General features: G+C 42.3%; 1 long non-coding RNA gene across 1 annotated transcript; it reads right to left on the minus strand.

Moving 5' to 3' along the window:
- Window positions 1-320: 320 nt before the first annotated feature.
- Window positions 321-45965, minus strand: LOC131908146 (uncharacterized). The gene is made up of 4 exons (XR_009378564.1): window positions 45784-45965; window positions 40679-40823; window positions 1873-2146; window positions 321-393 (listed from the first exon to the last, which is right to left on the minus strand). It is a non-coding gene; the product is annotated as an uncharacterized LOC131908146 (long non-coding RNA).
- Window positions 45966-72089: the final 26124 nt, after the last annotated feature.

Here is a 72089-nt window from a genome sequence, read left to right on the forward strand (position 1 = left end):
ACAAGCTGAAAGAAACCCTGTCCAAAAAGCAACATGTCCCTTTACCAATTGCCACCTCCCAAAAAAGCTCTGTTTTGAATGCAAAATTATCTTCTTTGAAAATGAAAAAGCTCTAAATACAAAGCCTGGAAGCATATGTTAGTTACATATTATGTTATATATGTCATGTAGTTAGCTAACATATAACGTTAAAATAACTGAGAGTTAGTTTAATAGTGTGACTTATGCAATTCTAAGGGAACCACAAACTCAATTAGGAAGATTTTTTTTTTTTTCTGGGATAGTAATGATTCCAAAATCCAAATGAAAGACTTCAGCTCCTGCGGGTGATGGGCTCAGCTTTCTGCGGCGGCTGCTTCTGACGGCATTGTTGTAGTTACTCAGCTTTTATCTCTGTTTCATTTTCCCAGAAAGAAAAACTGTTTCCATCGCATTCTTTCCACTTTCCAAATTAAATCACACACTAAGTGAATCATCCTCATTCTTTGCCCCACAATGAAAGCATCCAGCCCACATTTCCCTTCAGACTTTTACAGAATCTAATGCAGCATTCAGTCCTGGTTCCTTCTGTGGCTTCTGGTCCCTTTCTTCAGAAAGCACCACAAAAATTCAAGGGACTAGCGATTGCTATAAATTTTCATTACCTTTCCTCGATTCCCTGGTACTAGTGGGCAAAACTACTATCAAAATTCAGAAGAAATGAAATTCTTAGGCCATGAAAGAGTCACTCAGGGTTAAGGTTAGGGTTAGGGTTAGGGTTAGGATTAGGGTTAGGGTTAGGGTTAGGGTTAGGGTCCTGCTCTTGGAGTGTCTGGATGCAGGACAACTGTACATAACTGAATTGTGGAGACGATCACAATTAGTAGAGTGTGTAGGTGACTTATGGAGTTCCTCCCAAGTTAAGATCCTATTAATTATTCATTAAAATTACTTTGGGGCAATTTCTTGGTCTTTGATTTGATGGGCTGCCCCTCTGTTGGGAAAATTCTACAATGTGAGTCATGTGTTTTCTGTTTTCCATTTCCTAAACCTGGTCTACCTGTGACTACTGCCAACCCAACCCAGAAATTAAACAGAAAATTGACAAACACTGAGTTAGTAAGTTCCAATACAAGGTGCTAGACTATAGAAGAATTTTTAATAGTTGGCAATGTGATATGTAAAAAATAAAATCTGAAACTACCATGGAAGTTTGAAAAAAAAACCCACAAAGGATAAGAATCAAAAGATGTCAGCAGGAAGTATTGTTTAGTGTTATGGAGAGAATAGATACATTTTATGTTTGTTTGGTTTTTAGTTTAAAGATCTGAATTGTTTGTTTGGGTTTGATTAACTAGGAGCCCCATAAGCAGCATGGAAGCAAAAGGTGAGATGTATGTTCTCAATTTCCCCACCTGCCAAGGTGCCATGGGGCTATCATGGTCCCTTGAAAGATGGCCATAAGGCCTGTGAAGTTACCCAATTCAATCTCCGTCAGGTCTGGATGAAGGAACCCTGCCTTGTCTTGGGTCACTGTGATCCCCTGAATCTTTTTTTTTTTTTTTCTTTTCTTGAGACAGGGTTTCTCTGTGTAGCTTTGGAGCCTGTCCTGGAACTCACTCTTTAGCCCAGGCTGACATCGAACTCACAGAGATCCACCTGCCTCTGCCTGCCAAGTACTAGAATTAAAGGTGTGCACCACCACCACTCAGTGAACCCCTGGTTCTTCTACGCTCCTCAAACCATTGTAAACAGTCCCTGTGATAAAGTACCTTATCATTACTCCATTGTAGTATACCATTTGATAAAATAAAGCCCCAGCAGCTGCAGTTGTAGACGCTTGAGTCTGCGATTAAGCATCAGATCATACAAACGCAGGAAAATATGTAATACCTCAGATAGAGACCGTTCCTTACTTCTTAGTCCTTTGTGACTCATCTGAGGATTAGCTTTCTGTCTAAAAAAGAAAAACGAAGGAGCTGGAAAGATGACTCAGCAGTAGAGTACTTGCTGCTCTTGCAGAGGACTGAGGCTTGGTTCCAGCACTCACATGTTTGCTCAGGATTATCTGTAACTCCAGTTCCACCAGGATCTGATATCCTCTTCTGGCCTCTATAGACAGCAGGCATGTATGTAATACACACACATACATGTAGGCAAACACTCACTGTTAAAAGAAGAAAAAGGAAGTAAGTTTTTGGGGATGTGGAAAAGTTGGGGGCGTTTATTTGTTTATTGTTTCTTGGAATATGAAATAGTAGAGCCACTATGAGAAACAGTTTCATGGGTCCTCAAAAGGTTTAACATGGGGTTGGGCATTTAGTTTAGCAATGAGGAGCTTGCCTAGCCTGGGTACAAGGTCCTGGGTTCAATGCACAGAGTTGTGGGGTAGGAAGAGTTAAACATAGAATTACCGTGTAACCCAGCAATTCCACCCCTGTAATTAGGCCCCAAAGAATGCAAAACAGATCATCAAATACTTATAGTTAGTTGTCATAAACAACATAAATCACAATAGCCAAAAAATGGAAATAACTGTGGTATATCTTCAATTTAACCTTGATCAGTAATAAAAAACAGAATGGGATTCTGATAAACATACAATCATATAGACTAAACAATATCATGCTAAGTAAAATAAACCAATCACAAAAAGTCACATATGCTATGATTCCTTGTATAGGAAATGTCTATAATTGGTAAACATAATGAGACAGAAGACTTGTGTTCTGTGGGTTGGAATTTAGGCAGGAATGAGGGGTCGTTAGCCTACTGGGTGGAAATTTGTGTTAGAGATTGGGGTGGTTTGAATTTGGCCCCCATAGGCTCATAGGGAGTGGCACTATTAGGAGGTGTGGCCTTGTCAGAGTAGGTGTGGCCTTGTTGGAGAAAGTGTGAGGGGGTGAGAAGGGTGGAGAGTAGGGCGGGTGAGGGGTGGGCTTAGAGGTTTCAGAAGCTAAAGCCAGGCCCAGCTGGCTCACTCTCTCTTCCTGCTGCCTGCCAATCTAGATGTAGAATTCTCGGCTCCTTCTCCAGCACCATGTCTGTCTCTGCCATGTCATGCTTTCCTGCCATGACAATAATGGACTAAACCTCTGAACTGCAAGCCAGCCCCAATTAAATGTTTTCCTTTATAAGAGTTGCCATGGTCATGGTGACTCTTCACAGCAGTAGAAACCCTAACTAAGACAGGGATGGTGGGAAAGGATTTGAAAGTGGACAGCAGTGATAGAAACAATGAGAAGGGCCTTCTCACTATGACTAAAGTGGCAGCTTTTGTGTTATACATGTTAAAATATATTTATTTATGCTACATATATTATTTAAAAGACATGGCTATTGGGGTGTGTATATGTAATCCCAGCATTCAGGAGCTAAAGCAGAAGAATGACAAGTTCAAGGCCAGCTGCTATGGTTAATCTTGGTTGTGAACTGGTTACATTTGGAATCAACTAAAACCTGAGCTGCTGGGCCTGTTTTCTTAGATTTTTTTTAGATTATTTGAGGTCAGAAGACCCACCCTAAATCTGGGCCACACCTTCTGGTGGCAGCCCACAGAAAAGGACATGAAAGAAGGAAGCTGTGCTTTCTGCCGCCTCCTCCTTCACTCTCACTCTCTCTTGTTACAACAGGTGTTAATGTCAGCTTCTTCAGGATTCCAGTGTAGGGAGATGGTGGGCAGCTCTCCAGGAATCCCATTCTAGCACCAGATTGGGACATCCAGCTTCCTCCTAGGGTGAACAGACCTTTGTTCACATCTCTCTAGGAAGTCTGTCACACAACAGTGTGTGTGTGTGTGTGTGTGTGTGTGTGTGTGTGTGTGTGTGCAGGTCAACCGTGGGTGTCATTCCTTGAGGCACCTCTTACCTTGTTTTTGGGGATAGGCTCTATCATTGGCCTAGAGCTCACTGATTAAAATTAAGTGGCTGCCCAGTGAGCCCCAGGGATCTACCTGTCTCCATCTCCCTAGTGCTGGGATTACAAGTGCATGCTACCACACCTTTTTTTTTTTGGTTTGTTTTATTATTATTTTTTTAATGTGGGTTCTGAGAGATTTCACTCAAAAAGCAAGCACTTTACCAGCTGAACTATCTCCCAAGCCCCCTTACTCTTGTTTTTGAAACAAGGTCTCTCATGGGCCTGAGACTTGCCATGTGGGCTAGGGTGGCTGGCCTGTGAGCCCCAGGGACCCACCTGTCTCCACCGCCCCGGACTGGGATTACAAAGACATGCTACCATGCTTGGCTTTTACAGTGTGGGTTCTGGGGGATAGACTCAGCTCTTCATGCTTGTAAAACAACCACTTTGCAAACTAAGCTGTTACCCCACCCCAAAACAGTTTTTGAAACTAGGTCTCACTGGTTGCCCAAGGTGGGTTCGAACTCACCACAATCCCCCTGACTTGGCTTCCCAAGTGCTAGGATTACAGGAATGTTCCTCCATGCATAGCTCTAGCTCCCACTACCTGTTCACGTATTTCTTCAGCCTATTAATGTATTACTCCATGCCTTTTTCCCAAAGGCTAAGGGAGGGGTTTCATCATGACATTCCCATGCAGAATATAATGTATTTTGATCATATTCAGCCCCTGTATTATTCTTTGTTACCTTGTTTCCTCCCTGTCTTCCCCCTTATGCATTACAAATGAGAAAAGGGAGTCATATTTGTCTTTCTGAGGCTGGCTTGTTTCACTTAACACGCTGATTCCCAGTTTCATCCATTTTCCTACAAATAATTTCTTTTTTATAGCTGAATAAAACTCCACATTTTCTTCCCTCATCCATTAGTGAGCACCCAGGATGATTCTATATCTTGGCTGTTGTCTATACTGCATCAATAACATGAGTATGCAGGTATTCCTATAGTAAATTGACTGGGTTGTTTTTTTTTTTTTTTTTTTTTGAGGGGGCTATGTACTCACATTGGATTATATGGTAGTTCTATTTTTAATTTTTGGAAGAACCTCTCTACTGATCTCCACAGTACCAGACAAATTTACATTCTCATCATCACTGCAGAAACTGTTCCCCCCAAGCCTCCAGACACACGCATCCTTGTCAACATTTGCTGTTTTTAGTTTCTAGGTGATGCTCATTCTGAACCCATGAGATAGAATCTCAATGTAGGTTTGATTTGCTTTGAATGCTAAGAATCAAGGGATAACGGCATAGCAACAAGCTGATAAAGCAACTTATACTTCAAATCTGTAATATTATTCCTCTGTTTCCCTCACAAACACCTGTGGAAAAACATCATAAAAAATGTTTTTTACCAAAACCGATTGCTTTGTATCAACTTCCTCAAAGGTCCAGCCATGGGTGGACGCTCTTCCGCTGATCGGAGGCAAGGCTTCGCCTGTTTTCTTCCTCCTGGATCTCAAAGTGACTGATAAAGCTGTTCCCTAAAATAAACCTGGCTCCAGAAGAGAATAACCTGACAATAACCTCCAGAACTTCAGTCCAACAGTCTTCTTTGGCTCCTCGGACAGTTGTTACCTCTTCAGCCCGCCCACTGGGACCACCTCGAGTGGTATGTTCCTTCTTTCGATGAAAGAAAAGAGGGGAGAACTGTGGTATGGTGGTTTGAATGAGAATGGCCCCAATGGGCTCACATATTTGAATGCTAAGTCCCAAATCGGGGGACTGTTTGGGAAGATTATGGGTACCACCTTGTTGGAGTGGGTGTGGCCTTGTTGGAGGAGGTGTGGTGTTGTTTGGAGTGGGTGTGGCCTTATTGGAGTGGGTGTGGACTTGGAGGAGGTGTGGTGTTGTTGGAGTGGGTGTGGCCCTATTGGAGTGGGTGTGGCCTTGTTGGATTGGGTGTGGCCTTATTGGAGTGGGTGTGGCCTTGTTGGAGAGGTGTACAATTGGGGAGGGCTTTGAAGTTTCAAAAGCTCACACCAGGCCCAGTGTCTCTCTGTCTGCCTACCTGCCTGCCTGTGCATCAAGATGTAAGCTCTCAGCGCCAAGTCTGCCTGCTGCCATGCATTCTGCCCTGATGATAACAGAATAACCCTCTGAAACTGTGAACAAAGTCCCAGTTAAACACTTTCTAAGAGTTGCTTTGGTCATGGTGTCTCTTCATAGCAACAGAATTGTAAATAAGACACGTGGGGATGGTTTTTCTGAGAAATGCGATTTAAAGTCTGCCTTTACAAATCAAACTTTCACCCAACTTGACATCAAGTTGGTAAAGTGCTTTGAGATCATTTATAACTACGAATTCATTCTGTTTACATACCGTTCTGTTTACATACCATATATTTAACCTGTTCAGAATTGACTGATTTTTCAAGGAAAACATAGTGATCAGTCTTACTGTTCCTTGGACCCCTCCATGTACCGTGTTCCACATTTCACCTCTCTGAGTCTTTCATGGCCTGACTCAGAACAGTGTTTTGTGTGCATGAGGTATAGTGACCAGAACTGAGACCATTCACTGGAAGCAGCAAGGCATAGAAAACAGAGCCCCCTCCAAACCTGTTTGAAGTAACCAGTGGGTAGAGATTAATATTTGATGATATCTTTGTGTGCTGTTCTGAATCAATAGGACCAGAAAAGCAGTTTTCTTCTTTGTGAGCCTCCTATAAAAGATTAAGACAAAAGTCTCTCATTCCTTTCTGTTTCCGTATTTGCTGTGCTGTTCAATAAATAGAGAAGACCACCTTTGTTCAGGACTCTTAGGTTATATTTAGATTTGACATCTCTCAGATTCGAACAGAAGAGACAAGAACTCTTCTGAATAAATCAGGCTCACTCCTGGATAAATGACATTGAATTAGTCTTTCTTCTTTCATGCATCATCACCACAAATGATGTTGGCTCTTTTTTTTTTCATAGATTTGTCATCTGTGAAAAATATAATTAAAATATAATAAAAATATAATTAAATTTTATCATCTAGGAAAAATAAAAAATCATTTGTAATTTTTCCATTGAGAATTATCTTCTGATTAAATTATTTGTTTTGAGGTGTTTCTTTTTTATTTTTAAAAATATTCTGAATATTAATATCTGTCAGATGGATAGCTGGAGAAGATTTTCCCCCATTCTGTAAGCTGTGTGTGCCATCCACTGATTGTCTCCTGCTATCTGCTGTTCAGAAACCTTCCAATTTCATGAAATCTAATTTGTCAGTTCTTGCTATTATTTCCTGAACTATTAGACCCTATTCATAAAGTCATTACCTACACCTAGATCTTTTAGTATTTCCCCTGTGCTTTTCATCTAGTAGTTTGTTGTTGTTGTTGTAGTTGTTGTTGTTTGGTTGGTTGGTTGGTTGTTTTGGGGGGACAGGATCTCTCTATGTAGCCTTGGCCATCCTGAAACTCACTATATAGACAAGGTTGGACAAAACTCACCGAGATCTGCCTACTTCTTCCTCCCAAGTGTTGGGATTCAAGGTGTGCATCACCACACCAGGCCTCATCTAGTAGTTCCAAAGTTTCAGATCTTACATGTTTTCTCCAAAATGTGTTTTTGAACCTTTGTCAAAAATTAGATGACTATGAGTGTGTGGACAGATTTGAGCCTTCTAGCACTTCAATATGCACATCAAGTTTTGTTCTAATACCATGCTTATTTTGTCGCTACACACTATACAGTACAATTTGAAGTCAGGTGTTGTCATAGCTCTAGTCTTGTTCTTTTGCTTACTTTGGCTACTCTGGATTTCTGTTACGTCCACAGGCATTTTAGGGTTGCTTTTCTATGTCTGTGGAGAATGACACTGGGATCTGATGGGGATTGTATTGGATCTAAAGATCGTTTTGATGATATGGCTGTTTTCACAGTATTAATTTGGCTGAACCATAAACAATGGACAGTATTCTCATATTCTATTTCTTTAGTTTCTTCCTTAAGTGCTTTATAGTTTTCACTGTAGACGTCTTTACCATATTCAGTTAAGTTTCATGCTTAGGATTTTGTTTGCTTGTTGTGGGGTTTTTGGGGGTTGTTGCAAATGGGACTTTTGTTTTTATTTCTTTCTTTAGTGAATTCATTGCTGAGTATCATATATTCTGGTAGCTCAAAGTATCGATCTAAAAATATCTCCTCATGAGCTAAGGTTATTTCCATTTCTCTGTTGTATTACAGAATATATATATATATATATATATATATATATATATATATATATATGTATATAAAACTTTCAAACACTTCAGTGAGAATCTGTGGCAGATTATCTAAGAATAAATCATAAGATCTCAATAATTTTGCCACTCATATGAAACCCAGTAGTAGTTAGTTCTCTGATGCTAACTAGGACAAAACACCATAACCAGAAGCAACTTAAGGAAGTTCATTTTGGCCTGTAGTTCCAGAAAGTTAGAGTCCACAATGGTGGGGACAGCTCAGCAGCAGGGGAGGGAAGCTGGCTGATCACGTTTTGTCTGCACACAGACACCAGACGAAGCAGGAAGTGGGCTGGGCTGTGAACTCAGAGAAAGAGGATGAGAGGAGGCACAAGTGAGTAAAGAATGCCCAATAACGATCACGGAAAATGTAGCTGATTTCAGCAACCCGATGATGACAGTTTCAGGGGTTATTTAGAGTATCTGATAACCTTCATTTTATAGCAAAAGCTACTGAGGAAAGCATTTAGACCAATAAATAAAGACACGATCAGTGGAAGCCCTAAGAAATAATGTGAAAAACAATATTCCTATATTTGGGTTCTGATTATGACAATAAAGAATTAAAAGAAATAAAGTATAATATAGGCAAGATCAAGAAATTCTAATCCTGTGCTTCCAAAACACCTTATATCAAAAAGACGAAACCTTGATAAGAATACTACACATCTAAGTAGTTTATTATTTTGCTTACTGTTTCTTTGATTAATTTCTTAATCCTTAATTAATTAATTTTATGGAAAATTCTCCTGAGTCTATAGGCAAAACACAATTCTCTCCTATTTAACAAACTCTTTTTAAAAATCTCTACAAGACTATGGAACTACTTCATAAGGATTCAAGATTATAAATCCTACTTGATCAAGGTTTTTGTAAAGCTCAGGGCCAGCTTCATGCTTAATGATGCCACTCTCTTCAAGCAGGACATTAGTTTCTCTTCTTTGACCAGATTTCTGGCTTTCATTCTGCTTGTTTACTTGACCAGAATATAGCTGTATTGTTCTTTTAAATTCTCCTGAAATATATCTTGGGGATAAATCAATACAAATACACATCTGGACATGGCATCTAATAAATAGACAAGCCGTTCAGACATATTGTAAATCCCTGATCCTCAGAATCGGCTCTTGTAAGAACGGGATAAGAAGACCAGGCAAGCATCCTTGTCTCCTGAGGCTTTTAAAGATCAGCTGAATATGGTGGCATGTGTGTATAATCCCAACACTATGGAGACTGAGACAGGAGGAGCGATTAGGTTGAGGCTAGCTTGAGCTATATAGCATGAACCTAACTCTTTATTTTCTCCATCATTTGCACAAGCTAGCATTAAAATGCGCAGCTTAGAAGGTGCAGATGTGAGTTCCTCTGGCAAAGCATCTCATGTAGTCTGTGTGATACTGGTTTAACGCTCAGTCTCTGGCAATCCTTGCGTGCACAGCTGCTGCTCCTTCCGGTTCTTCAATCACTTGTTTCCATTTCCTCTGAGCCTCCTGCAACCCTTACTGGCATACCCAGAAGGAACTGCTCTCACCTGCAGAATCCAGCAAGCTGACTGATTCCTGAAAGGTCTGACTCTCCTCTGATACCCAGACCTGACAAAGTCAGCTTTGATCCTAGCCCCGTGAAAATCACAAGAGCACCATGGGAACTCAAAACACATGTTTCCTTTCAAAACAGTGCAGAGTACAGAATGACAAGCAGAAATCACTTTGCAATTATAAGAGATCATCAATTCTATATGCCAGTGCTATAAACTGGGAAGTAATTAAGAAAGATGAAAATGTTAATGGTACCTTCAAAAATCTATACAAAGAAAATATTTCCTAGCCTGTTATCTTGTCCAAGTTACAAGCTCAAATTTCTAATTTTCTTTCAAAAAGAATGAGCATGTAGTTCATTTATTTGAACATTTATTGAGTCCAGCACTAGGGAGGCTGAGGAAGGAGGATCACAAATTTGAGGCCATCCTGGGCTACACAGGAACACTCAGTCTCAAAATCCATTTATTGATCATGTAGGAGGCCTGTGTTTTACAACGAAGACGTAAGAGTAGAGTTAAGAAAGAAGTTACTGTTTATAGTGACAAAAATAACATTCTGTGTAAATAAAGGATGTTGCAGAAGCATGGACAAGTCCCCTAATTGTGCTACAGGAACGAACTGAATCCCCCCGCAGGAAAGTGAGTCCTGAAGAATGAGTAAGCTTGCACAGGACTGCAAGCTGTTAGGGAGTAAGGGAGGGGAATGATGGTCTCCAGCCTAGGGGTAAGATGGACGAAACAAGTGGATGGGTGACAGAGTTAAACAGGACATGAAGCTGATGAAATCAATAGCTAAGCAATAAGGCAAGGAAGGGAAGAGATAGAAGACACATGGACAGGATGGTAACATTCACCAAGACAGACAACAGAGGAGGAGAATCATGACTAGAGAGGAATAGGACATGTGGGATTAGTTATGCTTCTGAGGGATGAGGAGAAAGGAAAGGAGAGAAGGGGAGAGGAGGTGGGGACAGAGGTGGAGGGACTGACAGATGATCTGGGGTCATTGACATCTCCCTGGATTAGAGATGCTGGAAAGAACCATTTTTATGACTGAACTTATGTTGGCCCTTTCTCACTAGCTTGGTTTCGATTGCTATTACACCTTTCTACTTCGAGACCCAGACCACACGTCTCAGACACACTTCACTTGCTTAGGCTAGGAGCAAGTTGAATGACTAAGGGCCAGGCTAGCTTCTCAGCCTAATTCTTCTGGGATCACAACTCACTAAAAATAAGGATGATGTCTCAAAACAATAAAACAAAAACAGCCAAGGTACTGCAGAGATGGCCAGGGGTCATGAACGTGGACCACAGAGGACCTGAGGCTGATTCCCAGAACCCACATCAGGGGACTCACAACTGCCTGTCACTTCAGCTCCAGGGGACCCAATGCCCTATTCCGATTTTGGGGACACCTGTACATGCATGCATGCACCACCCCGACATATACACAGAATAAAAAAAATAGTAGAAATTAAAAAAAAAAAATTTAAAGCGCCGAGCAGTGGTGGCGCAAGCCTTGAATCCCAGCACTCGGGAGGCAGAGCCAGGTGGATCTCTGTGAGTTCGAGGCCAGCCTGATCTACAGAGCGAGATCCAGGACAGGCACCAAAACTACGCAGAGAAACCTTGTCTCGGAAAAAAAAAAAATTAAGGCAAAAAGGAATTGATTCTTCAGACCTTCAAGTTATGTCCCAAAGGCCTCCCTTCCTCTAGCCGCAATTCCTCTTTTGAAGGGTGGGTGTGGTGCGCACTGCTCACGTAAAAGACTCAGGCCGCAGAGCAAGTGGATAGGAGACTAATGACCAAGAGAGAAGCAAAGATGATTGGTGGGTAAGTAAGCCAAATCAATCAAACCATGCCAGCAAATCATGAAAGACGGTCGAGCTTAAGCAAGGAGGAACTGTACTGAAAGAGTGAGCACTGGTCGCGACTCAGAAGGAAAAGCCTTCATAACCCTTTAACAAAGTTTGTCCCAGGACACTTGATTCTCGGGGTAAAATTAACAGAAGCATCAGTAAAGCGCTCAGCTTCTTAAAAGTGCTGGACACACCCCAGAGGTGGTGAAGCTAACTTCTATTTCCACTTACGACCTGTTGAACAGCCAACCTTGGCACCTAGAAGGACGCCAAGGCCAATCCCTACCTCAGCGCCGCTAACTTGAGGCCCATAGAAAAGGGCTCAGGAGGGAAGACGGGGTGCTTATGAGTGGAAGAAGAAAGGCAAAGGTGTAGACTGCTACCGAGACAGGAAGACCAAGTGCAAGCTCAGAGTGCACGAAAACAGATAGGTATATCCTCTTTCCGGCTCTGCGCGCGCACACAACCACCTTCTGAACGGGAGACTCTTGTGCATGCACCGCGGCAAACTAGACCTTCTTTGGTAGAAGATTCAGATTACTGACGTCTTTGAAGTCAATGAGTAAACCTTCCCAGGAAATTTGCAGAACATCTCTCAGGAAATATCTGATCTGGCACAGGCTCAGTCATGCGTCTGTGGGCTAGGCAGGGTGGGACTTCCGTGCGCAACTTCTCAACCTCTAGGGCAAGTCATGAGGATGCTGTCACTCAGATTTGGCATCAGGGAAACATAATGATGACCTCCTAAGTGTGTTTGTTTTCATCTTAAGGTGCAGTTAACTGAACAGAGAAAGTCCTTTAAGCTAAGTCTACGCAAAGACCCTTCAGACATTTACTTTGCCAGAGAAAGTGACCTTTGCCTTCTTCCAACATCTTGGAAGAATGTGCAGCCATCATTTCCAAGATGTAAAAGACATCCCTCTTCCAAAAAACATTGGCTTCTAAACAGAGCAGGGCTAGGGAGCGGGTCCAGGGGTAACTTCGAGTAGACATGGACTCAGATTTAAAAGGAGACCTCATATTTACAGTGATGAATTTTCCCATCTAAACGGCTGCAACTCCCACCCTGGAACTCGCGGAGTTGCGCTGTATTTTGTGGTCCTGGTGGACATCGATGTGGTGGAGAGTAAAATCAAATTTAAGATTTCCAGAAGCCAATGTAAAGAGGAAAGTTTGGTAATTGTGTGTCACCAGCAGAGAGAAAAAGTCCCTGCCAATGCCTGGAAGAGCTGGGGGGAAAGGAGGTTCACCTCAGAAGTGAATTCTCAAGGGCAGTCCGTGTAGGTTGCCTTATGCAGGTCTGGCTTGACTACAGATAAAAACCTCAAATATAGGGGAAAGAACACAGACAGCGTGTTCTTTTCTATTTCCTCAGTTTGTTTCAAAGAAGATTTTTAATAGGACCTGTGAGGGCTCAGATTATTCCTGCCGGCAATGCATGGCAGGAGTTAGCAAACAGCAGCCCACTTCCTATTTCTGTGTCACTCACAAGGCAATATATATATATTTAATGGTTGAACAAGTCAAATGAAGGGCTGGTGATACACTTCCATGGGAGTGCAAGGCACCTAGGTTCCATTTTAAGCACGACAATAAGGGTAGAGGTAAATGGTGGGGGCATGTTTTGTGGTAGGTGAAAATTATGTGAAATTGAAATTTCAGTGTTTACAAATACAATTTTATTGGATCACAGCTGTACCCATTCATTTACTTGTCTATAAATAGTTTCATACTACCACGACAGAGTAACATAGTTACAACAGAAACTATTACTTTCAAAGTCTGAAATTTATACCCAGTGGCCCATTACAGAAAGGGTTGCCAGCACCCAGAATATACTGCTGATTGACAATAAACCTATGGCTCCTTTGAAATCTCATCCGTGAACAACAGAGTTCCCTCACAGAAGCCACTCTCAGAATTCTAGGTTCCAAGTGATCAAGAGATGGAGCTAGAGTGTGTACTTCAGGAGGGCTCATTAAATCTTGCTCCTGCTGATGAGAGGTTTTATACCTATTTTTAAATTTTATTTATTATTATTAATTAGTGTACGTGTGCGCGTGCGTGCGTGTGCGTGTGTGTGTGTGCGTGTGCGTGCGTGCGTGTGTGTGTGTGTGTGTGTGTGTGTGTGTGTGTGATGTGTCAAGGGCAGGGGAGATGAGCATGCCTCACCATGCATGCGGCACCATGCAGAGGACAACTTTGTGGGGTAAGTTCTCTCCATCACCTTTTTTTTACACGGGATCCAGGGTATTTCAGGTCTCAAGTCAAGCACCTTTACCTGCTGAGCGTCTCACTGGCTTTGCCCCATCTCTGCAGATGAAAACAGACTTCTGGTAAAGTTGGTTACAAAGTCACAGAACCGCTGCTCTTGGTATTATTAAAATAAGCAAAAGAGAGAGAGAGAGATTTAAAATGACTAAATACCCAGCCGAAACCTGGCAAAGATCAATCTTTCCTTAACTTCAAGAATTGATCGGCAATGGACACTGCAAGCAGCAGTGTTGAGGAAAGCTGAGTTAGCGGTGACTTAGTTACCGAAATTTACGCCTGAAAGATGGGTCAGCAGGGCTGGGGAGCTCAATACAGTCTGCAGAGATGGGAAGGACTCTCAGTTTTCACAACCTTGCGCTGAGGTGGAGAACTGGGAAGAGAAGGTAGATCTGACATACTCCATTGCCTGAGGGGAGTGAACTCAAATCTCACTCTTCTGAGGTGCCAGAAAAATCTCAGCAAACACAGCAGAGCCCAACTACAGCCTGCCCTCAGCCTAGCCCTCTCCTTCCGGCCATGCTGGTGGGCAGAAGAATGGGTAGAAAGCGGCATTTTGCCATTAACAGAGGTCAAATGAGAACAGATGAACTACTCCGAGGGAAGGTGGAAGCAATGGCCAGTCGGACGGCTAGTGTAACAGAAAATGGAAGAGATAACGCAGAGGACAGATATACGCATGCTAAGGCTGTAAGAGGGATAAGGATGAAGAGGCCAGTGGGGGGAAATGCTTCATAAAGATAACTGGCCTCGGGTCACACGTGGATTCAAGGGGCTTTTGCTGCAAGAAAGGAAGGCTTTATTTTTTAAAGATGGGAATCATTCCCATGGAAGAAAGCTAAAGACGATGGAAAAATGGAAATCTCAGGAATGTTCCTATTGAACACTTGAAGAAAAAAGTCAGGCTAGTTTCTAAGAAACTGTTCTCTAGGAGGCATTGGAAGTCTTACCAAGAAATGCCTTGAAAAACAGTCTCATGGGCTCAGTAGTGTCACTTGGCAGAGTTCCTGCCCAGAATGCATGAAGATCTGGATTCCATGCCAGAAGTACCTAAAATCAGTCATACATCGCAGTGTATATCTGAAATCCTGGGAGATAGAGACAGGAGGATAAAAAGTTCAAGTTCCCTCAGCTACCTAGTAAGTTCAATGCCAACCTGGACCAAGTGAGATCCTGTCTTAAAAAAACAAACAAACAAACAAACAAACAAACAAACAAAAAAACAAACCAAGACAGAGGTGGAGAGAAGGCTCCGTGGTTAAGAGTACTTGCTCCTTTTCCAGAGCTCTCAAGTTCAATTCCCTACACAGGGAGGCTCACACTGTCTGTAACTCTAGCTCTGAGGGATCTAAAGCCCTCTTTCTGGTCTCTGCAGGTGCGTGCGCGTGTGCACACACATATACACACACACACATATACACACACACACATTTACACACACACACACATATACACACACACATATATGTAGATGTAACCAACCTTCTTATTAAATAAGAAACACAGAACCAATGCAAAGAAGAAAGCCAAGAGGTAAGAGCTAAGAGCTAAAACCTTACCCTTCCTCCTGCAGTGGTCCTACCTCTCCTAACTCTGATTGGCCATTGGCTAGGCAGGAAGTGTAGGCAGGACAAGGAGGAGAATAAAGCTGGGAAGTGGAAGGCTGAGTCAGAGAGACACTGCCAGCCTCCACAATGAGAAACAGCATGTGAAGATGCCAGTAAGCCACGAGCTACGTGGCAAGGTATAGATTAATGGAAATGGATTAATTTAAGCTGTAAGAACAGTTAGCAAGAAGCCTGCCATGGCCATACAGTTTGTAACCAATATAAGTCTCTGTGTTTACTTGGTCGGGTCTGAGGCTGTGGGACTGGCAGGTGAAAGAGATTTGCCCTGACCGTGGGCCAGGCAGGAAAACTCAAGCAACACATACACACACACACACACACACACACACACACACACCACACACACACACACACACACACACACACACACACACACAGCATGTGTACATACACAGACACAAATAAATACTTAAAAATCTTTTTTTGTTGTTGTTTTTTTGTTTTGTTTTGTTTTTTCGAGACAAGGTCGCTCTGCAGACCAGGCTGGCCTCGAACTCACAGAGATCCGCCTGCCTCTGCCTCCCGAGTGCTGGGATTAAAGGCATGCCCCACTACCGCCTCTCACCTTAAAAATCTTTTAATAATAAAATTATAAAATATAAAGAGTTTGGAGAAATGCCTCAGTGAGTAAGAGCACTTGTTGCACAAATGTGAAGACCTGAGTTCAGATCCTGCACCATGTGTGAAACAAAAAGCCAAGTGTAGTCACATATGTTTGTAACCCCAGAGCCGGGAGTTGGGAGTGTGGAGATAGGTGGATTACCCGTTCTCCCTAGTAACCAGCCTCGCTCCAAGTTCAGTGGGAGACACTGTTTCAAATAAGATGCACTAGAGAGATGGCTCAGTTGTTAAGGACTAGACTCACAGCTAAAATGTCAAGTTAAGGCAGACAGTGATAGGGCAGGGCATTCAATGTCCTCTTCTGGCTTCTGCACACACACTCACAGGCATGTGTAACCCTCCCCCCAACAGACACCACATTCACATTTCATACACAAAGTTAATAAGACTCAAGTCTTCTAATTACCCACCCCGCAAAGTTTCACTGCCTCCCACTAGTGCTACCCTGGGACCAAGCCTAAACATGTGGCCTTCAGTATTTGATTCAAACGATAAGAGTTGTACTCCATCAGTTAGACATCTGAAGTTAGTTAGACCACCACCAGTTCAAAGACAGGTTGGGTTGTTTTCGTTTTGTGATTATGGATTAAGGCACCATAAATATTTGTGTGTGAGGCTTATGTAAAAAAAAAAAAAGCTTTCCTTTTCCTTGAAGAAATACCCAGGAGTGGGTTTGCTAGTCCAGCTGGTAAGTACATGTGTAGTTTTACAATGAACCATAAAGTGTTTTCTGATGTGGCTGTACTGCTTGAGAGTCACAGTAGCAACACGAGAGACTCGGGGCTGCCCTGCAACCTTCTAGTCACTCAGTATTGCCAAGGGTTTTCAGTTTGGAAACTGAACCCATAATTTTACAATGATATTCAAGTATTGAGATGACCTTTTTTAGTGTCTTTTTTTTTTTTTAGAAAACATTGAAAGTATTATTTAAAAGATACAACATCAAGCCAGTGAGTTTTCTCTGAGGGTAAGGACACTTAGCAAAGTCTCACGACCTGAGTTCAGTCCCTGGACCCCACATGAATAGAGAAAGACTCTACTTTCCCTTCATACATGTGTATACATACACACAAATAGATAGTTAGATAGATTGATAGATAGATAGATAGATAGATAGATAGATAGATAGATAGATAGATAGGAAGTTAAAAAATAAAAGGCGCATCAGCTGGAAATGAAGCTTAGTCGCAGAGCACTTTGCATAACATGAGTCCTGGATTCAATTCTTTGCCATAACAGTAAAACCAAAATATAAAATTTTGGAGTTTAAAAGACTCAAGAAGAGCCAGGCAGGGGTGGCACATGCCTTTAATCCCAGCACTGGGGAGGCAGAGGCAGGTGGATCTCTGTGAGTTTGAGGCCAGCCTGGTCTATAAAGCGAGTTCCAGGACAGCCAGGGATACACAGAGAAGCCCTGTCTTGAAAAACAAAAACAAAACCAAACACAACAACAAAAGACATAAGTTTTTGGGGTTTTGTTTGTTTGCATCCACAGTTTTCTCTTTTGAAGTATGTTGTACAATCACCGGAGAGACACGTATTGTCTTCTTTTCAAGAGAACCTGGCCCCTCAAACAAAAGCATGAAGATTTGAACCGGCTTAACTTTTTTCAAATTTAGTTGAAATTTAAAATCGCCTAGGAATATTTAAAACTCTTGACAGTTTATATCCTAAAACAAAACCCTAATCAGACTCTCCAAGGAGGCCAAGCAGTAGTATAAAATTCTGACATGTAATACTGAAATTAAAACAAACAAAAACCGCTCTTTACACATTTGAGTGTGAACATCACTGGACTGATGTCTAATAGCATCCAAGTCCCAACTTCTGCTTCCCTTTTGTGCTTCTTATTGCTTTTAAAGAGATGATATCTCCTTGTTGCCCAGACAGGCTTTAAACTCCTCGACTCAAATGATCCTCCTGCCATAGCCAGGACTGTGTTGACTCACACACTGTAGTGCCCGGCCACAACTTCAAATTTCTATTAATTTCCATTCTCTTAAGCATAAGTCGGGTTCACACTGTAAGAGCTGCAGAATCCCTGTTGTGGGGTGGCGATCCTGGTACTATTGTTAGGCAGTTTCTCTTGTCTCAAATCATTAGGGGCCAGCGGCCATCTCCCTCAGCCGTCTGGCTATCAGATAACCAAAGAATCTGTAGATATTGCCAAATGTCCTCTGGTAGGAGACACCCCCAGCTCACTAAGAATCCTGTTTTCCACAAGCCAGTGACCTAAACACAGTTCAGTAGACTGTCAAAGCCTCTTCAGAGTTAGCACGGTGCTTGTGTGTTTCATCCCCTGCCTTCACACCCCCACTCTACCCTTACACTAAATAAATTAAGGTTCAGTCTTCAACAGCCAGCAGAGGGCACCTCTAAACACCAACTGTTAGTTCTACATTCTTCTGAGCCCCTGGGGGTGATGAGAAGATAAAGGCCCAGGCTAGCTGCTTGGCCCCAAAGCCCTGTGTTAGAAGAGGGGAGTGTGGGCCGGAAGACAAGACTGCCTAAGGAAAGATCTGAGGAGGCAGAAGATAACAGATCTGGGGAATTGGCAGGCCGGGCCTGAAAGATGTGGGCCACTATCTAGAAATTAGTTCTAGAAACTGAAAAGGATCCTAGCTACTGGGAGAACTTAGGTCACTTCTAGTTTCCTGGAAAGGCCTACAGGGAGTGGAGGGATAACATTTAAAATTCTTCCTTTTCTGTGACCTAACTAACCAAATTAAGCATTAACAGGAACATCCTAACAGATAAGATGTAGCCATGCGTAGTTGTAATCCTAGGAGGCTGAGGCAGGAGGACTGCCCGTTCAAGGCGACCCTGGGCTGCATAGGGAGGCAGTGGTTCAGAGGACAAAAAACAAAACAAACAAACAACAACAAAGGCCTTGGGCTGTAGCAGAGACAAAGCACTTACCGTAATGCCTGAGGCTCTTGGTTTCATCCATGCCTGATACTGCCTGAGAACAAAAGAAAACCACACTTTCCGAAAAGGCCTTTAGACTCCTCTCCTCTGTTCCCAACCTTGTCCAGGAGCCCAAAATACCGCGTTGCAGCTGCCACCATATCTCAAATTATAACTGCCACAGTGAACTATGCATTAGCACATTTGTATCTACAACTTCGGAATGGCATCTTTTGAACACACACTGAGTTTTTAGAATTCCAAAATTCCTACTGAGTATTATGGTCTTTGAAGTATATCCATTTGCTACTTTCAAAACATATTCAATTCAATATAAACACCACTAACAAGACAATAAAGTCTGTATATAAAGTGAAGACCCAGAGAGAGTAAATGCCTGACCTCAGAAGCTAGTAGAGTTGACTCTGGGCTGGGATCAAGAAACTTCTACATATGCTCTAGAGAAAACACAGGCAGATTGGTCCTACCACCCTTTTTAAGGCACTCTTAACTCCATACGCTTTTATGCTAATTTATTAATGTCACTTGCATTTATAGGTGGCAAACTTTGGAGACTTGGAGGTAAAAGTGCCCTGTATTTGAATGTTGATTCTAACTCTAAGAGTGAAGTAGACGATCGTGACTTTTGACCTAACATTATTTTCCATAATCATGACAAAGACTGATTGATCACACAAGTATTAATGTTTTGAAAAGCATCAGGTTTTCTTTAATCACTATATTTTTTTAGTAAGAATGGTACAGAATACAATCATGCTTGATAGTAGATTAGTTATGTCTATAAGACTTAAAAAAAAAAGACACTGAAGACATAAAGCTCTTTAAACCAAGACCTGGGGACAGACTACCAGAAGACACAAATGGAATATTATAGAATCTGAGAGAGACAGAGAGTAATAATTTATTAAATGATTATGAAATATTTTGTGAATCTGCTCTGTGAGAACTAAGCTGAGAGAATTAAATAACAACCAGACTGGAATTCATTCCGAAAAGGAACTGAAGCACCATGGGCAGTTTTGATCAAGATGGCCAAGTGTTTTATAACAGGTGGAGTTACCAAATTTCATGAATTGCCCAGAATCCAGTCAAGATGAATAGAATTGCTAACTCTAAGATCATGAACAACCCTAAACTAACTCACATGGCATTTAGGGAAACTCACTCCAAATGCACCTGCATAGAAACTGAATCAAGTTTCTCCTTGAAATTCATTCTCAAGAACTTCATCTATTTTGTTGTTGATATTTGTATGATTGCTTCTGAGAAACTTTTTAAACCCAGAACTCAGATACATGCAGCAGTAAGTCAATACAAAGTTCCAGATGCTTATAAAGAAGCCGTTATCAGAAACCAGTAATAGTAATAGTAAATGAGATTTGTAACATAGTGACTGCCTTAGTTTGGATTTTTATCTCTGTGAAGAGACACCATGACTCTTACAAAGAAAACACTTAATTGGGGTGACTTGCTTACAGTTTCAGAGGTTCAGTCCATTATCATGATGGGGAGCATGGCAGCATGCAGGCAGATATGGTGCTGGAGCTGAGACTTCTACATCTCGACCAGAAAGCATCAGGAAGTCTACTGAGTGTCACACTGAGGGAAGCTTGAGCAAAAGAGACCTCAAAGCCTGCCCCCATAGTGACACACTCTAACAAGGCCACACCTCCTAATAGTGCCACTCCCTTTGGGGGACATTTTCTTTCAGACTACCACATTCTACTCCCTGACCCCCAAAGGCTTATAGCCATATCATAATGAAAAAAAATGCACTCAGTCCAACTTCAAAAGTTCCCATAGTTTATAATCATCTTAACTTGTTTCAAAGTCCAACGTCTCTTTTGAGATGTATGGTAATCTCTTAACTGTAATCATCTGTAAAAGTCAAAATCAAAAATCAGATCACATACTTGCAACATATAATGGCACAGGATATACATTACCATTCCAAAATGCAGGGAAGGGAGCATAGTGAGGAAATATTGGACCAAAGCAAGACTGAAAACCAGCTGGACAGACTCCAAACGCTGCGTCTCCATGCCTGATGTCAAAATGCACTCCACATCTCCAACTCCATTCAACTTTGTTGACTGCAACACACTTCTCTCCCTTGGGCTGGTTCCACTCCCTGTTAGAAGCTCTCCTCAGCAGGTATCCCGTGACTCTGACATCTCTAACATCTTGGGTTCTACAAGGTAATCCAGGCTTCACCTTCACAGCTTCACATAATGGCCTCTCTAATAGGTCTCCATTCAGGGACACCCCTAACACATACCTGGCCTCAGGAGCTTTATTCCCTAACTCCTTTAAGTCTAAAGCCAGAACCAAGTGGCTGACACTGCCAAGTTCTGCTGCTTGCTGGGGATGGAACATGGCCCCTCATTCAACTACATCTTCACTAGCTTTCTGTCTTTCACTGCCTAAGCTTGACTGTCCTGAAACTTACTCTGTAGACAAGGTTGGCCTCAAACTCAGAGATCCGCCGGCCTCTGCCTTCCCTATGCTGGGATTAAAGGTGGGCCCCACCACACCCAGCTCTAAGCTTTTCTTTAGTTTCTTTCCACAAACTGGAAATTTACCTGGGTGGGATTTTGGCCTGAGGTCGTCACTCCCTTTATTCCATTTCTTAATCTGTTTATCTCCTTGAACACAGAATTTAGCTCCATCCTACTTCCTGGTGCTCTTGTTCTCCTCAAAATTTTCATTTTGTAATTTACCCTGCACAGTTTGTAACCTTTTCATTATAAATCTTCATTAGGGTTCTCACTAAAAACCACACAACAGAGTCTATACTAAGCTGTTTTGAGATTTCCTCTGTCAATGGAATTAATGCAAAATTCTTCACATTAGCCTCTGGCAGACTCTCCTCACAAGGGCAAAAGGCAGATACTTTTTTCACAAGACCAGTCTCTAGGCCACAGACTAACATTTTTCTCCTCTGAAACCTCTCGATCCCCACAGTTCATCATCACACTCAGCACCACTGTCTTCCATGCTCCTACTAGTATGGCCCATTAAGCATGCCTAAAGCATCCCACTGCTTTCCTAACCCAAAGTACCAAAGTCCAAATTCCTCCAAATGAAAACATGGTCAGGCCTATGACAGCAGTACCCCAGGCCCTGGTACCAACTTCTGTCTTAGTTTGGGTATTATTGCTGTGAAGAAACGCCATGACTCTTATAAAGAAAACATTTAATTGGGTAGCTCACTTACAATTTCAGAGGTTCGGTCCATTATTATCATGATGGGGAGCATGGTGATGTGCAGGCAGACATGGTGCTGGAGCTGAGAGTCTATGTCCTGACCAGAAGGCAGCAGGAAGTAGACTGAGTGTCACACTGAGGGAAGCTTGAGTAAAAGAGATCTCAAAGCCTGCTCCCACAGTGACACACCTCCTCCAAGAAGGCCACACCTCCTAACAGTACCAATCCCTTTGGAGACCATTTTCTTTCAAACCACCACAGTGATGTAAAGGCTTTAGACATGCAAGGCTATGTACATATAGAACATGACCATCCCTCCCTTCATCTATACCCTGCTTCACTCCTAACATCCTGATCCAATGTCACTTTTCAGTGTTTTTTATGGGCCAGGTATCAATGCTAAGAGTCACAGCATATTTAAAGGGAAAATGGATACTACCAGCAGTCTGATACATAGTAAATCCTCATCCATTGATAAACACTATTTGTACCATTAACACCAACACTTACAGAACTTTAGGGTCATTTGAAGACACTCACAAAGTGATGAATAGTTTAAATAATCCAAGACATAGTCTCTGCTGAGGATAGAAAAGTAGTATTCTTCACTTTTGTTTCAGTTCTTACACTATAAACATGTATCCTTTTCAGTCCGATTAGTATTTTAACATCTTTCTCTACTGTGATGGTGGTTTGAATGAAAACGGCCCCCATAGGTTCACAGAGAATGGCACTATTAGGAGATGTGACCTTGTTGGAGTAGGTATGGCCTTGTTGGAAGAAGTATGTCACTGGGGGTGAACTTTGAGGTTTCAGAAGCTCGAACCAGGTCCAGTTGGCTCACCTCTCTTCCTCCTGCTTGCCAATCCAGATGTAGAACTCTCGGTTCCTTCTCCAGCACCATGTCTGCCTGCCTGCAGCCATGCTTCCTGCCATGACAATAATAGACTAAACCCCTAAACCTGTAAACCAGCCCCAATTACAAGTTTCATTATAAGAGTTGCTGTGAGCCAGGCGGTGGTGCCACACACCTTTAATCCCAGCACTCGAGAGGCAGAGGCAGGTGGATCTCTGTGAGTTCAAGGCCAGCCTGGTCTACAGAGCAAGATCCAGGACAGACACCAAAACTACACAGAGAAACCCTGTTTTGAAAAACAACAACAACAACAACAAAAAGAGTTGTGAGTTGTTGTGGTCAGGGTGTCTCTTCACAGCAATAAAAACTCTAAGACATCTACTTTCTGCTGTTTAAAAAAGCCTCCATGCCAGGCAGTGGTGGTACATGCCTTTAATTCCAGCACTCGGGAGGCAAAGATAGGCAGATCTCTGTGAGTTCAAGAGCAGCCTAATCTACAGAGTTCCAGGACAGGTTCCAAAGCTACAGAGAAACCCTGTTTTGAACCCACCCCACCAAAAAAGCAATAAAAAAGCTTCCACATTGAACTGAATGTCTATATAATGTTCACAAGAAGGCTGAGATGACCCGTGAGTTGTGGATGCTGTTGGCCAGTGGCTTGATGGTCATGAATCAACAGAATGTAGTAAATAGGATGTCTTTAAACTTAAGATTATATATTGATCATCTAACAAAAACTTGACCAGAGACTCACAGGGACTTAACACTGTTTCTCATCTAGGGGCAATGCATTTGTTAATTCAGTGTCCACACAATGTTATAAAACTACTACTCATTGTGAGAGCTAACTATGACTGAATTGGATTTGTCACCCACACAATAACTCAGGTTGGTTCCAAAACCCAAGAGCTGACATTTTCCTCTCTTCACATTCTCACACATGTTTTGAATCAATATTTTTGGTGCTCATTTCCTCTTAGTCAGCCATATCTCTCTTTTGCACTTTTCATTGAGATGGAATTCGACTTGAGAGATACACATGGTTAGGTTTTTTTAGGCTTATACATCTGAACATCATTTTATTTCTTACTAGAAAACTTATGTATTCTTTCTCCATATTTTCTTCCTGGATTTCTCCCTTGTCATTAGAGATGTGAGGTACTGTGTGTTGTGTTGAGTTAGTGAAGGTAATATCCAGGAAAACATCCCAAGTTCAATACCCTCTATGGGAAACAATATAAAATTGTAAAGCCTCACCTGGGGCAGGAATGAATGATTAAAAAGAGCCAGAAACTTGATGGACATTTTCAAGCAGCATAAGAAATATCATCATATTTTTTTCCAAAGCAAATAAGAAAAGTACCATAACCATAAAAACCACAGGCTCCATATAAAAGCCATTGTTAGAGTCCAGCCCTCAGGATTGTTAAAGCTTCTCATCTCAGTCCTTTGACTGACGATGAATGAAAGGAAAACAAACATAAGGTAAGGGTCTATTGTAGAAATGGAAAAACTGAGTGTCCAATGACAAGGCTGATGATTTAGTAGTTTGTCTATTTGTTATATATAACTCTTGATTGGGAAAATGATAATGTAACCACACACACACACACACACACACACACACACACACACACACACACAGATTGAGAGAGAGAGAGAGAGAGAGAGAGAGAGAGAGAGAGAGAGAGAGAAATCTGCCTCTTTGATTCTTAAACTCATCAGAAAGTTTACAGCCACATTGTTTTTGGGGGTCAAAGAAAAATTTTCAAAGACACTTATCACTTACATAAAATATTTAAAGTACAAGAGAAAGCATGTCATTACCTTTTCATAAAGACATGCTGAATTTACCAAACATTGCTTTACATCTAGGCCTTCTGGATTTAGAGTTAACTACTAAGGTTCAAATCCTAACTCTGCCTCTCACAGGCTGTATCACCCCAGGAAGATAATAAAAACAAATAAGCAAACAAACAAACAAACAAACAAAAGGCTACCTCTCGGCAAGCCAGGTGTCAACCAGCTAACATAGAGCTGAGTGTGGGACGTTTGCAATAAGTATTTCAGCATCTCCAAGAACTAGCTATGAGAACAAGGAGTTGTATTTGCCAGTCAGATAAATACAACAAAGGAGTATGCCCCAAGACAGAACAAAATCAGCTAAGGGAGCCAAGGCAAGGGACAGTGAAACCTGGATTAATCAGTTCCAGGTAACTCCAGAAGGGAGAAAGTGACAGAGAATAGGAGAAAGTGATGCAACGTAGGGGTGACATGAACATCAAATTGGAAGGTGAGACAGAAATAAAAGGTGACCATGAGATCGTTGTTTAGGAGTTCAAATAGCGGGGTCCAGTGAGTAGCAGGGGGTAGATTCACGGTGTCCTTGAAAGACAATAGTAGCTGTGACACAGCTCAGCATTCACTGCTGTGGTTTGAATGTGCTCCCCACAGGTCTGCACCAGGTCCTCTGCTCACATAATACAGTTATTAGCTTAGTATTTTTATGAGACTCCAGTGTGAGAACGAGTGGATCTCTGACTCGTTCGTGTGCCTGCTCTTGGGACTCTTTTCCTCCTGTTGGGTTGCTGTGTCCAACTTTGATATGATAGTTTTTGCCTCATCTTACTATATTTTATGTTGTCATGTTTGGCTGTTATCTCTTAGGATCCTGCTCTTTTCTAATGAGAGACAGAAAGGGAGTGGACCTGGAGGGGAGTGAGGCAAGAGCTTGATTGAAAAAAAGAAATAAAAAGAGAACAGGACTGCTCCTAGGTACGGAGGAGGAGAAGATTTATTGTAGAGATGAGGAAGAAAACATGAAGAGGCAGAGACATCTAGGAGAGTCTGGAGTGAACATGACGCTGAGCCGGGCCATGTGAGGAGAGAGGGAAAAGGGGGAACCAGGAGACCAAGAGACCAAGATGCCGAAGGGCAAAGGAGGAAAAGGGCTGGCATGGCCAAAATGGCTGGACTACATAGGGAAGAGCCACTGGGGGAAGGGCAGCCCAGCCCCGGCCCTAGGCTGGAGAACATTAGGGTAGAGGGAGGGGCACACCAGCCAGACCCTGTACCAGGTAGGACTGAAGGATGCTGGGAGAACCTGGCTGCCAGGTCCACTTGGATATGTTAAATAGGCACCTCATTTAGCCTTTTGTCTGGGTTTGAGACTTAAAAGAATTGAGAGGAGTAGAGGGAGGGAAACTATAATCATGATATATTGTTTGAGAAAGGAGTCTATTTTCAATAAAAGAAAAAGAAACAATTGGAAGACATAAGGAATACTGATGGTAACTTACTAAGCCTGAAAGGCTAAAGAATTTGCAAGGTAGCCGGGCGGTGGTGGTGCATGCCTTTAATCCCAGCACTCAGGAGGCAGAGCCAGGCAGATCTCTGTGAGTTCAATGCCAACCTGGTCTACAGAGCGAGATCCAGAACAGGCACCAAAACTACACAGAGAAGCCCTGTCTCGAAAAATAAAAACAAAACAAAAATACTAGAACTTAAACTTAAGTCAAGGTCTTAAAAAATTAAAAAAAAAAAAAAAAGAATTTGCAAGGCATGAGCACACACACACACACACACACACTCACACAAACACACACACGGGGTGGGGGGAGAGACTAGTTTTGTAGTTTCCCCCAAAGAACTCTAGAATGCCTCAAAATTAGAATAAGCAGATGTATGGCACCCCAATACCTTAGACAGAAAGTTGAGAAGCCCACAGAAAGCAGCCCTGGGGAATCTGTCAATCACCCCAGTCCTGAGGACCTTCTTCCCACAGTTTGCTCTTAACGAGCCATTACACTTCCCTGTGTGTAAGACAGTTTCATCCAAATGTCCTGATATCTGCAGCTAAAAGTCCTAACATACAAGAGGGAGTAGCTATCTAATTCCTTTCACTGCCGGGGATTGTGGATTTCATCTAAAGTGAGACTTGGGATAGAATTTCTGAAGATAGATCACAAAAGAATGAGACGTCGTCCCAACAACCAAGTGGCTAGCACCTCTGCAGGGAGAGCAGCCTTCCCATCAGATGTCCTTAAGACACAACCTCACCCCACTGGCCTGCTGGGAAAAGTGTATGCAGATCACATATCTGATAAGAAATTTGTCAATATCTGGAGTTTATAAAGGACATTTACAGCTCAGTGATGGCCACAAACACAGTTCAAAACTGGGCAAAGAAATTAAATTGATAGTCATTAGAGAAATGCAGATTAAAACTGCAATGAAATGCTGCTTTATATGCATAGGAGTTGCAACAATGGTATATAAACATGAATATATATTTACAGAAAATAAGTATTGTGAAGATGTGCAGAAACCAGCATTGCAGGGCATTGTTGTGGCTAGAAAATACAGAATCACTAAAAAATAGAAAGGCAGTTCCTAAAAGAGTTAAACACAGAATTACTCGTGAACTAAAAATAAAACACTGAGTCTTTGCTTGAAAGAAATGACAGCTGGGACTTAAACAGACATTTGCACATAAATGTTTATAGTAATATTTTTCATAAGAGCCAAAAAGTGGAATCAACCCAAAAGCCCACCTACAGATGAACGAATAAATGAAATGTGTGAAAGCACAATGGAATATTATTCGATTGTTGATTAATTGCTACAGGGTCTCACAGTATAGCCTAGGCAGGCCTTGAACTCCCAATTCTCCTGCCTCATCCTCACACATGCTGGGGTCACAGGTGTGCACCATCCAGACTGAGAGTCAGCTTTTAAAAGGAATGAAATTTTGATACATGCTACAACATGGATTAACAATGAGAATATTACAATTAAACCAGACACCATGGACGGATACTATACTGTTGAATTGATAGCGGGTACTCAATGAACAGACAGTTGTATAGACACAGAAGTATAAAAGAGGATACCAGCTGCTGAGGGATATTATAATTCAATGGGTACAGTAGTATCTGAGATGGATGTTGGTGATAATCATACAACATAGTGACTGTACATATTGTCAACTGATTACACACTTAAAATGGTAACTTTTTACCACATCAAAACAAACAAGCAAGCAAACAAATATTGGAGCAAAAGTCTTGCAGCCATTGTCAGGGCAAGAGGGCTTCCTGACGATAAGAGAAAACACTGTAGTTACCAATGTGGACACCACAGTGAAAATGTAAATTATATTTAACAGCTCCCAAGATTAGTTGATATCAAAGAACCAAATGGAATAAAATGCACATGAGTACACAGAAATCAAACTCATCATTGCCAAAATTAAAAGCTCACTATTGGTCTGAAGAGCTAAGTGAAGACAGCTGAATAATGAACCAGTGAACTGGCAGATCAAGCAGAAGGATTTTCCCAGGATTCAACGCAAAAAGACAAGATGTAGAGGTATAATGGGAAAGATTCAAGACGTGACAGAAATATCCACAAGCTATGCTGCTGGTATAATAGAGGTAGAATTGAGAACAAGGAGATGTTATCAAGGGAATTACAGGGGGCATTTTCCTGAGTGGAAATTCGAGTCTTCTAATTAAAAGAAGAACACATTGAGTATCACTTGTGAGGAAAAATATAGTTAGACCCATGTAGGAAAGAGGTCTGAATTCTAAGAAAAAGAGAATCTGAAAGTCTCCAGCAAGGGACTGGGAAAGAAATACTTTTAAAGGAATGCAAATGAAGTTAACACCAGAATTTTCATCTTAGATGGATGGTAGAGGACAATGGAACATTTTGACAATGCTGAGAAAAACAATTTTGAGCCTCTAATTCTATATTTAGCAAGCCATCATTCAAGCCTCTGAGCAAAATTAAACTATGTTTAGACCGTTAGGGCCTTGAAAAGTTTATAGTCTGAACTTTGACTAAAATAATTACCTGTAGGCAAAAAGAAAAAGATTGCAAAAATAATTCATGAATGTTCCAGTTACTTCCAAGCCATTGTTGATAACATACTGGAAAAACCTAATGTAGGTACCTTGTAAGAAGAAGAAGGACTTAGGGGTTAGCCCCTGGGCTCCCCTCAGAGTGGAGCCCTCAGCCTCAGGCCATCAGACATTGCCTCAGGGGGAGGTAACCTGGGGATATCACTTTCTTTGGATGGTTTTCGCACAATACCTAGCTACCTGAAAAGACCAATTGAAGCCCAATCTTGTCTTAGTCACTGTTCTATCACTATGAAGAGACACTATGACCAAGGCAACTCTTAGAAAGAAAGCATTTAATTGGGGGCTTGCTTACAGTTTCAGAGGGTGAGTCCATGATCATCACGGCAGGAAGTAGACAGGCATGGTGCTGAAGCAATGGCTGAGAGCTTTACATCCTGACCCAAAGGCAGCAGACACAGAGAGAGAGAGAGAAGGAGGGAGGGAGAGAGAAAGGAGAAAGATAGAGAGGGAGAGGGAGAGAGAAGGAGAGAGGGGGAGAGAGGGGGAGAGGGGGGAGGGAGAGAGAGGAGAAAGGAAGGAGACTGGACCTGGTATGAGTTTTTGAAACCTTAAAGTCCACTCTTAGTGACACACCTCCTCCAATAAGGCCACGCCTCTTCCAACAAGGCCACGCCTCCTAATCCTTTCCAATCAATTAATCAGTGAGGGACTAAGCATGGAAATACATGAGCCTATGCAGGCCATTCTCATTCAAACCACAACACTTCTCTTCCCGTTTACACAATTCTGAAGATGGAAATAATAGGGAATGACTAGAAAAATCAAGAGAATTTGAGGCAAAGGTCTTTAAATGTGGAAAAAGAGGCTACTTTCTTTTGCAAGCTTACTACTAATGTGCTAAGCATTTCTAAATGTTTCCTGCAGTTGGATATAAAATTTTTTATGGACTTAAATATGTAGATATTTAAATGATAAACATTTTAGTTTACATGTAAATTAAAAATATCTAAGCAAAATACAAGAAAAAAATCATAGTAACAATCAAAGGGGTATTTGTGTATGTTTTGTATACATGCTTGTATTTATATGCATGTGAAGTATGCATACACACACACACATACACACACACACACACACACACACACACACACACACACACACACACACCCTCAGCACTAGGGTTACAGAGATGGAGGCAAAGAATCAAAGTTTGAGACCAGCCTGGGCTTTTTAAAAAAAGTCTAAGTCTTTTACATTGCATTCGGTTATTCTGTTTCCTTTTTCGGTAACCTCTTGCCCTGGTTGTTATTCTTTGTGTTTAAATATGTAATTCAGTGGTTTTCACTATATTCATAGTTACGCAACACCACCATTTTAGAACATTTTCATCACCACCCCCAAAATAAATTCTGTACCACAAAACCATCACTTGGTGGCTTTGATGTTGATTGATGAGCATGCTGCTCGGTGACACAGAGCTGCAAATGTGTGACTTTCTGTATCTGTCACTTCCTCTGCATTTATTAACGGCACCATTTCATAAAGGAAAAACTTTAATCACCAATTGTTTGGCTACCCTAAATCCAGTTTGACTAGAAAAGGCAGGCTACAGTTTTTTTCTTCCTTCCTTCCTTCCTTCCTTCCTTCCTTCCTTCCTTCCTTTCTTTTTTTCTTTTCATTCTTTCTTTCTTTCTTTTCTTCCTCCCTCCCTCCTTCCTTTCCCATCCCTCCCTTCCCTCCTTTCTTGCTCTATTCTTCTCATTTGAGACAGTATCTCAGGTAGACCAAATTAGCCTCCACTTCCCTTTGTAGCTGAGGCCGGCCTTCAGCTCCCGATCCTCTGGTCTCTACCTCCAACACTGGTGTTACAGGTGAGCACCACCATGCCTGAAGCTTCTTCACTTATTGAAGATAAATTGGGACTGGTGATGGTGCAGCAGGTGACGATGCTTGCCACCAAACCTGATGACCTGAGATCAGTTCTGGGACCCACATGGTAGGAAAGAAGAGACTCCTGTAAGTTATCCTCCAACTTCCACATGTGAGCCTTAGCACATGCACACCTACGCGCCCCCCCCCCACAATAGGGATGTATGTATGTATATTTGCACCTTAGCTATCATCAGTGGTGACTAATGAGGTTGATTATGCTTTACACGTGTGTCATGAGTCAATCCATTACAATTAACGGTCCCTTTTCTGCTGTCTGCACTTTCTTCATTAGTGTTTGATGGGTTGCTTGTTTTCAGGTATGATACGATGTTCCAGGTTCATCCCTTGCACATCCTACCTGAAAACTGTGATCTGTTATTTCCCTAAGGAACCCAGGTTTCTTTTAGTTGGAAATAGAAACAATGATGTGGACACTAGGATGCTCACTGCTAGTGAATGAGCAAAGCAGGCATAATGAGAAAGTACACACTAATTGTTGAATGGGCGGCAGCATTATATTTCCATCTTAAAGGTTTTTATTTTAAATAATAAAATCACTTTATTCTAATTAAATCACAAATAAAAATATCACACAACCAGTCAAAGGCAGCCACTCAAACACTTGCCCAGTCCCAAACACTGTGTATCTCAGTGAACACACAATTACAATAGCCATTCTGAAGCCACGGAGCTCAGCTTAGGGTTTTATTCTTTCGTTACCAACTACATTTTTGTTCTTGTTTTTGTTGTTTTGGTTTTTCGAGAAAGGGTTTCTCTGTGTAATAGCTTTGGCTGTTCTGGAACTCACTTTGTAGACCAGGCTGGCCTTGAACTCACAGAGATCCACCTGCCTCTTCCTCCCGAGTGCTGGGATTAAAGGCGTGTGCCACCATTGCCTGGCTCATTATCAACTACATCGTTATACACTATCTAATACAAAATAAGGGAAAAACTATAGCAGAGTTAAAACTAGAAAAGCAATTAGCTTCATACATTTTCATGACTCTGCCATCCATCTTTCCTCATCACCTACTATTACCCTTTCTAAGTTTCCTTTCTAAATGTTATACAGCCAAACTTCCAGCTGTTTTTGTATAAACACATCTACCTTAAGGTTAGGATCTGCACATAAGGGAGAACATGTGGGGCTTTTTTTCTGAGTTTTTGTGACCTTGCTCAATATTACACTTTCCAAGTCCATCTATCTTCCTGCAACTTTCAGGGGTTAATTTTTCTTTATTGCCAAATAATATCCCATTTTCATATGTACCACATTTTCCTTATCGATTCATATGTTGGTAGACATATAAGTTGGTTCCTATCATATAGCAGCGGATGTGTAAATAGCTCGAAAGTAGAACATGGAGTTCTCTGGGCATTTGCCTAGAGTGAAGTAGCTGGGTCATATGTAGTTCTGTTTTCAGTTTTTTAGGGACCCTCCAAAGGGATTTTCTATAATAGCCATATTAATTTATACCCCCATCAGCAGTGAATAAGAGTTTCTCTTTCCCCATAACCTCTCCAATATTTATTGTCAGACTTGGGGATGGTAGCCGTTCAGAACAGGATGAGGTCCAATCTCAAAGATGTTTTAATTTGCATTTGCCTGATGACAGGGATGCTGAACACTTTTTAAAACAGTTACCGTCTGTCTGTGATTCATCTTTGGAAAGTGTCAGTTCATTTCATTATCCTGTTTATCGATTGCCAGTTTAACGTCTGTAATTCTTTATAAATTCTGGATGTTAGCTCCTGCCAGAAGTATGAGGGGTAAAGCTTGTCTTCTAGTCTGTGGGCAGCTGTGTGCTCCACTCACAGCTCCTTTGTTGTGTGGACATCTTTTTATTTCATGTAGTCCCATTTGCTGATTCCCGGGGCTTGTTCCTGTGCTATTGGTGTTCTAGTCAGAATGGTTCTGCCTACCGCAATGTCTTAAGGAGCATCCTTGTGTTTTCCTCTAGCAGTTTCAGTTTTACAATTTTAAAGATGTATCTATTTTATTTTATGTGAATGAGTGTTTTGCCTACATGTATATATGTGTGCCGTGTGATTTCCTGGCACCTGTGGAAGGGAAGAGAGAACATTGGCTCTCCTGGACCTTCAGTCACAGATGGCTGTGAGTCACCATGTGGTTTCTGGGAACTGAACCTGGGTCCTCTGCTCTTCACCACTGAGCCGTCCCTCCAGCCCATGTATCAAGTTTTTAAATCAAAGTCTTAGATTCACTTCAATTTCACATCAGTGTGATGTGAAAGATATGCATCTGATTTCATTCATCTGCAGGTGGACATCCAGTTTGGCCAGCATCATTTGTTGAACAGGTTACCTCTTTTCCACTGTAGGCTTTTGCAGATGGCATTCACCTTGAAGTGACAATTATGGGGTGTTTTTATTACAGAAATTGGTTTCTCTGAATGTATAAGACTTTCTTTACTCCAAAGCTGGAAATCTAGTTTCTAAAATTAGTGTAATTATTTCTCTTCTATGATATAATTTTGTTTCAAAAGAATAATGTCAACATTGTCTAAAATAATGACTACTTAATATAATTTAGTATTGCTTTGTGGGCTTTTGTTCTGAGGTTACATGTCACTAGAAATGTAAACACAAGATACAGCATCTTGAAGTCACTTCAAAGTGATTTTCTTTGTGTATTTTTGGCATCAACTTGGTATACAATTGTATACAATAATAGCTATTGTTTTAATTTTAAAAGATTTTTAAATATAACTTTAAAATTAATAAAATTCATCTTGTATGTGAAATGCTAAGCCCAAACTATACAACAAAATAATTTGACAAGAGTCTCCTATCATCCCTGCCTGTTCCCCTCAAACTTTGCTCTTTGATATAGGCACCCAATTTTGTTAGGGCTGATCTATATTTCCACCTCTTTGGAAGTAAAAGGAATACACACCTGTGCCACCATGCTGCCACATAAAGATGCAGTCGTGTAAGTCATATTTGTATTTTATGTTTTAGAGACTCATTTTATTTTTATGTATTTGTGTGGTGATATTTGTGTATGCTCTAACAAATAAAGCTTGCCTGAAGATCAGAGGGCAAAGCCAGCCACTACGTAGCCATAGAGGCAGGCAGTGGTGGCACACACCTTTAATCCCAGCACTCAGGATCTCATGCCTTTACTCCCAGTACTTGGGAGGCACACACACCTTTAATCCCAGTACTAGTGAGGTCGAGACAGGAAGTGATATGGCTGGGGGTGGGAGGAAGAAAAGCAATATAAGCTAGGAGGAGACAGGTGTAGCTGGAAGTTTTCCTGTGTCCCGCCCAGTCCGCAGCTGTTCAGACCCAAATTAACACATAGAGGCTTATATCAATTGCAAATTGCATGGTCAAGGTTTCTCAATAGCTAGCTCTTACATCTAAAATTAACCATTTCTATAAATGTATACTTTGCCATGTGGCTTGTGGCTTACCAGTACTTTACCTTTTGCTTCTTATGGCAGTGGCTAGCAGTGTCTCCTCAGCTCTGCCTTTGTCCTCCCTCTCTCTCTAGTTGGAATGTCCTGCCTAACCTTATTCTCCCTCACCATTGGCCAAACAGCTTTATTTATCAACCAATCAGAAAAATACACATTCACAGCATACAGAACGACATTCCACAGTACTTCCAATTTCTATCTAATCAAAAGGGAAGGTTTTAACTTTAACATAGTAAAATTACATATAATAGAACAGTTATCAAGCAAGAATTACAGTTACAATATCTAGTCTGTTTGTATTTGACAAAAATAAAGAAAATATTTTATCTATCCTATATTTGTGAGTCTAAAGTTTTATATCTAATTTATCTTTTATCATAACCAAGGAAAAGTATAATTATAACTATCTAGTCTTCAACTACATCAAAGACCTCAGAAGGATATAATATTACCTAAGTAAACAGAAAATGCATTGTAAACAACTTCCAAAATTCTGGAAATGACAGAGACAGCTGGCAGCCTGGACAGTCATCCAAAGTTCCTCTGTAACTTTGGGGCATCCATCTTCAGTCTATAGGTCTAGAGTCTCTCAGTCACTTCGCTTTGTGTCCTGTAGAATGTCTGGCAGTTTCTTTTGTGAAGCAGGAACCCGAAGGACCATCTCACCTTGCAAAGTTTAGTGGTCATGTTCCTATGGGTCCTGCATGTCCAGTCGATACAACATTTTGTCAGGCAGTCCAGGCAAGAACAGTTTCTTGCCCAAATGGCTATTTTTGCCAAGAAGATAAACTTCATAGAGAGTGTCTTCAATGCCCATTTTTCTCTTTGAAGTAAATCAGTGTTGCCAGGAGCAGACGTGTCTCACTGTCCAGAAAGTCTAAATTTTTAAAACATTTTAAATGCCATATTCTATAGGTCTTTGAAGTGTTAGAAGATTACCTACCTAACTGAATTATATCTATGTATACCTAGAAAACTTAACATGACTATAAGTTTGACTATCATAGAAGACTAATTATTAATCTGTATTTCTTAATTACCAATTACAATTTAAATGAGTTACATAAACATAATACCTTAAACAAGAGTAGAAATATATATATAGTATAACAAAATCAACTCTAAATTTGTATCTAAATAAACTAAAATCCATAGCAATGTAAACATTTTTAAATAAGTTGTTGCTCTTTAAAAGTGGGTTTATTAATCTACCCTTTCATCCTATATCTATACTATTCCCTTTTCTTTAGAAAGATATTACACTAAAATCAACTTTAAATAAAAATAAACATTAATAAACAATATTTTAGGAATTTGGCATTGCTTTTCATACTACTTCCTGCTGGTTGAGGGCACTGGCAATCTTACAGGGATCTTGAGAAAATTAAGAATTATGGTCAAGTCCTGACTGGAATAGTCTGTGAGGCTGCATTGTCTGAGCCAGTTGCCTTGAAGCTGTTCTGGATGTTGGATCATCTGGGCCATGGTGTCATCAGAGACCTTTCAGGGGATCTTGGTTGATCAAACCATATCAGCCTAGAAGCAATCTACAAGTTCTCATCTTCTGTGAGAACAAAAGCAGAACATCTTTTCCAAAGCAACATATCCTTAGACATAAATTTTGAAATTAAGATATCTTTAAAATATACATATTGATTTAACTCAGCAGCTTTTACAATCAAATGTCTTTCCACAGTTAAAAATCCCAAAGACAACACAATCCAGCTTCTCTGTATAATGTCCATCTTTACATGGCTTATTTTTTATATTACCTTTACTATCTCTTTAAAGACTTTATTAAAAAATCTTTAAAGCTTTATTAAAGTCTTTAAAACTATTTCTTTATATAACTATCTATATTCATTTTTGTCTCCCAAGCCTACGTACATTCTTACACACATTGTAAACCATTTAAAGTCTTATTCCATCTGAATCTGCCTTATTGTGAATCTATTGCTTTAAACTTCAGTGGCTAGTACTGAAGCAGAAGCCTTGGCTGCTAACTCCACCCACTTCAGCTTCTCAATATGGCAGTGGTACATTTACTGCCAGCTCTGGGAGCCAGGCGCATCACCAACTCTTGGAAGGAGTGGGTCTATGCCTACATGAAAGCAGCATGTAGCCCAGAAACCTTTTTTTTTTTTCTTTTTTTTCTTTTTTTGGTCTGTACTAGCAAAAGCTAAATCCGCCATGCAGTGCATTGCACAGCTTGGAGACACCTCTGTGTAACTCAGTGGGAATCCACCACACTGTAGCTCTAGTCTGCATGCTGCGAACCCACAACAGCCAGGGGACATGTCATTGTACTTCAGCCCGCCATGAGGACATGAACTAAGAAGGTGCTCTTAGCTACATTTATAATCTCTCCTTAAACTCTCTCAGGTTTTAGGTGGCAACTCTTGCCACCATGTCTGGGCACCATTTGTAGTTGGAAGTTTTCCTGTGTTCTGGCTGGCCGGCAGTCAGGACAAATCTCTCCCACTTGTGTCCCCCAAGTAAACACACAGAGGCTTATAATAATTATAACTGCTTGGCCATTAGCTCAGGCTTATTACCGACTAGCTCGGTAATAATTCTTATATATGTTTAACCATGTGGCTTGGTACCTTTTCTCAGTTCTGTCTTGTCATCTTGCTTCCTCTGTGTCTGGCTGGCAACTCCTGACTCAGTCCTTCCTCTTCCCAGAATTCTCCTTGTCTGCTACCCTGCCTATACTTCCTGCTTGGCTACTGGCCAATCAGCTTTTTATTTATCAACCAATCAGAGCAACACATACTCACAGCATACAGAACAACATCTCAGAGCAGATAGGAGCTCAGTCTTTTCGGTTGAGGAGTTTGGTGAGGTGAGATGTGGCTATAGCTTATCCCTTTGTCTCTCTGATCTTTTAGCATTTACCCCAATATCTGGCTCTGAGTTTTTATTAAGACCAATTAGGATTTGTGTTAACTATTTGTGTGTGTATGCACATGTGCATACAGGTGCCTTCAGAGGCCAGAAGAAGAGGAGGTCAGATCTGCTACAGCTGGAGTTATGGGTATGTCTTTGTTAAGGCTTCTATTGCTGTGAAGAGTCACCATGACCATGGCGACTCTTATAAAATAAGCATTTAATTGAGGGTGGCTCAAAAAAACTTGCAGTTTCAGAGGTTCAGTCCATTATCATCATGAAGGGGAGCATGGTGGAGTACAGGTAGACATGGTGCTGGAGCTGAGGGTACTACAACTTGCAGGCAGGTAACAGGCAGTTGACTGACTGTCACACTGAGGGAAGCTTGAGCAAGAGACCTCAAAGCCCGCCTCCACAGTGACACACTTCCTCCAACAAGGCCACACCTCCTAATAGTGCCACTCCCTTTGGGGGACATTTTCTTTCAAACCATGCCAGGAGGTTGTGAGCCATCTCACAAGGACACTAAGCACCAAATGGGTCCTTTGCAAGAGCAGCAAGTGCTCTTAACTGCTGAACTCTCTCTCGAGCCTCTGGATCTTACATTTTCACTGACAATATATCAACAATAACTCCATATAATTTACAGAAATCTTTCTCGGTACCTGGTACAAGTGCACGGTTAAGAGAGATTTTATTAAAGTAAAAATTCAGAGTGTAGAACCTATCAGCTGGAGTCTTTTAAAGGTTCACACTTAACAATAAAAGCTGAACTTCTGGACTTTGTTCTCAAAGCCTTGTCTAATTTTCACTGTGTGTCATTGGACGTGGTCCTGAGCTCCATAGGCCATTTTCATACAAGTACATGCTGTACATTAAGCACATTCCCAGACTCTACCAACTTCCCCTTCTTTGCCCTAGACAGTTCCATTAGTCCTCTAGACAGTTCCCTTTATGCTTTCATGTCTACAGGCACATGGGACTTTACACATCTATATAAATAAAGGATCAGCAATGAGAGGAAAATGTGATATTCGTCTTTCTGAGATTGGCTTAGCTCAACCTATGGGTCACAACTCTCAACCTGGGGGTCAAACACCCTTTCATGGGGGTTACCTAAGACCATCGGAAATGTCAGATATTTACATTACAGTTCATAACAGGTCACCTAAGAGCATTGAAAATGTCAGATATTTACATTCTGATGTTACAGTTCATAACAGTAGCAAAATTACAGTTATGAAGTGGCAATGAAAGTAATTTTATGGTGGGGGGGTCACCACGACACAAATTGTATTAAAGGAAGATTGAGAGCCAATGCTCTATAGGATAACCAATGCCCTCTTTGCATTGCACCCCACATTGTCTTGTGCACATTAGGTACACAGTGATTATCTACTCCAACACAGCAATGAGACTGTGGAACAGGGAAGGGAGTCATAAACTAAAGAGGGGAAGAAGGGCTGGTGGAGGTGAGAATAAGAGTCTTACCTTCTCCTTTTGTGGAAAAGCCTCTGTATCCAAACACCTTGTACTTCAAAGTAGTTGAGAAAGCAACACCATTGGAACAGAGCATTACACATTAATATACACATTAGTCAACTTCCAGTGAAGACCATAAAACATCCCCCCGCCTTATAAATTGGCTGAACCAGGGGGGCTATTCCTGATATTTTATGGGATTTTGGTTTGTATTTTTCTTTCCCCATTGTGCTGGTTAGTTTTGGCTGTCGACTTGAGTTGACAATCTCGAACAGGTTGGCCGGTGGTTTATCTTGATTGTTACTTAATGTGGGAAGACCCAGCTCATTGTGACACCTTTCCCTAGGTGTGGCAGCAGCCCTGAAGAGTATGAGCGAGGAGAGAGCTCGCTTAGAGCAAGGGAAAGTGCATTTGTGCTCTGCTTGCGCTTGACTGCAGATGTGATGTGACTGGCTTCTCGAGTTCCTGGCTTCTCGAGTTCCTGGCTTCTCGAGTTCCTGTCTTGACTTCCACAAAACAGTGGACTGTGTCTTGTCATTGTAAGCCAGACAAACCCTTTCCTCTCCAAAGTGGTTCTGAGTCAGGGTATTTTATCACAGCAACAGAAACGAAACTAGAACACACATCTTCCATAAATTTTCCAAATACTTCTTGCTCTTTCTTTGGTCAGATCCCAATGTTGGCCTTTCTTGTCTTCTGTCCCCTGCCACCTAAAGCCCCAGCCAGAAGCCAGTAGGCTGAGAAGGTCTTAGACTGCGTGTCTAATTCAGTATGTCCTGTGTGGTGCAGAAATAAAACAGAACTGGGGTTAAATTGCCTTCTAAAGGTATGAGCTCCATGTAGTCATGAGGAGGACAGGGACAGTAGTACCAGCTCCCACAGAGGGTTATTGAATGGATTAAATAGGATTCTGCTGGCAACCTGCCTGGTTCACAGTAGACACTTGGCAAATGACACTCATTGGGGAACTATGAGAAGCATGGAAGAGATTAGTAAGGCCTAGTCCAGCTTCCCCTTCCAGCCCCTCCCCACCCCCAGCTTACAATGGGAGGTAGAGAAGAGACATGTGATGTGAGCAAAACAACACTATGATTTCAACCATTTTTAACTTCGTTCTGTGATCCTTGGGATTTAGCCTAGGCCCTCACACATACTGGGAAAGCACTGTGCCAGTGAGCAACATATCCCTGCTCTTCAATTTAAGTCTTAAATCTAGCTTAACTGCTGTCTTAATTAGGGTTTCTATTGCTGGGAAGAGACACCATGACCACAGCAACTCTTACAAAGGAAAACATTTAATTGAGGCTGGCTTAGATTTTCCTTATCATCATGGCAGGGAGCATGGCGGCATGCAAGCAGACGTGCTGTTGGCTACGTCTTGACATGCAGGCAACAGGAAATGGTCCAAGACACTGGGTAGTATGTTGAGAATATATGATATTTCAAAGCCCACCTCCACCATGATATACTTCTTCCAACAAGGCCACACTTACTCCACAAGAACATACCTCCGAATAGTACGACACCCTTTGGGGGCCATTTTCTTTCAAACCACCACAACTACCAAGTTAAAATCAAGGGCAATGTGGAGCTTGCTTACTCGGCCATGTAATTCCAGCACTAAAAGGGTGGAGACAGCTCAAGGCTAGCCTGGGCTCTATAGCTAGACCCTGTTTAAAAAAAAAAAATCCACCGGGCGGTGGTGGCGCACGCCTTTAATCCCAGCACTCGGGAGGCAGAGCCAGGTGGATCTCTGTGAGTTCGAGGCCATCCTGGTCTACAGAGTGAGTTCCAGGAAAGGCGCAAAGCTACACAGAGAAACCCTGTCTCAAAAAACCAAAAAAAAAAAAAAAAAAAAAAAAATCCAAGGACTCAGGGACATAATAGTTTTTATTGAAGATGCCCAATTTTATAATTTATTATAGAAAAGTTATCTAAGCAATAACACTGAATTTGGGGGGAAAAAAAAACCTCCAAGAGAAAGTGTTCAGAGAAAATAACTCAGCTGAAGCTGACCCGTTCAGATTACTCACCCACTTTCCAAAAGAAGCAGAAAGCTGGTAATGTCATCTCTCCCCTAGCCCCAGTGACAATGGAGTTCCAGGGTCCCAGAAGATAACAAAAGTTCTTGTTTCTCTCAAACAATAAGTAAACAAACTCCCCAAACTTGAGGGACTTCTGTGGAAGAAGGGATAAGAAGAATTTTACCTAATTAATCAAATTTCCAGATATCTTCTATCTATTCGACATAAAATATAGAAACAAAAATGCCTGGATATCCCTCCTAGTGATAAGGAGATGTAACTCGCTGGAAAGTGTCTTCACAGCAAGCAAAGTCCTTTTCAGAGGATCAGCTACATGCATGGGTGCTGCATGTGGAATCATTCTCTGATTTGGGGTGGGTGGGGGGCTCAAACGGGTGAACTATTATTTTACCACAAACTTGCTTCACTTTTTTGCTGCTCTTCAGCCCTGATCATATCTAATTCCGATGTTAGTAAATTTCACTTTAAGTCATAAAGAGAACACATTCCAGTTACCGCTAGAGATATTTCATCAGCCTTCCTGTTAGTGTGAGTCATGGCAGAGAATCCAGTGCTTGCAAGAAGAAACCACAATCCACTAATGAGCACCCTAAATCTCTGTGCCCAGCACAATCGGCAGTACATTTCATTACAAATTCTTCTTTTAGTGCCTTCTATGTCCCTGCACTGCCCTGGTTTTATGGGTAGTTTAAAAAAAAAAAAAGTAAGTACAGGATGTAATGACTGACCCTGAAGTGTTTAACACCGTTTTCTTTATAAAGAAATCAGCATTCTTTTGATAAGACTTCTGATGGTGAGACTTTAGGGGGTGAGGGAAAACAATCCAAAATAGCTCAGCTTTCATTTGCCTTTAGAACAAAGATAAATGACATTAGCATTAATAGTCAAGTTTCATCAGCTATCAGCCTGCCTCTTAATTTGCTTGACCACAGGCAATCTAGTCTCTCAGAACCCTCTCCTTCAAAGCTGTTTCCTGGAGCCTTCAAAAGTGCCTATGAATACCCATTAAAGGAGCCACAGATGTGAGATTCTGGACCCACTTGGTCCAGCCTCAAAGTGTGAAGTACTTAGAACAGATAGTCTTTCCATTTGCAGCTTTATTAAGCACTAACAGTACATCCAGGGGTCACACCATTCTGTTGGTAATGAATATTCATTCTTCCCACAATGACTTTGAAACACAAGAGATGTGCTGTTTGGTCCAGATCCAAGCCTCTTGTTCTAGGGGCTCCCTGGCCTCCTTGCAAATCAGTGCCTGACTGTAAATAGTCACACAGAGGCTTAATACTACTTATAAATGCTTGGCCTATTGCTCAGGCTTATTACTAGCTAGCTCTTGCATTTAAATTAACCCATTTCTATTAATCTAAGTATTTCCACATGGCTGTGGCATTACCAGTCTGCTGGCATGTTGTTCCTTGGGTGGCTGGATGGAGTCTCCCAGACTCTAACTCTGCCCTTCTTCTCCTGTCTCTCTGTTTGGATTTCCCACCTGGCTCTATCCTGCCTTGCCATAGTCCAAAGCAGTTTTATTTATCAACCGAAGAGAGCAACACATATTCACAATGCACAGGACATCACACATCACCTGACTGTCTCATCAGACTTGTTAAAAGACGGATAAATATTATGGTGTCGGGGGTGGGGCATTCTTAGAACAAACTAGTAATTTATCTTGTCAGTTTCCCAATCAAGGGTGATATATATGATAAGTAATCTCCTTAATGTGACTTCACAAAAAAATTCATATTGTCTAAAAAAATAAATAAATGTATTGCATGCAACTTTTGTTTTTTTGTTTTTAGAGACAGGGTTTCTCTGTGTAGCAGAGCCCTGGCTATCCTGGAACTTGCTTTGTAGACCAGGCTTGCTGTGATCTCACAGAGATCTGCTTGCCTCTGCCTTGGGAGTGAGGATTAAAGGTATGCCCCACTACTTTTCATAGGTCAAAAAGCTTATAATATTTGATGTCAGATTATTGTGTGCCTAGGGCTAGAAGCAAGCAGCAGTAGAGTGGAAATGATCTCCTTGAGGGATCTTAGCATCTCTGTGTAGCAATTTGGTCACAATTCAGTTTCCAAAGTGATGATACCTGAGAAGTTGGAATGTGAGACCTTAATGTTTCTTGAGCAGTTTCATTGTGCCAAGCATTTTGCTGTGGAGTTCACATGCCTGTCTCCCATGATCCCATTGGGCTTTACTGTAGGTAGTATCATGACATTCACCCCGGAGACAGGAAATCTGAGATTAAGGAAGTGTGCCAAGACCTTTAGCCATAAGGTGCTACTATACAAGCATCAGGCTCCAGGCTTCCTGCCTCCTTGTGGGCATCAGTCTGGAGCTTGGATTTTGCCACGTTTGATAACTTCTGTTCCTGGAAGATCATTTATGCATTCCCCCTTCTAAAACAGGGGTGTGCAACCTACTTCTCAGGAAATGGAGAGGAGTTTCTGACATAACCATTGCAAGGCCCCGGAAGCAATCCTATCATTCTGCAGAATCCAGTTGTGGGATGTGGGTAGTGTGAAGAGGGCCAGCATTGTCACCAGGTGTGGTGACCATGTGGTTTAGGACATAAAAAGAATGGAACACTGCAATGGTATCACTGACTCCTGAAAAAGGAAGTTTCTACCTAGTGGATTTAGTTAAATTCCTACACAAGCCATTTTTTTAAACCTTTGTTTAAAATTACCCAAGTTGAGAAACAAGAATGGTTCATTTTCTATTATTCATTCATTCATTCTTTGTTGTTGTTGCTGTTTGTTTTTGTTTTTATGAGACAGGTTTTCTCTGTGTAGCTTTGGAGCCTGTCCTGGAACTCGCTTTGTAAACCAGGCTGGCCTTGAACTCACAGAGATCCACCTACTTCTGCGTCTCAAGTGCTGGATTAAAGGTGTGTGCCATCACTGCCTAGCCTGTTTTTCACTCTTTTGCATTAAATTTGTCTCAGCAACCAAAACTGTTTTTTTGTTTTTTTACATCGTAGCTCTTATCTTATCATACCACAATCTCTCAGAATATGTTTTACTCTGATTCTTGGAGATAGTCATCTGTCTTTTAATATTTCGCAAAAGCAGTTTTGCTCAACATGATTCCATGAACAAGAACTCAATCTGAAAAGAAATCTGTCTAAGCTCTAATCTCATGACCATCTCTGCCTGTCCTAATTCCTCAGTATTTGGGCAAAATCCTCAGAAAACACTTGATTTACATAATCCACAGGTGCTACCACTCAGCAGTTACACCCTTGTTGGCTCCAATATGAAGTTTTCTTTGAAGAACATAATGGAATCTAGTTTCTAAAGTAAACTGCCACATCCACCTCTTTGCTTATCCATCTCTTCATGTTGATTTGAGGGAAACCTTTTTTTTTTTTTTGAGATGGTACCTGAGATGCCAAAAGTACAGGGGCTGTGAGAGTCAGTGGGTAGGGTACCAATAGCTTTCATTAATAACACTACAGTGAAATGATAAAACATCAGTGCACTCTACAAGGTTCCGTCCCTGATAGAAAGAAAAGAGAGGAGGTCTTGGGTAGAAAGATAAAATCAAATCTGATTGATTTTCTAAAAGCAGCAGTTGGAAATCAAAAACTCATGTCTAAATTCACCAGAAACCTTGGGAAGTCTGCCATACAGACAGATCCCATAAGTAAATACTTGGTAGACATTTCAGCTCAGTGGGTCTGGGGTAAGGCTTTCACATCCGCACGTCCTTGAACGTTAATTTTAATGATGGGTAGCAAACATAAGGAAAAAGTGTAAACGCATAACGAAACAGCATCAAGACTCTCCACAGGTGACACACACACAGGAAACTGATCAGACCAAGATAGGGCAAAGCATCCAGAAAGCCTTTTCGTTTTTAAATCCAAATGCTGCCCTCTTCCCCGGGTGCCAACATCGTGGGTGCCAATGGCCTAACCTGGGGTTTGTGTTTGTGAAATTACATATTAATAGAATTATACAATTTCTACTTCTCTGTTTCTGCTTTCTTTGCTCACTATGTGTGTGTGAAGTCTATTTTGCCATTACATCAGTGGCTTATTCATTCCTGTCGCTAAGCCGGTGATAAACACTTGGGTTATATACAGCTAGGGTGGTTTTTTTTCTTGATATTGAATCTGATGCCACTGAACTAAAGTGATTTGAAAGTAGTTGCCATGTTACCTTTCTTCCTACTGCTCCCACACATCAAACAGTGTCTTACACAGGTAGGAGATCGACAGATATCTGCTGGATTGGGTCCAGATTAAACTTTCTACCTATATTAGCAGATGAAGGACAGCGAAACTGTCACTGTATTTCCCATTACCTTGCAATAATACAGAATGGTACCTCAAACAAGATGATGAAAAGGAAAACATTGGCTCATCCCAAACAGTCATCTCTTCTCCCTTCACAGAGACCACTCCCCAGACAGCCTCAGGTCTATCCAGGGAAAAAAAATCCCTTAGGTCACAGGCTGGCATAACTACAGACACACTTGGTCAATTTAACAAGCGTTTACTGAGGAGCCTATTGAGTTTGAATACTGTTTTAATGGTTACAATAATTACAACCAGTTCCCAAAGAAAACTAGGCGATAACCTTCAGAGCCGGACTCTTCAGAGTCCACTCTTTCAGCACATCTGCTCAGTGACCCCAGACAGAACCCCCTCAGTGGAGGAGACAGATTCCTCAGGGATAAATTCATGTTGGTCCAAATTCACAAGTTCCAATACTCAGAGTTGATGATAGCAATGTTTCTGATCCTCCTGCCTCTCCCTCCTGAGCGATTACAGGCACGGGCCACCATGCCCAGTTTCACTCTGTGCTGGGGATCTGGGAATGGAACCCAGGGATTCCTTTAAGCTGTGAGCCTCTTCATTAGCCCAGAAGTGGAAGATTTTTTTTTCTCAAATGAACCTTACATTATGCAGTTTTAATCCCAAGTCCAGTGACAATCAGGTTCCGTATAATAATGAACTATTTTTTTCCAAAGGAGGTATATTACAGTCATAAACTAAACTGCCCATAGTGTTTTTTTTAAAATCATCATGTACAAATGTCTAAAGAGCAAGACAGTAGATAGCTTGTAATGCCACTACTTACAGTCTGCCACAGAGCTGAAACCCAGGAGAAAATACCAGAGCAGCCCCTGGCTCTTCCTCAGGCTCCACCTGAGCAAACTCATGGAGGTGGGGTGTTGTCTGCCCAGCTTCCAGGAGAGTTCCAGCCCATGTGGTGAAGCACAGGATGCTTCACACACCCTAATAAGGAAATGACAGCATGTTCCTTGTGCTGCAACTGGAAAGATGAAGAGATATTATCCTCCAAGGTTGACCTTTTTTTTTTTTTCCCTCCATTTTTCCTTGAAAACTGCCCTTGGTGCTGATAAGACTGAATTTCTCTGAGATGGAACACAATTTGAGGTAACAAATAGTGGACATGTTCAAAGCTTCATTCTTGTGGTCAGTAATCCCAACCTTTTCTTCCCATTGGGGAGCAACTCATGATTTCCGGCTGCTCATGAATCTACTGGGAAGTAGCAGATTTGGGGATTCCAGCTCTACCATTCCAATTTTCTCTGTAGCAAAAAAAAAAAAAAAAAAAAAAAAAAAATTCATTTATAACTAGTTTCAGAAATGGGCAGGTCTCTCTTTCCTTCACATCTTTGGTAGTGATAACATGCCAAAATAAACACTGAGAATTACTGCAGAGCCAAGATTTGTGGAGTGTCCAGTATTACACAAATAAATATGATGTTACACAAACTATTTCCCCAAGATTTTAACTATACGTTGGATTCATGTATATATGCGCATATATGTTTCTGCATGCATGTGCAACTCCATGCAAGCCTTGAAGGTTAACCACATTTATTACCTGCTGTGAAACATTGGGAGCGAAGGGCACAGCCATCTGCCAGGTGATTGAAAGCTCCTGTCTAGTGTAAATCTTTTCTTTTAATTTTTACTGGGGTGGGTTGCATGTGCTGTGGTGTGTATGTGGAAGTCGGAGGACAACTTGAGGGATTTAGTTCTCTCCTCATGACTCCTGGAGATGGAACTCAGGTCACTGGACTCAGCAGCAATCACTTTTAACTGCTGAGCCCTCTTCCATATCTGCTTCTGTCTATTTAGATTAAATTCTCTTGGTTTTCAAGTATGGAATATATACACTTTGAAGTCCAGAGAATAAAACCATATATATATATATATATATAATGTGTAGCATATATACTATATATAGCATATATAGTATATATAACATATATGTGTTATAACCATACATATATAAAACCATATATATATAGCAAGACTGGAAAGGCACCTAGATAAGCTGAAGGGGTCCTAGGGGGCAAATGAACAGCAACATTATAAAGAGACAAAGAAAAGACAGAGGAGTTGGCTTCTCTCCTCTCCCTCCCCAGTAAGTGGAGAGAAACCCCTGTTGACAGCACTGTGTAGTCCTTCAGAGTTTATCACACCCTCCGTACATTTAGTAACTTATTGGGCTATCTCAGCACCCCTGGAGAAGAAACACCAGGTATGAATTAATTAAGTTTTCTAATTAAGTTTTCAGGCCTTGGGGTCATACTACAAGGATTCAAACCTTGACTACCTCAATCACTTCCTGCTTGTATGATCCCCTTTGAGGATAGGGTCTTTTTGAGACAGGGTCTCAGTCTGTAGCTCTGGTTGGCATGGAACTCACAGAAGTCCTCCTGCTTCAGCCTCTCAGCTGCTGGGATTACACGAACCACCACACCTTGCTACGGTGTGACCATAAGTCATTAACTTCTCTGTGCTTCATCTTTATTATTCATAAAACAGGCATGATAATAAGACTCCCTACCTCACAGAATTGCTGCCAAGAGAAAAATGAGGTGACCCAAGGCCTTGATAACCAGCCTACCACATAATAATTCTTAAGATGTTAGATGCTAGTTGTGCTCGGCATTTGCTGATATGGTTTCTCTATGTGGTACCATACCATATGTTATGGTTTAAGCCTGGAATGTTCTCCACAGGCTCAGGCTCATGTCTTCAGCACATAAGCTTCTGATGCTATTTTGAAGATCGTGGGGCCTTTAGGGGAGGGGTCTGGCTGGTAGTAGATCACTAGCAAAGTCCTTTGAAGTTTACATCCAAAATCTCCACTTCCTGGTTCATCATGGTCCAGACAGCTTCACAGTGTCACCCTCTTGATGTTCCAGATGAAGCTGCAGTGCCTGTCTTCCCTAGAAGAGTGACTGAAATCTGTCTGAAACCATGAGCTCAAAGAAACCTTTCCTCTGAAAAGTTCTTCCTGTTGGGTATTTGCTCACAGCAAAAGTAACTGATGACTTATCATGAGAAGTTCTATGCCCCTAAGGGTATGTGTTCACCCATATCTCCTTTAAGGTCTTGAGTTCTATACATTTCAATCTTTTGGGTACCACCTGAATTCTGTTTGAGAATGTGGATAAGGAGGGGATCTAACCTTTTTTTTTTTTTTACAAATGACGTAATACACAATCTGGAACCTCAGTGTGTTTATTATGTACAATAGAGCAGGAAGAGATAGCTAGTCTCTGTAGGCAAGCGGTCTGGGCTATAAACACCTGGGAGGAGGAAACAGGAGTGGCTAGTTTTTGCATACATTGGTCAACTGTTTGCAAACATCCATACTTAGAACAGAGAAAGGTATTGCCATTCTGAGCCTGACTGGAGGAGGTCTTTGACACTTCCATTGGCCTGAGGCATTGGTGTTTGACATGGCCATGTCCATGTGTCAACAATGGACATTCATTCATGGCTTCTTCATCTAACACACACACACACACACACACACACACACACACACACACACACACACACACACACACCAAGGCTTCCACAGGGTCAGGCTCATCTGTCACCACTGGTTTCCACTCCATATTTCATCCCACTGGACTGTCCTCAGGAGCAATAGCCTTCGTGCATCTATCATCTATGTCATTTATGACAGCAAGGCCTTCTTCTAGAATTTCTCATCAGGCCTTGTCCAAGGCTGTTTCTGAGATGGGTCCTTCTTTCCTCTATTCTTCTGAACTATGTCTGTGGCTGTTTATTTAGCTCTTTTCTTCATCATAAGATCTGCTTGTAAATTGTCTGTCTTATTCACTGTTCTATTGCTGTGCAGAGATACCATGACTATGGCAAATCTTATAATGGAAAGCATTTAACTGGGGCTTGCTTACAGTTTCAGAAGTTTAGTCCATTTTTGTCATGGAAGGGAACATTGTTGCATGGAGGCAGACATGGTGCTGTGTAGCTGAGAGCTCTATGCCCAGATCCACAGGCAGTGAGAAGAGAGAGTCATTGAGTCTGGCTTTGGCTTCTGAAACCTCAAGACCCACCCCTAGTGACGCACTTCCTCCAACAAGGCCACACCTCCTAATCCTTCTAATTAGTACTACTCCCTGATGACTAAGCATTCAAACCTATGAGCCTATGGGGGCCATTCTTATTCAAACCACAAACCACCACATAGACCACGAACATGTCTCTCAATGTATGAAAATGTTTTACTGCTGTTTTTTGTTTTTTTTGTTTTTTTTATTTCTAAGGAGCCTGTTGTGGGCTGCAAAAGTTCAACCCATCACTGTGAATCTTCACAAGATTTCTTTTTCTTCTTTAGGACCTTTCCTTCTTGTGCTAACTCTTCAGCTCCCTGTTCACCAAGCAATAGGATAATTTCCACTCTATTTGCAGTCTGATGGGACTGCCATCGTATGTGTGGTCCATCACTGATGAAGATGTCACTATATGGTGTCTGGTTGTACCTACACCTGTGCACCCAAGCCCCTATTGCAAAAGAACATCACCACCACTCTAGAACATTCCCTTAGTCCAGGTTCTTCACATCAATAACTTCACTCCATAACTCCCCAGTCATCCACTGTTGTGGTTTTTTTCACTACAGACTGGTTTTGCTTATTCTAAATTTCATTTGAAATGGATGGCAATGCTTGCTCTCCTGGGGGGCTGTTCATGCTTGAGTTGTTTATGTTGGCACATGCCCAGTAGCCCATTCTTTTACATTGCTGAGTAAATGTGCATTCTGGGTGGGACTATTACTATTCCAGTTTTCTGTTTGTGATACCTCCTGTGGTGGTTTGAATGACAATAGCCCCCATAGGCTTGTAGGGGTGTGGCCCAGGTGGAGTAGGTACTTGTTGGAGGAAGTGTATCATTGGGGGTGAGCTTTGAGGTTTTAGAAGCTCAAGCCAGGTGCAGTTAACTCTCTCTTCCTGCTGCCTGCCTATCCAGATGTAGAACTCTCAGCTCCTTCTCCAGCACCATGTCTGCCTGTGCCATGCTGCCATGCTTCCAGGCCATGGTGATAATGAAATTATCTGGAACTGAAAGTCAGCCCCAATTAAATGTTTTCCTTTATAAGAGTTTCCACAGTCATGGTGTCTCTTCACAGCGATAGAACATTGACTAAGACATCCCCTCCCCAGCACTTCCCATTTTTTTTTTGTTAGTAAGATTTCTAGTAAGTTTGTATTTAGGCCACTGTTTTTTTCTGAAATTTCCATTTTGTTCTAATATAGTACTTCTGTTTTCTGCTAACTGTCTTCTATTCTTTTAGGATGAGTATTTGCTCCTTTATCTTCATAACTGTGAGAAGATAAAATCTTTATCTTTAAAATCTTTACTAACCCAACATCTGAGTCATTTCTGATGTTGGTTTCCATTTCCCTCAGACTCTTCTCTTGAATATAAAGTCACATTTTTCAATGTGAACATTTTGCCTGAACATTTTGGATTCCATGCTAGTCAGATGTGCTGAGACAAAATACCTAACATCCACACATTAAAGAGAAATGGTTTTCTTGGGCTCGGTCCCAGAGATTCCAACCCATCATGGCCTGGAAGACATGGCAGCTGAGATGCCGAGAGAAGAAGAGGGTGTCCTCTCTCCCTGTCATAACATCTGAGCCCCCAGACTACAGGCATGGCACTGACCACATTCAGGGAGGTCTTCCCTTCTGGAGATGCCCTCACTGATGCCCAGAGGTGTGCTTTACTGCTCTCCCAGGCACTTCTCAATCCAATCGACAATCAAGATGGTTAGTTATCACATATTCTACGTGGGCACTGTGAACAATACACTGTAGTGGCTGCTGTTATGTTCCTCTCCAGAGTGCTAGTTTTCTGTTTATTTATTTCATTGTGTAACAATACTTCAGCTGAGCTCGGAATCTAAACTGTCTCTCTTGCCTTGGTGACTGATGAAGATTTTGTTAAGTGCTTCGCGACTTATCTGGGCAGCTTGCAGTCTGCCTCAGATAAAGGCGTTAACCAGTTAGTGTGCTGAATACACGGGTTCAAAGCTCAGGAGAGATATTTGAACTAGATATGCAAGATTACGAAGAAGCAACATAAAGGTGGTAGATATGTCTGTCCATTAGCATGGGTAAAACCACTCAAGGACAAAGTGAGAAGAAAGGAGAAAGTGTTTGTTTTCTGTGGCTATCCTAACAAAGTACCATAGACTGGGTGATTCAAAGGACAGAAACTAACTTCCTCAGGATTCTGGAGGCTAGAAATCTAAGACCAAGATGTCAGGAGGGTTGGTCTCTTCTGAGGACTCTCTGTTTGGCTTGTAGAAGGTGGCCTTCTGCATCCTTCCATGGTCTTCCCTCTGCATGCAGCTGTGAATGGAGTTTCTCATCTCAAAGGACACAGTCATTTTAGACCAAGACACCCCCCCACACACACACACATCAGTCATCTCATTTCAACCTAATTCACATTTTAAAGATCCTACCCTCAAATACAGTCACATCTGAGATTCTAGGGTTTAAGATGTCAGTGTGTTATGGGAGCAGAGGCTGGGTGGGAGTTGGGGAGGGGTAACATGGTACAGTGCAGCCACAACAAGCAAGTGAGAGTGTTCAGTGAGTAAAAGCACACGGCATACGCCTGACAACCTGAGTTCTGTCACCAGAACCCGTGTTAGAGGGAGAGAAAGAAACAACTTCCAGCCAGGCAGTGGTGGCACACACCTTTAATCCCAGCACTCGGGAGGCAGAGGCAGGCGGAACTCTGTGAGTTCAAGGCCAGCCTGGTCTATGGAGTGAGTTCCCTGGACAGCCAGGGCTACACAGAGAAACCTGGCGGGGTGGGGGCGGACAACTTCCAAAAGTTGTCCTCTGACTTCTACATGCAAGCTGTGGTCTCTGCATAAATGCGCGCGTGTGCGCGCGCGCACACACACACACACACACACACACACACACACACACACACACACAAATAGATTCAATAAATACAATAAATAAATCAATAGATACCCAAACAACTCTAGCAGCTGGGTGTCAGGAAGTGAAAGAAAAGCCACTGAAAAAGACTTGAAAATGTGCCATAGAAATCTGAAGACAATCAGGAAACTGTTCCAGGACTAGTTTTCAAGGCATCATAGTCAACAGTGCCAAGCGCTACTGTGAGAGTAAACACACAGTGAGGCTGAAAGCTATCCAGGAGACCTAGTGCAAGGAAGAACATCATGATCTTGATGAGAATGGTTCTGGTGCCATGATGGAAATAAAAATCTGGCTGAGACAGACCGAGCAGCAAGAGAGAAAGAACTCCAGACTCTGAACACTGGGGTTGGAAACTGAGAAAACAGAATAGGAACTATGTCAAGCACTGTGGTGGCATTCGTCCTAGTTCATCATCTCATTAAACCTTCACTTAAAAAATGCCTTGTAGCTTCCCTTACTGAGTGGTGCTCATGAGCTGTGTTTAATATTTGTTGGGAGCCTAATGTCAGATACTGTCTTGAGAGCTAGCGACACATCTGTGAACAAAACAAGTAACTGTGCTCTGGGGGAACTTAGACCACCGTGGGAACAAAAGACCACAAGCGTCAAGCCTAACAGTAAAATATATTGTGATTACAAAAATAAGCTGTGAAATTATTCGGTGTGTTTGGAGGTGTAAGTACTGTGGAAAAAGAAAAGAAAGAGAGCAGGAATCTAAGAAATGGGCAAAGAAGGGAATTGAAGTACTCGGTAGCAAATATTTGCGCTTAAAGGATAAAAAATACAGTATTCTACATTAGAATAACAATAATAAGATAAAACTTTAAAAGTTCAAATGCATGGGAAAACGCACCATGTTCATGGAAGATTCAATATTTTTAATATGTCAGTCCTCTTCAAAGTTAACAATAGATTCATTCTAATCAAATGAAAACTGTGGCAATCTAGTTTTCGCAAAAGCTGATAATCCAATTTTAAAATGTATATGCAAGTGCAAAAACTCCGGAAAAGCCAATGCAATTACGAAGAGAAAATATACAACACACAAATAGGTCCACTTGTCAGTTCCCTAGTGGGAAAGCAAGATCTACATCCCTGCTTCCCTTTTACCAAAATAGCTTTCCAACCGTGAAAGAATCAAGAGAATAGCCAGGTTATGTCAAATACTTTACAGAAGATGCAAACTGACTAAACATATGTTAATGTTTGGTCATGTTCTCCATAGCAGAGGACAAAGCCAAACATTAAGGAAATTCTTGATCTCAGAAGAAAACAGTTAGCCTGCTGGAAATTTATGTTCATTTCTGCTTGCCTCAGTATTTTCCAAAATATATTACTCGGGAGAAGGGTCTCATGAAAAGGAAAGACGTGGGAAGAAAGTGGAGACTGTTAAGTAAAAGCAGAGATTGTAAGTACCCAAAAAATGGTAGTTCTATGTATGGGACTCTTTGTAAAAACAACTAATATGAATAATGAAACATGAAACTAATATAATAATGAATAATGAAACAACAGAATTTCCAAACTATCTCAGGACAATGGGGAAATGTAAGTGTGTGTGTGTGTGTGTTTGTGTGTGTGTGTGTGTGTGTGTGTGTGTGTGTGTGTGTGTGTCCGTGTCTTTATATTCTGATTCAAGAGGGGAAAAAGTTAGTCCTTATGCCTAGGGGGGAAAACCTTGTTTTTTCAGTGACACAAAGCATCTTTTTAATCAAAAGAACTCAGGGCAAGAAGCCAGGGATAGTCTCCCTCACAACTGTCTGTTGTGGTCATGGGTAAGGACCACTTTAATCTTTTAAATTTGATTTCTTTCTTCCAGCTGCAATAGCAGAAACCCCCTGGTCAGAGTTCCCTGTGGTGGGAGCCAAATATAAACGTGTCTTAATAACACAGAGTTCAACGGAATTTCAAATACCAAATGGAAATTCCCACACTGTCCGCTTAGAAATTCCCTCCAATTTTCCAGCTTCTTGCTCTTTAAGTATCGACCACGGTTTGGTTTAGGTGTCCCTAAGGGCAGAGTGTGAAAGGCACACACTTTTCAGGGCAGGAGTCCAGGAGAGGAAGTGAGGTAAAGCCATCAGGGATGGAGCCAGTTACAAAGTCACGGGGAAGGGTCTGTTCTGCAGGCCGGCCTGTGGCTGCACTCACTCAAAAGCTCCCTATTAATCAGGCCTACAGGAACAGCTGTAAGGAAAGAGCAGTAAAAATCTGAAATAATCTAGGTGATTCATTCTGGGGGAAAGAACAAACAACAGAGGGAGGGTTGCTAAAAACTTGATGGGGTATTCCTGCCTCAAATACCTTTCATCACATTTTGGCGTTTCTCCTTCCACCCTGTCATAGGGAATTCTAACTAGAAATTGTCTTAACCCAGTGGTCCTCAACCTTCCTAATGCTGAGCCCTTTAGTACAACTCCTCATGCTGCAGTGACCCCCAACCATAAGGTCATTTGTTGCCACTTCATAACTGTAATTTTGCTACTGTTATGAATCATAATGTAAATATCTGTGTTTTCCGGTGGTTTTAGGTGACCCCTGTGAAAGGGTCATTCAACCCCCAAAGAAGTCGCGACCCACAGATTGAAAACTGCTGTCTTCGACTAATCTGACTTGAAAAAAAGTGGAGATGACTCTAGGTAGGTTAATGGAGCTATTAAATATCCATCGGCAGCCAGAGCTCACTCAACTGGGTCATTTTGTTCTGGGATTGAAACTATTTGTAGCTAGTATTGAAACTGTGATTGGCAGAATAAGGAAGACAAGGAGTATGGAGTCAGGGTTGTACCTGTGGAAACTGGTGCCACAGATTGCGACACTCAATCCACGAAACAAGACTTGGAGTCTACAACATCAATTTTCAGCCGTGGAGGCTAGGGGCCCAATGAGCATCTGATAAGCTCTAAGGTCCCTAGAGCAGTGGTTTTCAACCTGTGAGGGGTCACATATCAGATATCCTGCATATCAAATATTTACAGTGTAATTCATAACAGTAGCAAAATTATAGTTACAAAGTAGCAATGAAATAATTTTATGGCTGGAGTCACCACAACACAAGGAACCGTATTGAAGAGTCACAGCATTAGGAAGGCTGAGAAGTGATGGTCTAGAGTGTCTTCGCTGCTGAATTTTTATGAGAGGCAATTGCATGTAAAGGTGCTATACAGTCATTAAACCATGTTGACAAGGAAATAGAACGTTTTGTTTACTAGGTCACCAGGGAGAACAAAGACCAGGAAGCATGAATAGACAAATATATGGGGACCGAACAAGGCTACACATCTTAAGAAATAATACATTACTGAACCCTTGAGGTACAAATGTCTGTTGTATAGATCATTTCTTTCTGCCCTTAATGTGCCAACAGTCAGAATGCTCTTAGATATAGCATGTGTTTCTTTTTCAGACAGGCTGTTAGCAACATTTCCCCGTTTCTGTCTCTGTAACAAAGTTAACATGACTAATTTGGGAACCAGTCCTTCCTGTGTATCTAGCCATCTCCATCCCTCTTGACAGACTGCACAAAAGGAAACTGTACAGACAACAGTCTTTAAATGAAGCAAGTTCAATGCATGAATTTTAAAAGATTTAGGGGGATTGATGAATGCCACTCCTTCAGCTAATCTTTCCTACAGTTGTTCATTTTCCAACATAAGGGCTTAGCTGCTGCTGCCATAGCCAAGCCCTGGGAGTGTAACTTCAGTACATCCAATGATGCATCATGAAAGCGATCTAATCCTAACAGATGATTTTTAATCCCAGCTATTCGTGTTCTGACTCATTACATAGAACTTGGGGAACACAATATGGGTTATATTAAAATAGCCTCTCAGGTGTTGTGACTGACCCAAGGCCTGTATTTGTTCTCCCAACCAAATAACAGAATCCCTCAGTAGTTGGGTCTCACTGAGAATCTCTTGAGTCATGTGAAGTTTCTAAGGTATCAGTAAAGTTCTTTTAAAATTCTTAGATAAAGGAAGCTGTTTTTCACCTCCTGGTACAAGGTCATAGTGGCTGATGTAGCAATAAATACCAGCTAAGATCACAATTCCAGCCATTAACCACCATGTAAACCAATGGTTGTGACCCCTGTGGGGAGTTGAACAACCTTTTCACGGGGGTTGCATCTCAGCTGTCCTGCATAGCAGCTATTTACATTACGATTCATAACAGTAGCAAAATTACAGTTATGAACTAGCAATGAAATAATTGTGTGGTTGGGGGGCTCACCACAGCATGAGGAGCTGTGTTACATGGTCACACCATTAGGAAGGTTGAGAACCACTGATTTAAACCTTTTGGTGTATCTCTGTAGATGACTTATCATTTCATGCATGAAGGCCACAGTTGGAGTCTCTTGCTAAGGCTCCTTAAGATGACAAGAACCAAAGTAACTACTGGTCTTTTAAGAATCATAAACACACTGGGTGGTGGTAGCGCACACCTTTAATCCCAGTACTCGGGAAGCAGAGCCAGACAGATCTCTGTGAGTTCAAGGTCAGCCTGGTCTACAGAGTGAGATCCAGGACAGGTACCAAAACTACATAGAGAAAAAAAAAATCATAACCACACTCTCTGGGAACCCATAGGTCACTCCAGGCAGGGAAGCAGGTAGGCTAACTCCAGATCTTCGCTTCTCCCTGCATTCTCCCAAATCCAATACCCCAGTCTCACCCCCAGCTCTGTAGGAACACCTATTGGAGTCTCCCCTCCAGCTCTGACCCCTGTCTCTAACAGATCACATAGATGTCCTCCAACCTTCCTTCCGCCCCTCACTCCATAATTGCGACCTCCAACACCAGCAGGCATGTCCTGGGAACACACAGGCCTTGCAGGCCAGGGAAACACTGAAGCTAACCACAGATTGTCACCTCTCCCTACTCTCTTCCAAATCCAATCCCCCTTTCGCACCCCCCAGCTCTGTAGCAGACCACCTGCTGTGCCCCCTCGCCCCCATCTCCAGTGTATCATTCAGATATTCTCCTTCAAACTTCCTCCCCACTCATCCTATTATCCCAGCCCCCACCTCCAACAGGCTTTCGGTGGGAACCCGACATGCCAGCAAACAGGGAGCACATCTTACCCAGAACCCCACCCCCACCCCACCCCATGGCTACACCTGTCAGGATCCCAGAAGAATCTCCTACCAGGCCACATACAACCACCACAGTCTCCTAAGAATCAGACAGAACAACAGAAAACAAGGGACAAAGTACCCACCCCCAAAAGATACGGCCAAACATTAGCACCTAGAATTACAATCTTCCCAAACGCAAATGCCAGCCTAAGAAACACAATCAATCACTGTGATGTGTCTCCACTGGAGACCAGCAACCCTACCACAGCAGGCCCTCGGTACTGCAGCAAAGCTGAAGTTCAAGACAAAGACCTTAACACAGCCTTTATGGCAATGATAGAGGTCCTTGAAGAGGACGTTTTTGTTAGGGTTACTGTTGCTGTGATGAAAGACCATGGCCAAAAGCAAGTTGATGAGGACAGGTATTTCACTATGCTTCCATATAACAGTTCATCAAAAGTCGTGAGGGCAGGAACTCATGCAGAGGCCATGGCGTGTGCGGCTTACTGGCTTGTTCGCCATGGCTTGCTTGGTCAGTGTTCTTATAGAACCCAGGACCAGCATAACAACGGGTCGAGCCCACCCACATTGGTCATGAATTAAGAAAATGCCTTACAGCTGGATCTTATGGAGGCATTTTCTCAATGGAGGCTCCCTTCTCTCTGATGACTCTAACTTGTGTCAAGCTGACATAAAATTAGCCAGTAGCCAGCACAAAGGAAATGAGTAAGTCCCTTAAAGAAATCTATGAAAGCACAAATAGGAAATAAATAAAAGAATTCAAGGTCTGAATGGAGAAAGCTGAAGGAAACCCAAACTGCAGGAAGTCTGGAAATGAAAAATTTAGGAGCTAGAACAGGAACCACAGAGGCAAGCTTTACCAGCAGAGTTCAAGAGATGGAAGAGAGAATCTCAGATGTTTAGGTTGTGATAGAAGAAATGGGTATCTCAGCCAAAGAAAAACGTTAAAAATTTTAAAACCCTGACTCAAAATATCCAGGAAATTTGGGACACCGGGAAAACGGCAATTCTAAGAATAATAGGAATAGAGGAAGGAAAAGAAACCCTGGTCAAAGGCACAGAAAGTATTTTCTACTAAATCATTGAAGAAATTTTTCCTAACCTAAGGAAGGAGGTGCCCATTAAGGTACAAGAAGTATACAGAACAACATATAGACTGTACCAGAAAAGAAAGTCCCCTCGGCACATAATAATCAAAACACTAAACATACAGAAAAAAGAAAGACTATTAAAAGCTGTAAGAGGAAAAAATAAAATAACATGTAAAGGCAGACTTTTTAGAATAACACCTGACCCCCTAATGGAGGGCCAGAAGGGCCTGGACAGACGTTCCACAGACTCTAAGAGACCACAGATGCCACTCCAGACTACTATACCCACCAAAACCTTCAAACACAATAGAAGGAGAAAAATAAGATAGTCCATGATAAAACCAAATTTAAGCAATATCTGTCTACAAATCCAGCCCTACAGAAGGTGCTGGAAGGAAAGCTCCAAACCAAAGAGGTTAGTCACACCAAAGATGATACAAGGAACAATCAATTCCAGATTTTGAATCCCAAATCGAAAGAAGGAAAACACACACACACACACACACACACACACACACACACACACACACACTGCAACAACAAAATGATAGGAATAAACAAACACTGCTCATTGATATCTTCCAACATTAATGGTCTCAATTCCCCAAGAAAAAGACACAGACTAACAGAACGCATGAGAATACAGGATCCATCCTTCGGCTGTATCAAAGAAACACACCTAAACATCAAGGATAGACATCACCTCATTGTAAAAAGATGGAAAAAGACATTCCAAGAAAATGGACTCCAGAAGCAAGCTGGTGTAGCCATTTTAATACCTGACAAAATAGACTTCAAACCAAAACTAATCAGCCAGCTGTCTCTATCATTTCTTGCAATTTTGGGGGAGTTGCTTGCTTATACATCCTGTTTACTCCGGCAATATTATTTCCTTTTTCAGGTCTTTGATGGAACTGAAGACTAGATAGTTGTAATTATAGTTTTCCTTGATCATGATAAAAGGTAAATTAGATATGAAACTTCGGACTCACAAAAATAGGATAGATGATAGAGTATTTTCTTTAATTTTGCTAAATACAAATAGACTAGATATTGTAACTATAATTCTTGCTTGATAACAGTTTTGTTACATGTAATTTTACTATATTAAAACGAAAACCTTCCTTTTTGATTAGACAGAAAAGGGGAAGAGCTGTGGGATGATCTTTCTGTATGCTGTGAATATGTGTTGCTGTTATTGAAGCTGTGTTGGCCTATGGTAAGCCAGGATAAGAGCCACGCAGGAAATCTAAGAGAGATACAAGGAGGATGAGCAGAGTCAGGGAAGATGCCAGCCCGCTGCCCAAGGGAGCAACAAGATGCCAGGAGACCAGTAACGCCACAGGCACACGGCAACACATAGATTAATATAAATGGGTTAATTTAAGATGAAAGAGCTAGCTAGCAAGAAGCCTGAGCCATAGACCAAGCAGTTTGTAATTAATATTAAGCCTCTGAGTGATTATTTTATAAGCTGCTGTGGGCCAGGTGGGACACAGGAATACTTCTGGCTATACTAAACCATCTTTATTTCTTCCTATCTTAGGGGCATTGGTACCTTAATACTATTACAAGAGATAATAACTTCCACTTGAAACAAGAAATCTCATCCCCATGTATTTACAGACTTCAGCTACATGTGGCCATGCTGATCCTGTATACTCTTCATGATCTCTTTATCTTAATATCGCATAATTTTTTTTAACCTCAGCTGGGGCTCCAAGACAAATCAAAGCAGAGGAGGGTGACCACATAGGCTATTTTCATGGCTAAAGCTAAAAGCAATGATAGCAACATCAGTGCCAGTATCAAGAAAACTAGAAAACTCTTTTATCATTTAAGTAAAGAGTTAAACAGGGTTGTTCCCTTGAAATGTGCTTTGACCACATGATATGATACTTTCCTGTACTTCCAACCCCATGGGTTCCTGTTTCTAAACTTCTTTGGTTCATGGGGACATAAGGCAGTAACAGCAATTGAGTGAGAGAACATCCCTTGTCAACACATTTCTCTTGAAGACATCGGTGCTTTAATTTTTCTAGAATAATCTTTATCAACTACACCAAGAACAATGGTAATGCCCTTTAAATTTAGACAACTTTTTCCCAAAATTAATCCAACTGTGCCTGGGGTAGTGGGCCCCCAGATTCCCATAGGTGTGGCTTATATGCTCCCATATTCCCATAGGTATGGCTTGTATACCCTCAGATTCTGTAGGCATGGCTTGTATGCTCCCAGATTCCTGTAGTCTTGGCTTGTATGCTCCCAGATTCTGTAGGCATGGCTTGTATGCTCCCAGATTCCTGTAGGCTTGGCTTATATGCTCCCATATTTCCCATAGGCATGGCTTGTATGTCCTCAGATTCTGTAGGCATGGCTTGTATGTCCTCAGATTCTGTAGGCATGGCTTGTATGTCCTCAGATTCTGTAGGCATGGCTTGTATGCTCCCAGATTCCTGTAGGCTTGGCTTATATGCTCCCATATTCCCATAGGCATGGCTTGTATGTCCTCAGATTCTGTAGGCATGGCTTGTATGCTCCCATATTCCCATAGGCATGGCTTGTATGTCCTCAGATTCTGTAGGCATGGCTTGTATGCTCCCAGATTCCTGTAGGCTTGGCTTGTATGCTCCCATATTCCCATAGGCATGGCTTGTATGTCCTCAGATTCTGTAGGCATGGCTTGTATGCTCCCATATTCCCATAGGCATGGCTTGTATGTCCTCAGATTCTGTAGGCATGACTTGTATGTCCTCAGATTCTGTAGGCATGGCTTGTATGCTTGTTACAGTTCTAAGAACCATATTCCTAGGTGCTGGCAGGTCTGTCTAATCCTGTGCTCCCTCAGGTTGCTGCTGAGAGATGAAACACTCTGTTGTTTCTGGGTATGCCCCCTGAATTGCTGACAGATCCCCAGAGAGGGTTCCTGTGGTTGTTTCATGATGCCATGGGCAGAGAGGCAAGGGATTGTCCTTATGAAATTGGGATATACATTGATTATCCTCATGAGTCCCATTACAACACCTGGGCCACATGCCTGGTGGAGGATGTGTAGAAGCTGGCATGTTAAAATTATCATTAGCCTGTCAAGGAGCCATAGAGGCATCTACAGTCCCTGGCTTCCCACACTGAAAGCAAACTGGCGTAACTGGTCTAAGTGTTTGCCATAAATAAATGCTGCAGCAAAGACATTATTTTTATGTTTCTGCATTTCAATGTCTTGGGCTACTCTGATATAATCGCTAATAGTGTACATTTGTCAGTTAGGAGCCAAAATCCTTTGTGCTTCCGCATTAACACTTTAAAAGCCAATCATTTGGTTAAGATGTGTGTTATCTTGAGCAACCAACACCTGTCTTCTTACTGTTTTTGTAAGGTGACCAAGAAAGTCATCAAAAGATTCTGAAGGGCCCTGTAATGTCCTTATAAAATCTGGGTTGGCTCCCCGGGCTCAGACAGATGTTGCCACAGTCACCAAACAGCAAGTGACATATTTGTTCATAAGCTTGTGACAGATAGCCAAGTTAGTGTTGTAATGGCCACAATTTACTTTCATTTTCTGTATCTTGTTTCAAAGGGTTGCTCCAGTCAAGGAATCTGAGGAGGAAATGTAGGAGCTGTAGGCACGGATGTCTGGTACTGACATTTGTTCCCCCGTGTCCTTGGAAGACAGCACAGCTTGTGTTAAATGCTCCCAAAATGTTTCCAAGGTGGTCTTTTCCAGTGCCTGTGTTGGAAAGCAGCAATAGGAATTTAAATACCTCAACTCTGTTCTTTCTTAAGGACCTCAGGAATCTGGCCCCGCGTTCCCACAGCAAGTACATTTGCTTTTGGAAACCATGGGCATGCGAGCATTACTCACTGACAGTTCCTGTAAAGCCCCAGGACTAACCACACACAGCCCCTGCTTGTTTAAGCAGACAGCACAAAAGAGCCAAATAATAATGTGAAGATGATTCCGTCCTGTTGTTACCCAACCTTGAAAAATCCCCATCAAGCCACGATCTGGTGAACGAATTACTCACCAACCAAGGTCTCTGTTAGGATGCCACTTGCCAGAGATAGCAGAACTCAGTCCCTGAGAAAAGACTCAGGAGTCCAAAATGTAAATTTTCAGCAGGGGAAACTGGGGACCCAAAGAGCATGGGAGAAGCTCTAAGACTCCAGGGTGTCTCCAGTGCCGAGTTTTTATCAGACACAACTGCACAGAAAGACACTATAACTTATATGTGTGGAAGGTCAGAATGCTCTCGGGTGCGGCACGTGTTCCTTTCTCAGACACGGCTGCTCCTAAAAGTGGGGCATGTGGGGGGCTCTCAGATGAAAACAGAGAAGTCCAACTGTGGAAAAGTTATAAAAGGACGTCGATCACACACTATCCAATCCCAACGGCTCTTGCAGCTTAGCTGGTCTCCTTTTACTCTTCCTCACTTATCTCGTTTTCTGTCAGAAGATCCCAGAAGACAGAGACGGGGGCCAGGCTCTATTATGAGTGAACTTAATTTTTATAAGTTAGACCAACAAGTTAAAACCTGTCTATCATTATGATGGCCCAAAGCAGTGCAAAGCTCCAAAGTCCTCCTTACATGAAGATTTGGGGGCTATCATCTGCTCATGAGCTGGGAGTCCCCTCAATATGCAGTTGGCAAATACTGAGTGCTTACTAGGGGCCCAAGAACCATCTCTACCCTCACAAAGCTTAACGGCCATATTTGCCTGTTAAATGTCACTCAGAAGCAAATCCGTGGGTTAGAAGGAAATGAAGGAGCTAGAACTCAGCTGCTAGCAGCTACAGAAATGCAAGAAGGGACTCAGTCCTCACTTGCTGGACAGTTCTGAGTAGAAGGCCATCAGCAAAACGGTAGTCTGCTCCGCTCATCAGCGGAACAATGCCGATTGGAGGGATAATGCACACTCTTTGCCTCTTGGTTTACAATATAATAAAACTGGTGGTTTTAATATTCTATACCAATGTCTGCCAGTCTTCGGTTGAGGATAACTCTTTCAATGAGGATGGCTAGTGCACATCCCTAAGCAGAACACTCGGGTACCAGGAACTGGTGGACACCTTGCTCTGCACTAATGTAATAAAGCAAGAGGATATGGCTAGGATACAGATCTTATCTATGATCTCCACTGACTTCTGTATCCCCTAGAAAACAGGAAGATAGCACAACTAAGGGCATGTTATTGTCTCCAGCCCGTCCACCAGACCTCTCTGTAAGCCATTTCTAACCATCTACCTAAGTATTCCACATGGCTCTGGTGATCTATGTTCTGAGAAACACAGCTCTATAGAGTGCATTAAATAGGTCTAGAAAACCACAAACACTGGCTAGAAGGGTGGACACATAGTTTGTAGAACAAATTTGTGGTAATGCTGTGGAATAATCCTTCTGTACACTGTGTAAATTACACTGTGATTGGTTTCATAAAGAAGCTGACTGGCCAATAGCTGGACAGGATACAGTTAGGGGGAGAGCCGAACAGAGAATGCTAGGAAGAAGGGTGGAGTCAGAGGAGTAGTAAGCAGACACAGAGAGAAGCAACATGGATATGCTGTACTGAGAAAAGGTACCAAGCTACATGGTAGCTTGGTAAGCGTAGATAAAAATATGGGTTAATTGAAAATGTAAGAGTTAGTTTACAGTAAGCCTGAGCTATTGACTGGGCATTTATAATTAATATAAAGCCTATGTGTGGTTACTTGGAAGTGGCGTGTGGGACAGAAACTTCTGCCTATGTGGTAACGTTTTTCTGTTGTATCTTTTTTTATATTTTTTTTTCCTATTAGCACACTTCCAGTTGAGGGGCTCTGTTTTCCTTTAGTTTGCTGTCTTCTTAGGCTCGACTGTTCACTCCTCAGTGTGTTGTTGATAATTGGTTCAATTTGGCAAATATTTCCAGAGCACCCATTGTATGTAGAGCCCCCTGAGTGTTGTGGAGTCCACACAGATAACTAACTTGGACCTTTCCTTCAAAAAAGCATTTGTGGACCCTTTCTGATGTTGCTGGAATTTTCCTTAATTTTACTAATTTTCTTCTCTCTGCCACCCCACTTAGAACCTACTGCTTCTGAGACACAAACTTCTTAGATATGTAGATTGTTTCATCAGTAGAGGCTCCAAATGAAAGTCCCAGTGGCCCCTAGGGCTGTACTAGTCTATCCTGGACCTAAACATGGTCATAAACTTGCTTTGCCAGTGGACATTGCCAACCTGATACAAGCCAGCCAAGGCTGGATACCCACCACATGCTGTAGCTTTTGCTTACGGAATGCTGCACAGCCGTGGGAGGCTGGTCTATAATCTGTAAAGGTGAAAAATCATGGAAACATATCTCACTGTCTGTCTGGGATGAACCCTACATTAGGTGGACATGCCTGCTGGATATAGCTGTGATAGGGAGCCAGATCAAAACAACAATCCATCTGGGCTACAGAATCAAGCAATGTAATTGTTGCCTAGGTCATTGTTTGATTGTTTTTTGACTTCTCATTTTTAAACCTATTTGTCTACTAAAATTTATTCTTTCTAAGCTCTAATGCTTACAGATGTATTTATTCTCTTCACTCTATAGTGTTATTTAAAGGATCTTCTGCAACACTGGTATAGTGGTCATGGATTGCTCAGTTTATGCTTATCATGGAAGGGTTTTTTTTTTTCCTTCAATTTTATTTTATTGTTGTTGCTTAAGGAAGAGTTTTTATTATGTAGCCCTGGCTGACCTGGAACTCACCTTATAGACTGACCTCAAACTCAGAGAAATCCATTCACTTCTACCTCCTGAGTGCTGGGATTAAAGGCCAGTGTTACTACATCCAGCCCCCTTCAATGTTAAAGGACAACATTGATGGATGTAGTAGTCTCAGTTATCAGTTATTTGCTCCAGAGTTTGAAAATACATCAAGTCAGACTCCATTCTCCTGGGTTTTGGTGTTGTTTTAATTTCAGCACAGTGGCTGCACCTTAAGCTACTGCTATTTCAGCCAGCCACTGAGACTCCACAGTTACTAGCCTGCTTCTCTAGAAGTAGCCTGGCCACTCGGGCCATAGTCTGCAGGAATTCTGTTCCCACAGGCACCAGCTCTGTCGCTGCCACTAAAGGGACCTTTAACCAAATCTCTATCATACTATTTACAAATAGGAGTCAAGATACAAAGGCTGGGGTGAAAACCTGCTGGCTCAGAGAGGCTGGGCCGCAACTAGCTGACCTCCTCTCCTTGCCAGTGTCTCTGAAAGACCAGCGCTTCTGCCTCGACAAACCAGAAAAGGCTGTGCCACTCCAAATCCCTCCCTACTACTTCCTGTGCCTCTCTATCTCCCCCAGATGCCCTCTGATTACTTCCTGTCAACTAGTTGCTAACTTAGCCTCCGGACCCAAGGTTTGTTTTATTTTATCAACGCAAATGCAAACTTGGGGTTCACAGTGTGATCAAATATCCCCCAACACTTGAGGGTTTCTACTGAAAAGTCTGATAGGTTTGCTTTTGTTTGGCAATTGGAATTTCTTGCTCCCTGATTTCCGTATTTGTTCTTTATCTTATACACTTGGGCATTTTAACTACAATAAAACATGGGCGGGGGTTTCTTTTTTCTTTTCTTTTCTTTTTTCGAGACAGGGTTTCTCTGTGTAATTTTGGTTCCTGTCCTGGATCTTGCTCTGTAGACCAGGCTGGCCTCGAACTCACAGAGATCCACCTGGCTCTGCCTCCCGAGTGTTGGGGTTAAAGGTGTGTGCCACCACCGCCTGGCTTGAGAGGTTCTTTTCTAGTCATGCCCATTTGAGGTTCCAAATGTCTCCAAGTACTTGAATGTACATTCTTTCCTTTTATTTGGGAAATTTTCTACTTTAATTTAACCAAAACATTTCTACACCTTCTGTTCATATCTTGCTTTCCTCTCCAACACCACAAATGTATAGGGTTGGCTCCTAGGTTTTGTTCCAGAGGTCTTAGACATTGTAGCCATGACTGCTTAATTTTACTCTTTTTTGTTTGGTTGGGTTTTTTGTTTTGTTTTGTTTTGAAACAGGTTTCTCTGTGTAGCCCCAGCTGTCCTGGAACTCGCTTTGTAGACCAGGCTGTCCTGGAACTCACAGAAGTTCACCTGCCTCTGCCTCCCAAGTGCTGGGATGAAAGGAGCACACCCCCACACCCAGTGCTTAATTTTGTGATTTCTGTCTGAATATAGTAATTTCTCAATTTTGTTTTATATTCTTTCTTTAAGCTGGTCTATCGCTGGTTCTTTGCATTGAATTTTTATTTTATTTCTTGGTCTTTTAATTTATAAGATTTCTTTATTTTCATTTTTTTAAATCACTTTTGGCTGAATTTCTCATTGGAGCTGTTCAATTTCTCACCCAACTGGCTGAAATTACTCTGAAGGGAGGAAGGCATCCATCTCTTCACTTCCTGTTCACCTTGAGATGAACACTTCCTGTTCGCCTCCTCCATTACATACTCCTGGCACTGCTGTGTCCTGTACAAGGCACCATGGCCTGAGCTCCAAAATCATGAGCCTGAATCAGTCCTTCCTCCTTTCAGGGATTTTGGGTCCAGCTATGCAGAGATAACTGAATTCTACAATAACTTCCATCTCAGAAGACCTCAAAGACCACTTTTCTTCTGAAGAGAAAAGCTCTTTTTCTCATTCTTCTCTAATGATTCATTTCTTTAGATCTTTCCAAGGAAACATAACACCAAGGACATACCATAGTAAATACAGGGATAGTCTTTACCCCTGCAGGTGTAATACCCCAGCTCCCATAACACAAATTTTCATACTTAATAACTTGATGGACTATGAAAATACAAGACAACACAATGCTTATCCTAGTTTGAGGGACCAAGAGGGTTTCCATGAGCAATTCACAGCTGAGAAAAACGTTAAAAAAGGGATAGGGATCGAGCAAGCCATGACTTGGATTCTAGGCAGAGGCAACATCAGAAGTAAGGCCTGTGAAGGAAGAAGATTCTAGGTTTTGAGTTTTTCAATTGAGTGTGTGTGTTTCATACATGCATATGTGTATATCATTATATGCTTCTTTTTACTTTTCTCTATAGATTAGACCTAGTAATTTTGTTGTTGTTGTTGTTGTTGTTTTGAGACAGGGTTTCTCTGGGTAACCCTGGCTGTCCTGAAACTCACTCTGTAAACCAGCCTGGACTCAAACTCAGATTCTGTCTCCCAGGTGCTGGGATGAAAAGCTTGTGCCACCGCTGCCTGGCTAGACCCAATATTGAATCCTAATTATTGGGGTATAGGATCTGGAATGAATACCCTGAGGCTTGACATCTGGTTCTGCTTGAATCCTTACCTGGCCTCTGTGTACACGGGAGTTTTTTGTTTGTTTGCTTTGAATTATTTTGCTTGAGATTACAATCATTTCCCCTTCCCTTTCTTCCTTGCAAACCCTTCCATGTACTCCCCCTTGCTCTCCTTCAATATCATGGTCTCTTTTTCCATTAATTGTTGTTATATACATATACACACATATTCCTAAATACATACATACAACCTGCTCAGACTATGTAATGTTACCTGTATGCATACATTTTCAGGGCTGACCATTTGCTATTGGATAACCAATTGGTGTGCTCTTCCCAGGGGTAGACTACCTCTTCTGCTCAGCATTTCTTGCTGCCTCTAGTTCTTTATGAAGAGTTGAGGCCTCGTGAAAGCTTTCCCCCCCAATCCATGTTAACGTGTCTATTGTTTTCCTTGTTCACCTCATGTTTAGGCAGTCATGTTGGGGAGACTTTATGGCTGTAGCTTCTGACATTCAAGTAACCCGAAGTCCATCTCCCTGAAGACTAGCTTTCATGGTACCAGAAGGCACCACATAGGCTTCCAAAGGAGGGAGTGCTTTTTTAGGAAACCAAGGCATCCCCACACCATGAAGGCCTGTTTGGCACAGTGGGTATTAGACTTGAATCCCATCAGGGTTGTGACTTTATTTGGGTCAGAACAGCTATCTTTAGACCACCTTCCAGTCTACTCCTACCCTCTTGCAACTTGTTTTCATTTTGCTCTGAGGAAACTGGAGGCCTGGATGGAAACTCTGACGGAGTAACTCCCCCTCAACACCTGTGGAATTGAGTTCAGAGCCCAGTTTCCAGGGGACTCCGACATCTGAAGAAGATGGCATCCGTGACTAGCTGTGAGGAAAGAGAAAGGATACAATGACAACCAGATGCTTTGGCAGAGGCAGCAGCAAGGCAGGCACCCAACATTTCTACCTTGTGTCTGGCAGCGTGTGACAGCCATGCTGAGAACGTGGGATTGTTTTTCTATCAATAGCACCTGGGAGGGCCAGTCCAGAGCATGGGAAGGGAGGAGAGTGGAGGACATTCAGGAAGTGTAGCAAACAAACATACAAGGGTTGTTGTTATTGTTGTTGTTTGTTTTGTTTTGTCCCCTAGAAAGCTGCATACAAGACAAGCCCCCAGCTTGTCTGGCCTTGTCAACAAGCTAATAGAAGACAGAGACGATTTGGCACACTACCCACGCAGGATAAAAGGCACCCATGCTGAGACCAATGCTGTTCAGCTGGAAATAGAGTCTCAGTGAGCTGCGGGAGAGATCTGGAAGATGAGCTGCTAATTGCCCAAGCAGTCCTCTAGAGTTTCCCTTTGGTAAGACTGTACACAACCTCATTCACCAATCCCTCCAGCCTCCTAAGGAGAGGCTCTACCATCCAGGCCAGGTCAGGCCTCTAACTTAGTGAGAGAAGCTGCTGAATGCATTTGCAAGCCTCATCAACCAGTAAGTGTGAGAGGGGAGAGAGCAGGAACCGCCTGCCTCCAGAGAAGTAACCTGAGGCACAGTAAACATCAAAACAAGCCTCTTCTTGCAGATATTTGACACTCCTGGGTTTCCCAGCCTCCCAGTGGGGTTGGAATTACTGTTCAAGTGAGGTCAGCACCAAGGAGAGCATCAAAATGTGGCACTCACCTTTTGGAGAGTCGAGTTTTGATGACTCAAAAGGCATGGGCACCGATGAGTGGATCGGGTCAGACTTCTCCATCCTCTGCCAGCCTCACTTAGGTAACCAGGGACCAGCAGCCACCACTCTCCTGCTGCCTCAGTCTACCCACCCAACCCTCATCATACCAGGGTCCAATCCATCCTCCACTCTCCTCTTCACTCATCCCACAGCCTAAGCCACTGACTTAGAAGAACTGGGTGTGAGAAAGATGAGAACAATATCACACAGGCTCACAACGCACTACATCCACTAACTTCAGAACATTCGGCAGCTCCAAGGCCACCAGAGATTCCTCCCTGTGGAGGGGAAGAAATGAAATTCTGAGTCTGGGAGATTTGGCACGGGGGGAACATTGCCTTTAGTTTTGGACATACCACTGAGGGACATGTAAACCCTGTAGTGGGTAAGGTGGCAGCCATACCTGTGCCCATCTGCACCACACTTGTCATACTGAACAAGGGTCAGCAGTAGCTCCCAGAAAGAAGGTGCTCACTCCTCTTGAACATGGACCCTATGAGAACAAGCTGGGGGAAAAACTGTCCAGGTTGAGGAAGTGCAACTACAGGCTAGATAGATAGAGTGTATGTGGAAACGGCCAGAGCAGGGCGGGCTGTAGAGATGGGGGAGGGGCGGCACTGAGATTCACCACAGGCACAGTGTGGGAAGTGTGCTGCTGAGCCTGGTGCTCCTGATGACAAGGTGACAAAGGGGCCTTCCACAGCCCCTCAGAGAGTCCCATGTATGGAGATGACAGTCCCCAGGACACCAGAGACAATGCTGTCATCGTTTGACAGGTTGGTTTATCAAATTAGGGGATGCCAGGAGAGAGATGGATGTTATTTGACAGGTTGGTGTCTCAGACTAGAGGATCAGCAGAAAGACGGACTTCTCACATAAAGATCTGTCATCATGGCCAAAGAGACGGCTCGGTGGGAAAGGTGAGATCCCCAGCACACATGCATAAGGTAGGTGTGTGTCTGCCACCTCAGCACTGGAGGGAAGACATAGAGGATCCCATGGGCTCCCACCAGCCAGTCGAGCCCAGATCATGAGGACCAGATTCAGTGAGAGTCCCTGTGTGGTAGCTTGAGTGAGAATGGCCTACTGTCTTAGTTAGGGTTTCTATTGCTGTGAAGAGACACCATGACCAGGGCAACTCTTATAAGGAAAGCATTTAATTGGGGCTGGCTTAGAGTTCAGGGGTTTAGTCGATTCTTGTCATGGTGGGAAGCATGGTGGCACACAGGCAGACAGGGTTCTGGAGAGGGGCTGAGAGTTCTACATCTGGACTGGCAGATAGCAGCAGGAAGAGAGAGAGCCACCAGGCCTAGCTTAGACATTTTAACCCCAAAGCCCACCCCAAATGACACACTGTAGTGGGTAGCCATTCCAGCTTTGATCTAGAAGTTCCAACCCCCATTGAGGCTTCCGCAACTGTCATACTTACAAGGCGGGGCCAAGGGAGGCGCCTGGAGACCCAGATCTGGATGGGCCAGCACGCTCTCGGTTCCTGGACCCTAGACGCTAGAGGTAGACTGAGCAGAGCTCCAGGGAACACCGCTGGACTGTGATACACCTTCCCCAGACCCCGCGACCTACCTATCCCTTCATTTGTAAGTTACCCACTAAATAAATCTTCCTTTTAACTACGTGGAGTGGCCTTAATAATTTCACCAATAACACACTTCCTCCAACAAGGCCATACATACTCCAACAAGGCCACACTTCCTAATGCCACTCCCTAAGCATTCAAATATGAGTCTACAGGGGCCATTCTTATTCAAACCACCACACTCCCATAGGCTCATATATTGAATACTAGGTCCCCAGTCAGTGAACTGTTTGGGCAGGATTAGGAGGTGCAGCCTTGGAGGAAGTGTTACTGGGGCAGACTTTGAGGCTGAAAAGTCCATGCCATTCCCAGGTCATTCTCTCTGCCGTGTGCTTGTGGATCAAAATATAAGCTCCCAGGAACTGCTTCAATGCCACGCCTGCTTGCCTTTTGCCACGCTCCCCACCATGATGGTCATGGACTCTAACCCTTTCAAACTGTAAGCCCCCAATAAATTCTTCTTTAAGTTGCCTTGGCCATGGTGTTTCTTCACAGCAACAGGAAAGTAACTAAGACACCCTGTCTCAGAAAGTAAGGTGGAGCGCAGTACAGGAAGACGTCTGATGTTGCTCTGGCCTCCATATACACAAGCCCAGGCGTGCATACTCCACCTACACATGCAAAGCAAAGCAGAGAGAAACCCTTGTCATTGGGAACGGCACACACTGGCTTAACTTGTTTGAATTACTGAGATAAGCAGCCCATCCCTTACCTGCTGAGACTAACACAGAAGACAATCCAGGGAAGAGCAACCCCGCCATCCCAGCGAGAAAGGAACATGACTAAGTCTAAATGACTTCTACTTTATTTTGCTTTATCTTATTTTGATAACTGTAATTATTCTGTTGCTGTGTTTATGTTTGTATCTCCCCGGTACACTTTATGACTGGTCTAGTACCTTCTGTGCAATAATTTCTCCTCTATTTCTGATACCCAACCCACACTTTTTCTTTCTCACTCACACATTACTTGCCATTCTCACCTTTTCCCGTTTCCTCCTCATTTCACTGGATAATTACTGACACCCTTAGTCCTCAAGAGCCACAGACTCCATACCCCATCAGCACCCTGGTGCCACTGGCTCTGAATCATGTCTGGGACACAAGTCCAGTTCACAGATGTCTTCTACTACAAGTTACCACCCGGACCGGTGCCAAATCATTCAGTCTGCTATTTCAGTCAACTTCCCTCTAAATAGAACTAAAGAGAACCACCATACGACCCAGTTATACACTTCTGAGCATATACCCAAAGAACTCGCCGCCCCACCACGAGATCTAATTCAGGAAATCCACGGAGTCTGCTTAAAGGGCAAAGGGATTTATTAAG

This window comes from Peromyscus eremicus, chromosome 1 (genome assembly GCF_949786415.1).
Source record: "Peromyscus eremicus chromosome 1, PerEre_H2_v1, whole genome shotgun sequence".
Lineage (NCBI taxonomy): Eukaryota > Metazoa > Chordata > Mammalia > Rodentia > Cricetidae > Peromyscus > Peromyscus eremicus.